Here is a 72,089-nt window from a genome sequence, read left to right on the forward strand (position 1 = left end):
TGCGACAAAGAGAGTATGCTTTGTTTGTGATGGATGTGGGACCAAAATAGCGGCGCCGAAAGACCCGCGGCATTCCTTCAAACCAGCCGCGTTCAAAATAGCTCTCTGACATCGATCAAGCGGCATAACTGCAGCATTTGCCATTATCCCCACAAGTGGGATTGCCCCTGCTCTTTTCTTGTCTTGTTTGAAGCATCGTACATTACTGCATCTGATGATTGTTTGAGCTTCTTGTTTCATTCTTTCCATGTTTGGGGCTGTCTACTGCTTTTACTTAGCCTGTAGGTTCTCTCAATCATGGTAATTTTGACCACTTGTTTGTGCATGTGTGAGAGAGACTCTTTACCAATTGTGTGGTTGTTATCCATGCACTACCATTATCCTTAAAGCCCGCGTTGCTATCGCTGGCCAATGCACTGGCTTAACGGCCTTAGAAATAATTATTGTTGTGGCGAAGCTCCTCCCTGGCCACTCGTCAAACGCCAAGGAATGACAACTCGGACGCATCCACGTGCGCGCGTGCGCTCCGATACATGGCTTGCATCCCGCCTGTTCGTCCTGTCTGGCATCGTATTCAAACGCGGGCGAACATTCGCCCGTAACCTTACTGGTTATAAAGATGGCCTATTTTTTTAGCGTTCTTATTGCTAGGTGGTGTGGTCGTTATTGCGTTTGTTGTCAGCAAGTGTTGTTTATTGGTTCTCACGAGTATGGGCCGCCGTGGTCGACGTGGTGAAAGTTAACGAGTGGCGCCAGTCGATAGAGGCTGATGTAGTGTTTCTTCAGAACGAATAGTTAGGCGAATAAGTTAATTAGGTATTTAATTAGAGGCAGAACACGCAAAATGTTTTCCGCGGCAATTACGAGTAATTGAAAAGTCATAGAGGTTAATGAGTGGTATCAATCGATAGAGGGTGACGCAATGTCGGCGAAAAATAATTTGGCAAATAAGTTAATTAGGCATATTATTAGAGCCAAAAAATGAAAAACTAAAGGCGAAAATTGTCTCAATAGCGAATGGCTTGGTGCCACATTTAAATGTATCAAATACTAAAATATTTAAATAAATCAGTCATTAAAGTTGACGTCAAGGATGTGACGTCACGCAACCGGAAGTACGTAGAGCCGAAAAAGGCATAAAAATGGATTGGCGCGCAATTAGACGGTACGAAAAACTAAATTGAATAAACAAGAAGTGAACATGACGTAGATGATGTGACGCCACGCAATCGGAAGTGGAGCCGGAAAAGGCATAACAAGGTATTGGCAAGCAATTTGCAAAATTGTGTCCGCAGCAGTTGTGAGTAATTGAGAAGTCGTAGTGGTTATTGAGTGCTGTCAATCGATAGAGGAGGGGGAAGAGGAAGATGAGGAGGAAAGGTAGGGAGGTTAACCAGTAAAAGCAACCGGTTCGCTACCCTGCACTGGGGAAGGGGATGTGTGGATATAAAAGTTGAGAGAGATGGATAGTTGAAGTTACTACAGTCACATAACAGACACGCCACATCACAGCACGTCACAGTCATGTCATAGCAAACTCATAGTCTTTCGATTAGGCCTGAGCTTCTCATAAAGCGGAGCATTGCCTGGGAGGCCTCCACCGCAGACGATCGCCGTGGCCAGGGACCTATAATCTTAGTTTCACTCAATGGGCGTCCATCTAGATGCTACAGCGTATGGCACAGACACTGCCTTTCCTCACTGTATATCGGGCACTCACAACGCATGCGGCCTATAGACTCGTCGCACCCACAGTTTTATACATGCACGGCTGTTTGCCATGCCTATCATGAAATAATATGAGTTTGTGAATGCTACACCAACCCACAGGCGGCACAGCAAAGTTTCTCCGCGTCAGGGTAGGCCAGGTGGATGGCGGAGCTTCAGGTCAGGGTCCAGGGATTTTAAGCAGCAGTTCGCAAACTGGCCAAAATTCCACAAGGAGACTGTTCCCGCGCAAGTGCGCGAAGCCTGCCCGCTGCGACTGCCCTGGAAAAGGGAATCAACACGCAATCGCCGTCTTGGTGGGCTGTTCGTGCGATTTCGTCCGCCCGAAGATTGCCCGCTATGCCGCTGTGTCCTGAAAGCCACTGGAAGATGATGTAATGTCCTCCATTAATTGCACAGTGATGAATTTGTCGTATTTCCGCTATGAGTTGTTCATGAGCTCCGCGGCGAAGAGCCGCTTTTAATGCTTGCAGGGCTGCTTATCAATCTGTGAAAATAGACCACCGCTGGGGGCTCTGCTGACTGATATGCCTAACTGCGACACGAAGAGCGGTTGGCTCTGCAGCTGTTAAAGAAGTCTGGTGAATTGTCGAACTTCTTTTTCTGTATTAATTGAGGGTATGGCCATAGAGCCTGAAGAACTCACGGCATTCACTGAACCATCGGTGTAGACGTGCAAACGATTTGCATGGTACTTAAGTAAGTATTCAAGAGTGATTTGTTTCAGTTCTGTCGTCGATAGCTCGACCTTCTTCCTGATGCCGGGTATTGAAAGAAGCACGTGTGGTTTATGCAAGCTCCATAGTGGAGAGGGCGGTCTAGATTCGGGTGTAAACTGGGACGGCAGACTAGCGCGACGCGCATCAACGGTCTCTGTAAACGATGTACGCGGCCTGGTAATAGGAAGACTGACCAAATGATGACCAGGAACCCGAGAGATGTGTCAGAAATGTGCCCTCAGGGAGTCAACTGTTAGGTAGGTAGATATGGGATGCTCCTGTGCAATTAAAATGGTAGCAGCCGTAGAGGCACATTTCGGCAATCCCAGGCATGTTCGCAGAGCTTGAGCTTGAACGCTCTGTAGAATTCTTAAGTTGGTTTTCTTGATATTTCCAAGTGCAGAGGGTGATGTAGTTTTGTGTGCGAAAGAAGAATTAGGCCGATAGATTAATTAGGTATATATTTGGAGACAGAAAATGATAAAGTAAAGGCGAAAATGGTCTTATTAGCGAATAGCTTGGCGCCACATTTGAAAGTATCAAATACTACAATAGTTAATTAAATCAGTCATGTGACGTCACGCAACCTGAAGTCGAGCCAAAAAAGGGAATAGCATGGGATTGGCGCGCAATTTGAAAGTACCAAAGACTAAAGCTGTTAATTAAGGTATTGAATTACGGTGAAGTCAAGGAGGCGACGACACGCAACCGGAAGTAGAACCTGAAAAAGGCATAGGAAGGGATTGGTGCGGAATTTTAAAGTACCAAAGACTAAAATGGGTAAACAAGAATTGAATTAAGCAACTAGAAGCAACCAGAAGCAACCAACAGTAGCATCCGTGCTTTCGCGATACTCCAATGGAGATTCTACAATGCTCTATTGTTCTCCCAATTAGAACACCACAATCTGCATCATTTATATCACGCTTCCGTAATATATGAGTATCCTATTTTTTATGCCTTCATCACTTAATAGAAGAGACTGTTATAAATTCATACTTTCGACGTATTATCAGAGTAATTCCTGAGAGCTTAAAAATACGATATGAGCACATTACTATTTTCTTCAAAGGCATACTCCCACTAGATTCGCTATACATTTTCGACCTGTTTAGAATAAGCCAAACTAAATTCGCAAGTTTACAATCTGCAAATTCATAGGAGGCAGAAAAGAATATTGTATTCTTAACATATTTTAAATATGTTTCATATTTTTACTTCAGCAATATGTTTGCACGTATTCATTCAGGTATTTAAGCACAGTGACAAAGTAACCTGAAATATTCTAAAATCAATACTATGCAAACATAAATAAAAAGACTAGCGCAAATAACATAGAAACAGACATAGGAGGAGACAGGACGAGCTATCGTATAGGAAAAAGAAGCTTGGAAGGGCCTGGTATCGAAATATTTACAAAGGCATTTAAGCCAACTAGATGTGGAGGACCCGTGTCGCGTGAGCAATTCGAAGGACGTGATCGAGTTTTTGAAGAAGCAGGATGGTGCCTTAATAGCTAACTTTGCTTTCTCAGTTGACGTTGAGGAGCTATTTTATTCTATTCCTCAAGCAGAGCTGTTAGACGCAATAAAGAGCGGATTGAAGGTGGGGATGCTGTCAAATTTCAGAATAGTAGCGGTGTTTCAGTAAATGACTTTCTAGCCTCAGTTACATGTTACCTTTCATCCACCTGCATTTGTTTTAACGATAACTTGTTGGTACAGAAGGTTGGTATTTTTATAGGCTCGTGCATAGCTCCCATACTTAGTGAATGTTTTTTAGGTCAATTTGACAAGCGTGTCGCAGCGTTCTTGGAAAAAGAAAAAGGTGTTGTCAGGTGTTTTAGGTATGTTGACGATTGTATTGTGTTTGTGAACATTGGTAGTGAGTGCGAAAAGCCACAAGTTATAAAACGAGTTTTAGATATTTTTGGTGGATGTTCAGACAATCTTAGGTCCACAAATGAAACTCCTATGATTGGATGTCTCCAGTTCCTCGAGCTTTGTTTGTACTTTGGCATGGGGCACATCTGCTGGTCGTACCAGCCACGCACAAAAAAAGGAAATTTTGGTGTATAATTCTGCACATTCTAAATTGGTTAAATGGGGCATTGCAAAAAGTTGCCTGCGTGGTGCTCTTGAAAGGTCATGTGAGCATAAAATTTAGGGCTGTTTACAGATGCTAGTGCACCGGTTGCAGAAGGCCGGTTTCCTGAGGACACAGTGACGGCTGTAGCGGAATGCTTCCTGAAAGAAGTCAGGGCGGGTGGTCGCCCTGTCATGCCAGGTGACAAAAGACTCAAAATGCTGAGGCGTGCAGCCATTCCTTACGTGCATCAGTTATCGCACCGGCTAAAAAATGTTGGAGAGAAGTGCGGTGTGGACGATTTGTTCACCGCTCCCGAAAAGCTGGTGCGCATGTGCAAAACCGTTAATGAGGACAGAAAGGCGATCTGCACCAAAAAACACGAGCGCAAGTTTGTATCCTGTATTGCCGACGCGTTTACCGCATACCTCTTTCCTGCGGTAGATGCTACGTGGGGCAGTCTGGTCATTGCCCTAATGATCGATTACGAGAGCACTGTTCGCTGGTGGATTAATTGGCGGGCGGCGGCCTTTTGGCCAATCATTGTAAGCGTTGCGGGTGCGTGCCGGCGTTTGATGCCACGTGTGTGCTTGGTAGAGAAGGCACAAGGTTAGGGCGTGAGATATGTGAAACTTATCATTTGCAGGGAAGGCGATAAGTGTGTCAGGGCGCCTTCAATCACCCTGTCAGAAAAAGAAAAAGTGTACCTAAGGAACAGTTTGCCCCCCTTTTGACTAGTTTTTGATCGTTGGTTTTTACTAGAGTGCGCATGTGCACCACCAAGTGCTTTTATGTTCCCCTTTATTGCAAGTAAATCCTCAGTTGATGTTTAGCGCTCGTCCTGTCTTTTCCTATGTCTGTGCCTGTGTTATTTGCGCTAGTCTTTTTATTTATGATGACACATCAACTAGCCCCGCTTTCTGCTTTGACTACAATACTATGTATTTTAGATGCCTTTGGCGCACCCTTTTTTTTAGTTAGGGGACATCTGCATTGGAGTTTTCATGCGGAGATAGTTACCACTCGCATGAATTTGATATTTTAATATGTTTTGTTTTTTGGAGTTAACACAGTGCGGCGAGAATAATCGGCTCTTCAAATAGATTATAACTTCCAGGCAGAATATTCAAAATTTATTCATTTTTGTTTAAACACATGGAGAACATTGCACACATTTTTTCAGATAAATAATAATAGGTTTGAGATACGCTTGATCCTACCCATTTTTTATGAGGCAAACGCGGTATCGAATCCTAATGAAGAGCGGCCTACTCTTCGTGTGATTACTAAGAATATTTCAATACATTTTACTCTCGTAAAATACTACAGAACAAGGAGTACAAGTCGCCAATCAAAATCTGTACCCCAGGTTTGTTTTGAATGTATTCATAATAGTATTTAAATACAGGGGCGAAAGAACGCATATTAATAAAACCTCATAATATATGGTTGAAAAGTATTTAACAGAGCTTTTTTTACTAAAGTAGCAGCGGTATAAGATCTTTCAAAGGAGAGCTGTTATGGTAATCACGTAAGTTTCACAATATCTGAATACACATTCATGCTAAGTAGCAGAAGAATGCGTATAACTATTATTATATTTAAATTCTATCTCTCGTGATAAAATTTCGATATAGTATGTTATTAATAACTGTTTTTAAACCTGCTCTATAGTACATGTTTCTTGGCCCCTCAACTTCCCTCTTTCTATTGTCGAAATTTCGCCACGCAGCACTGGCCAGTTCTAATTATTCGTACTGCAAACGTCGAGTTAGTGGAGCCGTTCTGGGAGGGATTAGCAGAATTATTTCTTAATGCCACAGCTAATCATTATTTGACAGCATGTTCCTGAGATTGCTAAAATTCACAAAATCTTTCTCCAATGATCCAAACACTGATAAAACTATCATGTGCACGCAGTGACACCTTTAGACAGGACTGGTAGGAGTCGAATGAAGTAAATGAAAATTCATCGATGATAAGCCGAGACTCGTGTCATGTATACGCCAAGCAGTAACAATTTTACAGCATGCAACAAGATTATAGCATTACAAACACACAAAGAAATCAGAAAAATACAGACGTAGTTTCTCTGCCAGGGTCGTCTGAAACATGGACATCCGTTGATCTAACATTGTTAATTGCTGCTTGCTACTGAAAGACAACATTTACAGACACTTGTTTCGTCACGTTCGTACATATGGTATGGGATTTAACAGACGTTTTTCCAGCTTAAGCTCCCCAGTTAAGGCGGCACCGACTATTTTAGTCGTTTCAGTTGAAGGCTTCTATGGTGGAACGTCATTTACGTAGATTTATTTATTTATTTATTTATTTATTTATTTATTTATTTATTTATTTATTTATTTATTTATTTATTTATTTATTTACATTACCCTTCAGGGCCAGAGACATTACAGAGGGGGAGTGGTAAATACACAAAAAATGAAGAGAGTACAATGTCAAATAGCACCTGAGTATACAATGTTAGCTAGAGCTACGCGGAACTGCTCATAGTTAGTAATGCCAACAATTTCTGCGGGAAGGTGGTTCCAGTCTCGTGAGGTTCGCGGCAGGAAAGTTTGTGAGAAGCATTTCGTGTTACATGATAAAATTCCAACTTTGTGTTGATGGTCAATGCGATGGGATACATAAATTGGACGGGGAATGAGGCGATCACGAAGAGCGGGATGATGGTACAACTTGTGCAACAGGGTTATGCGGAAAACTTTTCGGCGCGATGTCAGTAGAGGGAGCATAAATTAGTCTTCATGGCTGTTATACTGGCTGTTCGGTTGTAGTTAGCAAGACTAAAACGTACAGAGTTATTTTGGACCATCTCGAGATCAGTAATTAAGTTCACATGAGTAGGGTCCCATACCGGTGAAGCATACTCGAGTTTCGATCTTAATAATGTTTTGTATAGTAACAGTTTCAAGTGAGAAGGAACATTATAAAAGTTGCGACGTAAGTAGCCTAGCATGCGATTAGCGTTTTTAATTATGTTCTCGGTATGGAGGGACCAGTCGAGGTTACTAGTAATGTGGACGCCGAGGTATTTGTATGACGGAACTGATTCCAAGGAAATGTTGTCGAGGTAGTAGTGGGGTGGGGAGGAAGTTTTTAGATACGCGCATGACATTGCATTTGTTAATATTTAGCTGCATTAGCCAATCCTTGCACCATTTACCAATAGCAGAAAGGTCTCACTGAAGTAAGGTAATGTCGTTAGCATTGGTTATTTCTCTATAAATGACACAATCATCGTCAAAAAGGTGAATATGAGAATTTACAAGAGAGGCAAGATCGTTAATGTAAATCAGAAACAAAAGAGGACCAAGAACGGAACCTTATGGAACTCCAGAACACACCTCTGTAAAGCTAGAATTATAACCATTAGCAGAGACAAATTGTGAGCGATTAAGTAAAAAAGATGCTGCTCGTTTGGACCCTAATCGCCTAATTTTGTTTAATATCTGAAACTCCTTACACTGCAGTCTTTAGCTTCGACATTGTGTCAAAAGGTTATGCAAAAAGTACATGTACATCGCTCCCTATTATCAAAGCTTGGCCAATCATACTTGTATGGCCTAACAACATCCAATTTTACTCTTGTTAAACGTTTCCTAGTGGGTTTGACTCCGATATTGCTCAATCCTGAATGATATATACGATTAGGCAGCTCCTACCGAATCCGTCATGCCATGTTTGTTTCTATGACGAAAGAACTGACCTGTCAAAGATTGCCCGTCTGTTCACAGCAAACTAGATTCTGCCAAAGGCATGCTTGTGATTTCTGCGCTGCGAAGTTTCTAACAGCTGACGCACCGCTGTCCCCGCACAGCTGATTTTCAAAATGTATGTACAAAAGCTCATATTTCAATACAATATTTAGCAGAGCCGATGTATCAGGGGATACAAGTATTTGTAACCTGTATAAACGATATTTTGGAGAAACTGCTCTACGGCTCGGCATATACGTGTGAAAACCTTACCTAGGCTGGTATCCACTTCGCAAGTTTTGTGAGCGCGATTTTTAAGCGCATTTAATACCGGCGCCTCTGCGGAGAAATATTTTATCAGCACAGGCCACCGTATCGAGTATGGTGTATTTTTCGTCGCTACAACTAATCGAACAAAGCCAAAAATGGACTTGCAGTTTAATAATTGTTGAGTATATATGCCTTGCTCATTTCCACTTGATAGCCTCTCAACTAAATGTGAAAATACTTCGTCCCAGAGAGTCTACTGAGATGATGTCCTGTATTCTAGCCTGTAGTGCTGGAGATCTTTGACAGCCTTTTTAACGTGTTCAAAAATTTTAACATGAAAAATCGCAGCTACTAAAGCCGATTCAATCGAACTTTAAAAAAAAGTATCTTTTCAAAATGTGCTCATACTGGAAATATTGATGCTTTTTTGATCTCAGAAATAGCTCGAAATGTACCGACAAAAATATGTACCCAAAAAACAAGATTTTCATATAGTTGATGCGAGGGGAAGGGCAAAGCTCGAATGAAACGAGCTGCAAATGAATGGTCGCCTAGGTGATGCCGAATAGAAGTGGACAGTGGACTATTTAACCATCGCTTCTTCGACGTACAGAACTAGGGTTTACGCAATTTGCCTGTGATACAACATCTGTCCCCACGATGTTTCTTCCATGTATGGGGCACTTCGACCATCTGTCCGTCATTGTAGAAGGGTCTTCAAAATCCTTATATATGATTGCTGGTGCCAAGTTGGACTTTTTAATGCCTTGCGTCAAATTTTACGCTTTCAAAGCTTTGGTACATTCCTGCGTCGTCGCTTCCCTGTGCCCTGTGGCTGCGGCGGGTTTTAATTTTCTAAATTTGTGACCTACACGTTTACATTATCTACCTTCCTAATTTATGTGTCGTCAGACGTAGGATATTTTATGGGTTATTTGTCCCTAAATATATTAAATGAGTTTGCCGTACGAGCAATTTAGGTGCTTGCGCAACATCAATACCCAAACAAACATTTGGCATTGAAAACATAAACCAATTGCTAATGATAAAATTGTGACTTGCACTGAAGAAACAAACGCGTCTTGGTTAAATGTTACAGATAAATTGGCCAATTCTCGTATGTTGCGTTAATAATTACAAATTTCTAACACATAACAGTTTGCTGTTGGACAGAAGCACATAAGCAAACGAATAAATGATTACGTAAGTCGAATAACAAGGTCACACTTCTACATTTTGGTTTTACCAAAACAAAAAAAAATCTTCATTTCCAGTAATACATCAATAAGTATCAATAATTTCAGATCGGCTTAGTTCTTTTTCATATCTTTGGGCTTGCGCCATATTTAGACTGGGTTGCATATATATTATTTAGAAACCTGATGTCGAAGTGGTGAGGGGAATAGCATCGTAATAGTCTTAAAAAGAACAGCTGAAAAAACTGCACTCACCCAGAAAAACTCTACAACGACTAGCTTAGAATAATAATAAATACATCCGTCTGCCTAATTGCCATACTGCAATGTTATCGATATCCTCAATGGAAAACCCCGCCGGGGTGGTGCAGAGATAAGACGGCGGACTACTGTTCCGGAGTACCCGGGTTCGAACCCGGCCTCGGCGGCTGCGTTTCGATGGAGGCGAAACGGAGTGGCGTCCGTGTGCTGTACGATGTCAGTGCACGTTAAAGAACCCCAGGTGGTCGAAATTTCCGGAGTCCTTCACTACGGCGTCTCTCATAGGCTTAGTTGCTTTGGTACGTTAAACCCCATAAACCAACCAACCAACCAACCATCATCAATGGAAAAAGGGCAATATTGAAAATAAATTAAACAGGGATTAGTTTTAGGTTTCCGACCTATTTCTACTAATCAATACTAGTACCGATATAGCTGTTAGTCCTGAAAGTTATCGCGTTTTAATATATGTGGTTGTGGCAAACGCTTTGTTCATTTATTGATATTTAAAAAATAAAAACACTAGCCACCAACTGGCTATCCAACTCCCCTGGTTTAATTCATTTTAAGAAATGTACCTGTAAACTGTGAAAAAAAAAAGACACAAGGTGTGCTTTTCATACCAAACTCAAAGCACTCGAAACCGTTTACACGAGAGAGTATCATTGCATTCATCAGTGTAACTTTCGAGAAAACCATGTTCCGCGCGGGCGACACAGATTAGATTTATAAAAAACATGTTCTTTACTTCGGTATTTATAAAAAACTTTCAACCCCCTTCTCTATGTGAAAACCGACATAAATGTTAGTTGCATGAACAGATGCGAGAGACGCTCGGCCACCTAAAAAAACTTTAGCCATTGTGTCTGGAACTACAGAGGTTTTGTAAAATGAAAGACATTGCCAGTCTTGCAAACAATGTCGAGTATAACGCGAAAAAATAATTTGCATAATGTCGATCAAATGTTCAAAAAGAAACTGGTAGTTGTCAGTCCGAAGCATCCAAAAGCGAGAACAAAAAATATTTATGGGACATAGAATTACATGAATCAGTGCGACAGATGTTTTTTTATCAAAAGCGCAACTGTACAAAAATCTAAATATATAGGTTTATGTAAAATATACTTAATTGTACCGTATTGGTAGATTACGCGCGAGGCCTACAGTTTGGTGAAAAACTAAGTGCTAAAATTTGAATACGTGCATAAATCTTCTTCTTGTGCGATGAAGAGGGTAGCGACGTGGTACTTTGTTTTGTCGACTGTGTTGTAGGCAAAAATAAAACTTTTCATTTATAACTGGCAAGTCATTTGACATATAGAGAAAGAGAGAAACATAGAAGAATAGAAAGGAAGAGAGGTTAACTAAAAGATGCTCCAGTAGGCTACTGCAGACGTGGCCCCAGGTTAGACTACATGCCTCGGCTTCGGGAGGTGTTGGGTTGGACTCCCACTGCCGGCAGGTCGCCCCCCGGTTTCTGAAATGGATACAAGCCCTGCCTGGTTCTCGGCTTGCCAGGGCTCGTGACTTGGGAATGGAGCCCGCTTCTTCTAAGCCCAACACTGAGAGCCGTAAAATGTAGCTTTTGAGAAAACGTTAATCGTATTTGCCCTAATTTTGTAGACCTGAAGAACGTGTAGTGGACCGAAATCAATCTTGCGGTGCTAGGTGTTAAACTTTTCAATACTCACTCCTCTTTAAAATATCTGGAAGATTTTCATGAGTAGGTTGTGCGGCTCGCTGCTCGCATTGCAAAGCTATGCTTGTTGGGCGGGAGATGCAGGTCATAGTAAATCAGGGAAACATAATGGCCTTCCATATCTGGTTTACAACTCACGAACAAGAATAAATCTCAACAAAACACTACTGAAGGATTGTCATAGGCGGGAGGGAGACAAAGAATGCAGTATTTGATTGTGAGGCATTAATTTGTTAGTAACGTACAAAAGCTTAGCCACGCTGCATTATTTAAAACAAAAATATAGCGACGTACTGCACTGATGATTGCCATTTATCGTATAGTAAACAGTCGCCCCTAAAGATCAATGTTTGAACATGAGAAGCCAAACATATCATAATTTATAAGGAGAAGGAAGCCCCATCAATTGAGCTCGGTAACGCCTGCACTAAATTGACGAGAATAGGATCCACGTTTATGATCTATATCGAACCACCAACATTGTGTGACAATACTGAAGCTGTATAAGAACATTAGCGCTTGTCAAAACTTTCTTGTTTCCAGACACACGCAATGATGAGAGCCTCGGTGAAGTGCATTAACAAATGGTGCATGTAAAGTACTGTATAGAGCCATGAATGACGAACAAGTAGATGGTGGGTAAATGCTAAACAATACGGCTCACAAGCAAAATTATTTATATAAAGGACGGTTACTGCTTAAAGAACAACTTGCCTTTGAGAATGGTGCAGTGTGAGAGGAAAGGGTAAGAGCGTTGATTACCCAAACAATTTCTAGTGATGTGAAAAGCCACTTTTTTTTTTATTAGCTCAGACTAAGCCGATGTTGATTTCGCGGGTAATTGAAGTGAGGGCTTAAGAAATTGTTTTGTATACTTCTACGGCTTACTTACATCGTCCACAATGCATTGCTTCCATTCCTACTCCACTACAATCTCGATCTGTTCTTATTTAACTTTGCCTTCATTCATGGTAGCCTGGCGCACTTCATTAGCATTTCTCTCATCCCCATTCAGGATCTTACTCCTCTGTATCCTGACCCTCAAAGTGTTTTTTGAGCTTCTGGTTGGGGTCCTCCTCACCTCAGCATCACGAAGCATTAAGCGGAAACTCATTTGGCGCTTACAATTGCAGTTTAATATGTTTATTATAACTCAATATATAAATGCGAATTCGTCACACTCTTCCCTGGGCAAAAGCGGAGCGCCAGATGGAACGGCACAGGTGGTCATTCATCTACCTAGAAAAAGAAAAGTTTATTTTCTTGGTGGATGACTCCTTATGGTGGCTACGTGTCTGCGTAATAAACCTCAAACTTTAGACACTTTCGGATCAGTCCCCAGAGAATATCAATAATGCAGAGTTTTAACCATACTGCACTACACGAATCACCTTTACAGGTATTCACGAGAAACTACTATAGCCTCAGTGCTAAGCTCCAAGATTTTTATGTAAGTCTACACGTAAACACAAGTCTGATATCTTTTTCTGTCTCATGGATTAAGGCATGCAACTTTAGACATGATGCTGGTATTTCACCTCTCGATTTAGCGTGGGTAAAGCGCAATTTAGGTGTGTCTCCATTTGATTGTCATAAAATAAACACTGCATGTCACACCGCAAAGTGCGCATATAAGAACGCAATAAAAACTTTGTTGGAAGAATTGGATAGGTTCGCCGACTATAGGAGTTGGAGAATATGAGCACTGTCTCGCCATACGAAACGTATTGGCCTGATGACAAAACGTTTGCTCAAGTGTGACAAGACTGCTGGTAAAATTGAAGGGATAATGTTGACTGAATAGAAAACCATGAATTATAATGGTATTGATACTTTATGCCGATAATTGTTGGGCTACGATTCGAATGGTAATAAAACGACTCAACGAATGCGTAATACTGCAATGGTACGGATAAATTATTGGTATGGATAAACCTCGCATAAATTTTACGTCATCCCTCACGGTGCTAGTTTCAAATTCTGAATATATGTTTCCTTATTAGAAAAACGTTATAATGTCAACGACAGAAATGAAAATTATACACATTTCATATTGCTCCCAAGAATATGAGTTGGTTTGGAGGTCGCGCAATTCGGACACAAATATCTATTCTAGCAGCTGTGGCTCTTCTGACCTTGCCGGCAAAAATATCCCTACAACCCGAATAGACAAACCCACTACGAAAGTTTGTCTATTCGTCGAGTTAAATGGTATAATATCTCCCGAAGGATCAATCCTCCTCCTGTGGTACCTGCCAAGCTGCGAATTCCTCACTGGTCTTTTCGCGCTTCAAATGGGACCTTGGCAGGAGTTTCGTAGCAAGTCGCCATTTAATAAGTAATCTAGTAAAAAAAGAGGTTCTTTTTGCTTCATGTGCCCTACGTAAAACTGCAAAACATTGTGTTGTATGTTAAATTATCCTGCTTCGTCTTGGTATTTGTACCACAAAAATGTGTCGCCGACCAACTTTCCTAATTAGAATTTTACCCCATAAACAGTGTGACTAAAGTTAAAGGCCGGGCGATGTCTACTGTTCGTACAAAAAAAAGGAACTTTCCTTATCCCGCCGACAGCGGGAATCACATCTGCCTCACCACGATGCCACTCAAAGTATTCTCCCACGGGAGCACGGCTGCACTGAGTGAGAAAGCATCGGGATAAATATATCTACAGAACTCAAACATTACAAAAATATTTAGGAAGTAAGCACTCCCTATCACTGAAATATAAAACAAATTGTCTAATTATTCCCATTCAAGAGCAATCATGCTGCTGCAAAACGAAAAACTCGGTTGTTCAAACTGGTCGGTTCAAACTGAAAAACGTTAGTTAACTAACTTCGTGAAATTTTTAAAGAAAAAGCGGTGATGGCCGAGTTCGAGCTTCCGATTATCGGTTATACCTAATTATTCCTATTAAAATGGGACATCCTTCTCAAAGCAAAATTCCCGTTTGCTGTGCGATGTCAGTGTACGTTTACTAACGCCATGTGGTCGAAATTTCTGGAGTCCTCCACTACGGCGTCCCTCATAGCCTGAGTTGCTTTGGGACGTTAAGCCCCAAAACCAAACCAACTTCCCTCTCTGTTGCAATAGATTACAATTTTCTGGTAATCTATCTTTTCGCTGATATTAAATTTATGCATACCATGAATTGCAAAAATGACGCAAGCGCATCCAGAGTGCACCTTGGGTGCTGCTATCGGCTAAGCTTCATTAACCATGTACATGACCTCCTCAATATCTTTGAATAATCAGTATGATCCGTGAATATTTGAGACAAGTATAGTAGAATTTGCCAAAATAGAAGCCTGGGCGAGTTCGTATGTATACATTCTAAAACAGCGCAAAAGAACAGGGACGAGAGAACAAAACGTACAACACGAGCGCTGTTGTACGACAAAACGTACAACACGAGCAGCGCTCGTGTTGTACGTTTTGTTCTCTCGTTCCTGTTCTTTTGCGCTGTTTTAGAAAGAAAGAATATAGTAGAATTATTTCGCTTCAAGCTTGCAGCTAAGTTAGAAGTGGGGAGGCTTTGCGACAAACATAACGAGATCCAACGAAGAGAAGATTTTTAGCTTAGCCGGCTTAATAGTCCATCCACTAAGAGCAGCCACACGCGAAGCCGGGGGCGCCAGCCTTCACCACGAGTTCAGCCTGATTTGCAACCTTTATTGTAACAGTGATTTGCAGCAGCTGCACATCAAAATAAAAAAAAAACACATATATGGCTAAGCAAAATGAGTAGATAAAACCCCCCTGAAAATGAAGCCTATTCCTTGGCGAAAAACTAGCGTAGGAAAACGATGATCGCTGTTAAAAAAGAAATAAGCGAACACGACGCTCACAAACGTGCAATCGGTGTCAGTTTAGATTGACGTCACAAGCAGATAGCACTGGCATAGGAAAAACACAGGTTACTCATCTGTAATTTTTTGTTGCTTCATTGATTTTTTTTTCATTTTTTTGAAACGGAGTATAAAAAGCCTGTGATTTGAACTCACATTGTTCTCGGTAACCGGCTCGACCACACATATAAGTCGGCGAGAATGCGTTTTTTTTGTGACCTCTTTTGCCATTTTCTTGGCTTTGCCTGTTCTTTACTGTGACGTGGAAGGGAGCGATAATAATATTAGCCGTAAAAAAAGGAAGAAGGAAAATCATCAGGTATGGTTTATATTAATTTAATGCAAACAGCGGCTGATCAGAGAATTGGCACAGATGGTTGCGTTAGACGTGCACGCGCAGTTGCATTGTTTTTATCGCTAACTACTGCACTGAAGCCTAATGTAATTTACACCGTACTAATAATTCATTGTTAAGGATGAAACTCGTCTTTTCCCCATTATCGCAATACAGACGACAAAGCAATAAGTTCAACTTGCCTCTCCAACAGATTCCTAGAACATCAGAATGCATCAGGGCTTATGTGTCCTACCTACCGGGGACAACTGCACTATATATCTACTTGGTTTCGGAATATCTTTTAGCGAAGTCTTTAATTTCGAGCATTCCTACATATCCAATGTTTTAGGTCCAACAAGGTCCGGACGAAGTAGGAAAATTGTGCCTAGGCTCTTTTATAAACATTCTTGCTCATGTTTGTTCACATATATGAGCTTTGCTGCTCGCCTCATCAGTCATTACTTGTTTCATCTAATGTCTCACGTATATGTTTTAGTATGCAGTCTTCTTTGAGAGACAGCCCGACATTGATATGAAGCCTTGTCTAACGAAGTCCTACGAATGGTCCTGCACCGTCTTGGAAAAAGTGTATCAAGGTTGATTCTGCTTTGAGAGACCAAAGTTTGCAGCTGGTGCCAAATTTACATTGTTGTGTGGCCACGTGACAAGAATACTAGCGAGAATCATTTCAGAGCCATGGAAGCCACCAACTACGCATGTAAAATGACATCCTTCATTTTTTTTTTGCTCGCACCGCCGACACAGGATGTTCTGTAAAACGGGGCCTTGAAAGCTATCATGTTAAACCAGATTGTCTAATTCGCAGTCGTTCCTCTTCAAACTACATTACCGCATTAGAGAAATCGACTGCTGAACCCAAGAACGCGGAATCAAATCCAGGCTTTCGTCACCACTTTTCGATGGAGGCGAAAGGCAAGGCGCCTGTGGACTACGCGATGTAAGTGCACATCAAAGACCCTCGGCCGGTCAAAACTCCGACCTTGCCCGATAATGCGTCCCAGGTATTCTATGCCGCTTTTGGATGTTAAACCATATAAAACACAGTACCCAGACCATCTCAAGTTTAGTGCTTTTCTTGAAGGTCTGCGCTGATGTGAAATGCCTGCTTTCTTGCTTCTCCCTAACTGCCTCACCCTGCACTTAAAAAACAAACACGGCGCTATTTCCGTATTATAGCACGATTTAGTTGTTAAACGTGTATTTTGTTTTGGGAAGACTACTTTCGTTACTGGTTTGCTGAATATCACGTGTTTCATTGATCTCTATTCAAGTGCTTTAATTTTTCCCATAAGCTTTGGGTATTTGATATATTGTCAAGGTCAGAAAATGCCACTAGTCACGATGAGTAAAGAATACGCACAGTGCGCAGGTGTGTTCCATCATGTGACCCCTTGAGCACGAGGACACATACATAAAGCCCACACACTAGCATCACCTCTACTTGTAAAGAACGTTCGGTCACTCTGCTGCTTTGCAACTTCCTGAACGAAGTGGAATATACTTCGCTACTAGGACGAGATTATAGCTTTCATCAGCGTGTCCGAGCTACAAAACTACAAAAGCTGCCGGCAGTTTGAGGCCTCCCTTATATAAATTCCGATTGCAAACATCTATATATATATATATATATATATATAAGCAGATCAATCAAGGGGAAATTGCGCTACCTATGGCAGTCTTGAAGCCATAGGTAGCGTAAGAGGGTTCTAGCACAGCTTTCGCCCTCGCTCTTGATCACGTTCTACGTGACGCTGGCGGTAACAAAGGACGTCCCACGTCTGCCGCTATGGCTGAGGGTGGCGCTGGTGAACACTCTCAAGGTTCGTATACAGACAACATAAATACCCAAGAAAGGAGCAGGGGGGACAGCGGCCGATGTAGCTCAGTTGGTAGAGCACCGGACGCGTTATTCGGAGGTCGTGGGTTCGGATCCCACCATCGGCACGTTGTTTTTTCTTCTACTTTGTGTCTAACTATCTTTCCCCTAAACAGATTACATTACTAATTTCTGTGCTTATCCAAGTAAACATTTTAAAAAAAAAGACATAAAAGTACCATCCCCAACGCTTTCCTTGGCCTCGCCGACTGTTGGCTTCTTTCCTTATATATATATATATATATATATATATATATATATATATATTGCCACGTAATGATGACGAGCCAGTAGGCACCAAAAGAAGACACAGGCTTGATAATACTGAAATTACCTCTTTACTCGGCTGCCTTTGCCCGCAAACGAAATAAGCAACACGGCGGCGGCGCTAGCAAAGAACGTGCTCGTCGATCGTCGAGCAGATTGCCTGTCGCACATGTCAACGCTCAATTTAGAGGCGGCTCTCAACCATCTAGATAACGTCGCAAACTGTTACTACCATAATCTGGAACATTGTATAAACATACACCGTAATCTTCGAGACAAGCCTAGGCGCATCTTGGGTGACAAAGAAACTGATAAAGGTGCGCCTCGCAACATCGGTCATTAACAAAGAACACAGAATTGAGATACGTGCAAGAATCACAGTGATAAGGCCGCATGCCGGCGGCTGCTAAAAACAAATGCAGCTTTGAATGTGTAGCAGCATTATATATATATATATATATATATATATATATATATATATATATATATATATATATATATATATATATATATATATATATATAGCAACGGACAACAGGACTCGATATAACCAAACGGCAGTGCAAAGCTGTAGGAGCAGGCAGATTACCGCCCACCGCACGCGAGCTGACTTTAGCGGCCTTTTCTTCCAGGCGCCCCTTGAGTACATCAGGAACACCAAGTGGCATTACTCCCTTTCCTAAAAAAACGAAAGCAGAGACTGAGCGCGATTGATGAGCCATGAAAGCAAAAACAAAAGGATGAGCACAGAAACAGGGCAGATAACAGAGGCGAGGTAAGGTTCCCTACGTGACAATGAAAGAAGAACATAGCACGCTGCACTTTACCGCGTTAAATAACGGCTTCATGCGGACAACGTGCAAGACCTCAGAGCGTGATTACCAACGCCAGGGCTGCACAGTGCCCGCTGGAAGGACTTCGTATGTCACTTCCGTGACACGGCGCAGAACTTTATGGGGTCCAAAGTACCGCGACATCCGTTTTTCAGACAAGTCGGCCCGGATCACCGATGTCCACACCCTAACTTTCTCTCAAGATAGGTATGTGACGCGCGTCCATGACGGAGGTTGTAGCGACGCGAATTCGTGCCCTGCTGTTGAATGCGAATGCGGACAAGTTTATGTGCTTCTTCGGCGCGCTGAGCGAACTTCTCGGCATCTGACGAGAGCGGATGGTCATCAGTGCAGCACAGAAGCATGGCATCCAAAATCGTCAGAACCTCGCATGCGTAGAGCAGGCGAAATGGTGTAAGACGCGTCGTCTCTTGGATGGCAATGTTGTAGGCATATGAAACGTACGGGAGAATCTCGTCCCAGGTTTTATGGTGCAAGTCTATGTACATGCCTGTGAACATTTTATTGAGTCTCTCCATGTGGCCATTCGTCTGTGGGTGATAGGCAGTAATTTTGCGATGGCTTCTGTGATTGAGCTCAAATACGTCATGCATAATTTGTGCCGTAAACGCCGTGCTACGATAGGTTATGACTTGGGATGGCGCGCCCTGGCGCAACACGATACTGATAAAATACTAGTTAATCTCAGATGACTTTTCACGCTGTAACGCCTTGTTTTCCGTATATCCTGTGAGATAGTCGGTCGCGACTATAATCCATTTGTTACTAGCCGATGTGAATGGAAAGAGGCTTAGAACGTCGATACGTTTTTGGCAAAACGGCTTCCGGGGAGGCGGAATGAATTGGAGCAAACCCGCAGGCTTGAGAGGCGGCACTTCTGACCTTGGCACTCACGGCAGCCTCTGACGTAGCGATGAACGGCGTCAGCTCGCTTAGGTCAATAATAGGCTTGCGAATTCGGGCGAGTTTGCGTGTAAAGCCCCAGTGGCCAGAGGTACGGCCTCATAATAGCAAGCAAAAAGGCTATCGACGCGGAGGTCGGCCGGCACTATGAGGAGGTATTCCGGAGACAGAAAGCAGACAGGTTCCGAGCGCATTGGCGAGGAATGTCAGCAGCGCAACCCTATGACAGGCCGAAGGACCGGCTCAGCTCGCCGTCGGGTCATTACTTCTGAGGCAGAAGTCCTGTGCAGCTTCTGAATATTTAAACGTTAACAGTGCAACACCTGCATAACGTACCAAAGCTTGCTGATGAAGAACAAGTTGGAAATGGTGGCCCTGGCAGCAATACATAGCCTGGTATTTTCCAGTTTTCAGCTTTGTCCTTTATCCCTTTGATCTTCCTTCTCCAATACAGTTCACTCTACTGGTAAGCCATAAGCGGAACTCCCAAGTGCCTATCTGGTGTCGACGTCCAGTGGACACTGGCAAGCCTTTCAGGCGTAGAAGGCCACGTTCTCTGCCAACGTCTGCAAGTTAACACTACTACCAGGGACGTGACTCAATTCGCGCACACATCTCACAGCTTGGTATAAGCCCCTAGTAATCCCTAAAACAGCGATATTGTCTGGATACGCTAACGGCTTTACTTCGGTTGCTTACTGGAATCCCTGAATCCCATTATTTTTGAATATTTTCAAACAAAAGGGCCATATATAGATACAAAGTCAAAGAGGTATGAGAGGGAAGCCTGGCGTACAGAACGCTGTACGCTGATGGGGGCCCCTAAACATTTGTTAACAATCAATCTCGTCGAACTCGTTGTACAGCTCCAGTTAGCCAAGGCCACGCCCTCATTGCTTACAGAGCCGACATTCGCGAGGCTTATAATGGCAAACAATAATTCGTGCGTGACGCAGTCGAATGCCTTTTCTAACTAAATCTGGAGAAAGGCCTCCCGACCATTACTTTCATCACAGCATTCTCTTACTCTGTGCGCTTTTGATGATGATGGAAAAATGGATCGCCCTTTAATCCCATATGTCTGATGAGGTTAAAATATATAATTAATCATGTCGGTGGCAGGGCGGTTGAATGATGTCGGAGAATCAACAGGGGCAACCTCATAAGTCACCTCGGTCACCTGACAGAGCAGCGGTCGTAAACAGACTTTTGGTAGGGCTGTGAGGTGGTGAAATGGTTGCGGGCGAATTCGCGGGCCATAGTTGCTTGTGTGATGGCGTCACGTGCGTACTCCGTGGTCGACTCCAAAGATGGCGGCAACAATGTATCCAGTGGCAATGCAGGATGTCGGCCAAATAGAAGATAGAAAGACGAATAGCCTGAGGTGTCATGCCGCGACGAATTGTAAGCAAACGTTACATAAGGCAAGGCAATGTCCAAATCACGATGGTCGGGTGCGATGTAGATAGACAGCATGTCAGTGAGGGTCCTGTTCAGCCACTCGGTAAGCCCGTTCATTTGAGGATGGCACGCTGTAGTGAGCCTATGTTGCGTGGGACAGAACCGGAGTATTTCGTCAACTACCCTAGTGCAAAAAGTCCGTCAGCAATTGACGTGGAGCACCGCGGTGAAGCATGACATTCTGAAGCAGGAAATCAAAGGCATCAGTGGAGCAACTGGTTCGTAATGCACGCGTGATTGCATATCGGTGGCGTAGTAAGTCGCAACAGCGATCCAGCGGTTGCCGGAACTGGACGTCGCAAAAGGTCCGAGGAGGTCCAGTCCGACATGATGGAAGGGTTCGAGGGGTACTTCACTAGGCTGCAGAAGACCGGCTGGCAATGTGGATGGGCGATTCCTGCGTTTATTAACGGCACCTCAGTGGTATCACGAAAAAGGACGTGCATCTTCTCCCAACATCATCTCCTTAGGAAATTTCGGAGACGGGAGTTGAAAACGGAGACGTTCGCTCCCATGTGGATCAGAGCTGAAACAGTGATCTCGTCTACGTCGACGCTAAGCATGTTCCTTCGGGCCTGGAGAATTGGAGGATTTTCGAGTCGGGTAATTAGAGCAGCATCACCTCCAGATGCTGCGGCCATCAGTTTTCCGAACGACATTGAACATATGGATAAGGAGATAACGGGCGGCGAAATCAGCGCGATGGAGAACGACAGCGGTAGGGCGGCGACGTACGGTTGGTAGGCAGAGTCGGTGTCAGAGCCTGAGAATTGCTGTTCAGAGGGCGATGAAGAGCGGCGGGAATAGGCATAATCCGGACAGCAGCGGTAGGTCAATGGTGCAAGACTTCGGCCGTGTCGGGAGATGTGACCGACTCGGGAGCAGTTAAAACAGGTAGGCCTGTTGTCAGGTGTTTGCCTCTCATCTGGGTTGCGGCTGTGGCGAGGGTAGTACGGACATCCAGAACCAAGTACCGGGGACACACGATGAGCATCTGGGGAGCTAATAGAGCATACAGGTTGCATCCCGAGATTGGCGAATTCTTGCCGGACAACAGCCTGTATAAGGGATACCCTAGGGGCACTGTCCGGTACTGATAGTTGGGGAACTGCGGGAGATACTGCTTCTAGTTTTCGGTGCACAAGTCTTGTCAGATTGTCGGATGTTGGCAGAGGGCAAGGTGGGGTCGAGTCTACGCAGGACGATGTCGCAGCCGTGTTCGGTAGCCACGTGAGCTGTAAAGAAATACGGCAGCATTCTGCTTGTTCAAACCGGCGGCATTCTTTTAGGATCGCGTCAGCCGTATCGCAGTCCTTGTACACGAGTAAGTTGAAGGCATCATCTGCTATTCCCATTACTACTTGACCACTTTAGGACTCTAGATCAGCTTTTATGGGGAGAGCCAAAATATCCAAATTGTATGACACATACGATTCTGTGGACGATTGGTTTCGGCATGCGAGCTCCTTCTGAGCGGTTAGGTGAAGTCCAATTGGCTTACCAATTAAGTAAGAAAGATTCCGCTGGCAGAGGTCCCAACTGGTTAGTTTCTCCTCGTGGGTCTCGAGCCAGACCTCTGCAGTGCCCGTCATGTACAAAATGATGTTAGCCAACTTCATAGTAGGGACCCATCTTTTGTGTATGCTCATCGGCTCGTACATAGCGAGCGAGCCAGTCCTCCACATTAGCACCGTCTACTCCATTGAAGGTTTCTTGATCAAGCGGGTGGGCAATGATGAAAGCCGGGGTGGGGGACGCTGTTGGCTCGGCTTCGTCGCTGGGCATGGCTAAACAACTCGGAAGTCAAAGACCGCTGCGGAGTTCCGTGCTTGCTGTAGACTACCCAATACCTCCAACCAATAATGTAATGTAGATACACGCATGTATTTAGATATATACAAAAGAAAAGCTCAGAAGATGAACAACTTTATACCAGCGGCGCCTAACACGATTCGCACACACTTCATCGTTCTCCACCTTGACACGCGAGCAAACTACTTTGTTGTCGTCGTCCATTTACGATATTGTTTAAAATTTCTGGTCCTTTTAATCGAAATGTAGGGACGCCGTGTTACAAAAATGCCTGACATTTTGGTTCGCAATGCAAGCTACCCTGTGAATCTTTGACGAAGGCCCTCGCTGGGCGCATTCCGCTTGGATGAGTAGACGAGCGACAGAGCGCGGAGCGCCTAAACTTCCTGGCTGCATGAGTATTTCGCTCATGGACAACAGTGTCCCCGCTCGTCTGCTCCGCTCCGTGGCACGTAAACCCATTCTGCTAAGACTGGCACTGACGCGAGCGGTAGACTCTAGCCTACCGCTCTCGTTGTTCTCGACATCATTCTCTGACATACCCACGATATTATTTGGAAATGTCTATGTTTCATGAGTGAAGGTGAAATGTGAATGTCAAAGCGCCATAAATAAATGTGAAACGTCCAGCGACAAAGCCGAAGGGCCCCATTTCTAGGTATCATTGTCATGCACAGTTATATTATATGTATTCGTACATCGATACGCTTAGAGATGTGTGCCCGTTTCGGCGTTGGTGAGGTTTGAAGTAACCCTACAAAACCAGCCAATATTCAGGATGGTACTTGAAGTAGTACAGCCTTCACTCTAGAAGCTGATTTGTGACAATGGTCTTAGGGTGGTGGAGAACTTCGATTAGGAATATAAAATGGGAAGACAACGGAGTAGTGTTCTGCAGTATTGTACCAGCATTCACCTTCCTTTAAAAAATTAAACGAGCAGCCCCGCCGGCCGACAAAGCAGGCGCGGGGTCTAACAGTAGCGTGGTGGTCGCTCTTGGTGGCTGCTTCCGGCGGCAAGGGTTAAGTGGATGACGTAAGGCTGATCATTTCATATGTTTCTAGGGATGATAATCTGTACGCTGGTATCATGTGCCTTTACGATTTAATGCCTTTAAACCGCTTTGCTCTGAGGTAGGATGCTGCGCACAGCAAACCTCATTCAGCGCTCAGTTTTGAGTGGCACTGTGAAGAATGTGCTCTTTGTTAGAATACCTTGCGCGTTTAAAATCAGTCCGCCGCTTATGTAGTTACAAGTTGAAGATCGGGCGCTGTTCTCTCGTCTGGAATGTTAATAAACAAAGCTTGGGTATAGTTCTCGAGAAGTCACTTTGGTTTTTCTCAAAATGTTTTGCCTGTGGATTTGGCACTATATTGAGCTGCAATAGAAAAAAAGTAGCAATGAAATATTTCCATCTGTTTTAGGTGTAGCTGTGGCTGTTTATTTAATATGGCGAATTCGCCAGTGCCTGAGTTTGCGGCCACATAGTTATGACAGAAGTCCCTAATGTTTTCACGATGTTAACGCCGAAGGAAATGTGACGACTTGGAGCAAGGATTTGAACTGCGTCATAAATATTTGGCAGTATACGAATGCGCGATGTAAATGCTCGCTAACATATTGCTGCAAAGATGAAGAAGCGGACAGTGGCGCGGGGCGGAGCGCTCGCGCCAGGCCCGCTGGCCATTAAAAGCATATTTCATCGTCATGTCATCACGTCGTTCTGTTTCTGTTGTGTCGCCGTGTTCCATCGCTTGTCATGTCACCACGTAACATTTGGTTGGAGGTGCAGTTCATCCCCATCCTCGCCTTACACCGTCGAAGCCAGCCGTACACCGGGTTCATCTGCCGAAAGCCCGTGGAGGTCGCCGCCCAGCTCTGCCCCAGCCCTTTTTGCTCAGACCCGACCAGCCGCTGTCCCCAGCCTCGTCCCCAGCGCTGACCACAAAACACGACGACCAGGAAGAGCCCAAAGCAGACTCAACCGACCCTACCGACCCCACGATGAAGCGACCTCACGACCACTCGAGCGAAGGCAGCCCTCCCGCCCAAGCCGTTCGGCGTGTCAATGAGCCTTCGCCTTCGGCAAACGGTGCTCCGGTGCAAGCATTCCTTCCATCTCCGCATTCATCGTGGTGTCCAGCGTTTCATGTCCCATACCTGTGTCTGTGTTCATCGTCACGTCATGCATTGGATTTCTTGCAATCGATCGGGACGATCGCTCGGTGGCCCTGGGTAATGCTGCGAAGATGTAGAAGCGGACAGTGGCGCGGGGCGGAGCGCTCGCGCCAGGCCCGCTGGCAATTAAAAGCATATTTCATTGTCATGTCATCACGTCGTTCTGTTTCTGTTGTGTCGCCGTGTTCCATCGCTTCTCATGCCACCACGTAACAATATCCTTTCCCTAGAATGCCTCCCTAAATTGAAGGTTGCTCGTTTTCCTTGATGCCTTGAACCTCCCGCTGAGCTCTCACCATGCTGCTGCTAGGTACTTTAGCAAAGGCGAGAATTATCAGCTTCCGAACGTGATCTTGCGTGTGCAGTTGAAGGTTGCAGCCAACCTTCTATCTAACGAGTCACTGAATCTAACATTCTGCTAGCGGGCGCCACACCATCAATCAACCAGCTCTGTGACAGCGAGCATCCTAATGCCGCGTATGTGGTCTTCTGCTCGTTTTGAGAACACAAAATATTAGTTTTGAAACATGCTTTCGCAAGGTAACGGCTGCACATATTGTGAAGTTGAGTAGGATATGTTCGACTTGTGAGTGAAATTTTTTCACGCGTTGTGAAAATGAATGATGCAGGTCGGTCAAGAAGATTACCAACAAGAAATGCGTTACGCAACTGAGTGATGCAGGTCAATGCAAGAAGACTACCAACGCGAAATGCGTTACGCTCTTTTGTACATTACCAAATGATGCGAAGTGCAACAAACAGCAACAGGGGCACTTGAAACGGCTATAGATCTTGGTTCAGTTTTTCCCATCCCCACCTTAATGAAGCGGCACAAAACCGGGTCGTGGTAAAAAAGAAAGACTCAAACCAAATCGTTGAATTTTGCAGATCGGTTCGACGTGTTAGTTCCTCGATATCCCAAAAGAGCAGGTTAGCACCAAGGTAGCACAGAATGTGGGGCCCCAGTAGGTCCGATGTAGGCAAGTGGGGCTGGGACAACCATCATAAAACCTGCATTGGTCCCCGAGGGGGCAAAAGTGGGCAAGCCCCATTTGGGCTTGCCCCTGCTCCTCCTGCATGGGTCCCATAGCGGCGTTTCTTGGGCAAATGCAGAGCACATTCCTGCATCCAGACTACAAGGGTCCCCTGCTGGATACTTGAGGGCAATCCAATCTAAATGTGGGCTTTTTATAGGAAAGCCCACATAGATCCGAAATGAGGCCGCCCCCATTAAATCTTTGTGGGACCAACATCGGCCGTAGTGGGAAAAGAAAACGGACATACCCACATGCTGCCACAATCGGCCCCTTGTAGGTTACTTAAGGGCAGGTGAAATATGAATAAGGGCTCAATTTGGGCAAGCCCTCGTGAAGCCCAAATGAGGCAGCCTTAGCTAAACCGCTTTAGGTCCCACATAGGCGGTAATGGGGCTGGAAGGCGGGCGTGCCCGCATGGTACAAAAATCGGTCCTTTGTGGGAACTTTGAAGGCCCGTGCAACAGCAGGTGGGCTCTAGGTTCAAAAAAACAACGTCCAGCCCAATTGGGGCTGCCCACATAAAACTGCTTTATATCCCACATGGGCCGTAATGGGGCTGGAAGGCGGGAGGGCCCGCATGATACCAAAATTGGTCCCTTGTGGGGAATTTGAAGGCACGTGCAACAGCAAGTGGGCTTTAGGTTTAAAACCAACACCCAGCCCAATGGGGCTGCCCACACAAAACCGCTGTAGGTCCCACATCGGCCGTAATGGGGCTAGAAGGCGTGCGTGCAATTGCGTAATCATTGTTTCTAACCTTTATTTGCATTAGATGTTGCCCTAAATTACTATTATAGATTATTTGTATAACAGTTGTTGCCATGTTTAGTCGATTAGAAATTTACATGGGTTTAGTTATTGCGCTCATGCAAATTGCGCTACAAATACTAAAACAAACTGATTGCTAACTGTTGCCTCTTATGTGGTTGCTGCTTTGGACAGCCTGCAACTCCCAGCACAATATTGCTGTTCAGAACACACATCTCCGAAGCCTGAACAAGATGTACATGAAGTCATTTCGGCTAGATGAATGTCATGAATTATAGTAAAATTTAATATTGTGGCTGTTTAGAAAGTGCAGATATGTATAAATAATTACTTAATTATGTGCATAAATATTGATTGGGAAAACTTGGACTAGGGCTTTCCATCAATTTCCTGCGTCGGACCCCTACGAGAATAAAGTGGGCAAGCCCAAGTGCGGCTAGCGCTATAGAACCGGCATTGGTCCTATGTCATTATCTGAGGGGCTCACTGAAATAAAAAAAATGTTCCTCCAAAGCGGCTGCCCAAATCGGTACAAAGTAGGACCATCGCGGGGAGTTGGCGGGATGTGCCCTTTTAACAATGCCGGAAAAATGTGGGCAGCCCCGCAAGGGCTGCCTGTATCGGCCCCTAGTGTTGCCCATTGGGGCTTTGTCGACAGCCCGCTTCGGGCCTACGTCGGCCCCTCTTGCAGCCCCCACATTGAGCCCAGCGGGGCTGTCCTGCATTGCCTACATCGGGCCCACCGGGGCCCACTTTGTGCTACCTGGGCAAGTATACGACTAAAAATTGAAGCTACATGAGATGCAATGATTAAAAACGCAAGATATCGAAATGAAGAACGCAGCTTGACAGCGCCAGCGAGCCAAAGAGGAGCATTGAGCGAGTTGTGTTGTCCGGAGCGCGCTTGCTGAGTAGCACAACGTTCCTACGGCACCCACAGTGCCAACTCAGGGGCCGAAGCGGATACCTAGCTAACATTTTATCATGTCACGAAGGACAGCCAGGGTGCACACTTACGTCCGTCAGCTTACACTCGCTACCGGAGAACAGCGGCCAATGGCCGCGATTGTAGCGCCGCCGCTCGGTCCCGCGCCTGCTCCGCCAGACGACAAGACTGCTCGGCTCATTTTGACAACTATGGCACACACGCATTTGCCACAGGAACGTCGCGAAAATTTTCTAAAATGCACAGGAATGCTTCCTTCATAGCTGTTTGCTAAAGTTGAAACACATTCAAAAAATAATGTTGACGGCACCTTAAAACATATGCCTGCGCGCCGTTTTTCTCTTGACTCCTCTCATTCCACCACAACGCTGACTCCTTCACAATGCTGGCATCGTGAAGGAGTAATGCTGCGTCTTGATAGAGGCGAAACGGAGAGGCGCCCATGCACTGAGCAATGTAGGTGCACGTTTAAGATAAGCAGGTGGTCGAAATTACTCCTAAGCCTTCCACAGCGGGACCTTTTTCTTTCTCTCTACATTCACTTCCACATTCTACCTTTACCTTACGGCACGATCTAGGTGTCCACGGAACAATTGTGACAGACACTGCACCTTTGCGTTTTTGAGAACCAATAAATTATTAAAGACATAAATGCATTTCTTACAATACGGGCAACCGAACTGTATCTGTTTATTTCTGGAGGCTGCAAAGTTGAAAACAATGACATCTCTAACAACACTGCCAAGAACTTAGCACACCCCTGCGTTCGAGTCGCTTGCCTCAACGGTGAAACGACATTCACGAAGTGAGTAACTTTCTGAAAAGATAAAATATGACAAGCACGAAGCTTTCGCTAATTTTGCAACATATTACACTTAGTTTGCTTTGAATGTTGTAAATGCGAAGAAACTGCAGCTGACTGCAGTGAGCAATAGATACAGTGTCATTTGACTAACAATAAAAATTCTGCGGGCTGAAGACGAACCTGTGCCATATGGTGTGGGTCTGCGAACGAAATCAGGCTCTCACTATTAATAACCAGCCAAGGCAGGAGGAGTGGTAGGCAGCTCTGACCAAATCCGACGCAAATATTCAAAACCTACTCATCGAAAAAGCCTAAGCCAATGGGGTTTCGGACTGAAAACTCCAAACGCCTCTACAACCCCGTAAACATTTCATTAAAATATTTTCACCGCCTGTAGTGAGTTTCCAATATATCAGATTGTTCGTGAGAAAAGATAAAAACCGGGTCTCTAGTATATTCTTTACTAATATCTAGAAGAGCTTAGTGCAGAATTCCACAACATATTTATCAGTAAACTTAAATAGAGGCTTTGCTAATGATGTTATACATTAATTAGGGCATTCGCGAGGTAGTGTTTCCCCGGAAGCTCGAGTCAGTGAGAAAACGAGATATAACGTTTACTAGGATAAAATGACCGGAAAGTTTAGCTATTTCTGATGTTGCATGGTTTAGGATACCTTTCTATATGTATATTCTCGTGACTGGAGCTGGCTTACCTAGGTTGACATATATGTTTTATGCCCGAAGCTTTGGCAGAAGTGACACAGTGCCGTGTATGACTCGGGGATTCAGAGGTACAGTAAGGTAAATCCGCCTTTTACACGAGGATATCGAGCCATTATGCGGGAGCGGGCGAGAAACACATTGGACGGCAGTGTAGCAGACGACGCGAAAGCGCACCATACGAAACGGCCACGTCGACGTAGGTAGAAAGCGAAAGCTTCCCCTCTTTTTTGGCCTCAGGGCAGAAATTAGTGACAGTGATTGAAGTATGTCATGTTCACGCAGTATGGGGGAATGTAGTACAGCGTTTTCACAATCCACTCATAACGCACGCATATACTATCTTCGTATTGTAAGAGCGTGTAGCGCGGGCCGTGTTCGACGTGACAGAATGAGACGCTCTCAGCGTGCAGGTTTTCGGCAGACAGGAGAGCGCGGGGGCAGAGAGAGAGAGAGAGAGAGAGGGATCTCAAAGGGCAAAGCAGCCAGGGGTTTGTTGATGCTGCAGAGCTAGGTGGAATCGTCTCCTGTGACTTTGAGCGGCGCATATGTCTTGAGTTACCGAGCACAATGCGGTCACCGCGGTGCCGGCATGGTGCAATGGGCGTCGCTTCCTCCTAGCGTCATCTACGAGCGTGCAGCTATAGGATTTCATCTACGAAGCTCGGCAGAGAGGCACATATACACACCCCCTGAAAAGGGCATTGTCCCGGCCGGAATGCACACCTGCAGGAAACGCGCTGCATTTTTCTGGCAACGGATGATTCAGCGCTGTAGCCGGTTTCTACCCTCAGGAGTCAGAAAGGATGTGGTCGCAGTGGTGAAAAGGTTCTCGGTGCGCAGAGAATGGTCATTCTGTTGTGAAATGATACACAACGTTCCTTTCTGCCTCCGCCGCGATTTATGCGGAATCAACAACTTGGTGACATATGTGCATCTCCTACATATCGGATGCGCATCTCGATCAGGAACCAACCCTGTTCTACGTCCAGAGCGATCCACTCTGCAAGTGAACGAGCAAGAACCCTCCAGGAGACTCATTTATTGTGCCGGGTGGTTTCCTTGTCGTTGCAAACGGTCGGACGAAGACGACGATTATCAAGCTCCCTAACAAAGCGCATCTGATTGCGTACACCAAAGGAACAAAATCCAGATGCTTTGGCGTGCACGAAGGCGAGCCTTTAATTAAAAAAAAAGATACTGTGCGTCGTGCAAGTGTGTCAAGTGCGTCATATGCTCCGATCGGCAAAAACACAGATACTACAGGTATGTATGCATCTAAACAAAATTTGCATGATGAAAAGTACCTACTGGAGTTTTCACCCAGGCTGTAGCGCACCAGTGATCGCTGCAAGGAGGATTTCTTCGGTGCGTGATTGCTTCAGCTGCGCCGGGGCCTGAAGGCGATGTATTTTCTCCTTTCTTTTCATTATGTGCGAAAGGGCTAGGTAGCTTAGATATCACAGGCGGCTGTGTGCGCTAGGCCATAATATTTAGCATGTTTTATTGTGACTACCACCTCACTAACAAGAAAAAAAATACGGCGTTTTATGCACTGCCGTTCGCAAGCCTTGTGACCAGCTCAACCACTCGGCTCGCGAACGGCGGTGCATCCCAACAAACGCCCTTTTTTTTCTTGTTATTCAGGCGGCAGTCGTGATAAAACATGCTAAATATTACGGTCTAGCGCGCACAGCCACCTGTGATATCTGCGCTACCCGGCCCCTTCGCACATAAAGAAAACAAACGACAAAATGCATCGCCATCAGACGCGCCGAACAAATGCTCATTGCGGCTATCACTGGTAGGTTAGAGGCTTGGTGCAAACTCCGGTAGATACTTTTCATTCATGCACATTTCCTTTAGATGCATACATACTTGTAACGAAGTGTTTTTCGCACGGTCGAGAGTACGCAGTCGGTTGCTAAGGTCGGTCATTCACATCTTGACGCTTGGTGGCCCTAATTGAAGCTTCACGTCGTTGTTGGCCGCGGCTCGGCGAAGGAAACCTGAAAAACCGCGTCTTGCATCTTGGCACGCTTAGAGAGTGGCAACCGTACGCGGCAGATATGGTTGGCATTGCTTTTCCAAGCCTGTGACGGCCACCGTGCCGCCCGGTGCCGCCAGCCCCCGTGCACTGGCGGCGCCGAGAAACGCCGTCGACGCCGTCCAATGTGTTTCCATCGGTCGTCGCTACGACTTCGCGCATACGCAGAAAATTCGCGTGAAAGGCGGATTCCCATTTCTACAGAGCTGTCCAGGTTAGCCGATGCTGCCAATTCGTCCAAGGTGGCTCACTTAAGCGGCCGAGCACTCAGTTCCTGCCATGCAACCTGCTACCTACTACCTGCCAGAAGACCGGACAGCAGGACTGGTTAGGCATACAGACTGAGAGGATTTTGAGGAGTCGAAGCCGTACTACTAGAAGAAACAAATTAGATTAGGACTAGATATAGCTATTCCTTAACAGAAGACGTCTGCCAGGCCATGAGTAGCCGCGATATCATTCACAGCATTAGCCCTGTATACATGGACTCGATAGCACGGCGTCGAGTAAGCATCGAGTAAGTGAGGTCACCATTACTCGGCCCAAGTCGGTGTCTACATGAACTCGCTTTCCAGCGAGTAAGTATCGCAGTGGGCTGTAGCGTCGATATTCGATGTTATTGCGCAAGTTGTGTGCTCACATTTGATTCCTTTGCTTTTTACTGTCGAGAGCTTCGTTTATTATTAATTTGCATCGTTGATGGACATATAAAAAGCATTCAGCTTCGCTGGCGCTCCTCGCCGCTCCGGAGAATTTTCGATTGTAGTTTCCCTCAACTCGACTCCCTGACTTGACAGCATCTACATGCTTTCAGACAAGCGGGTCAAGCGAGTTAATCTACCCCCTGCAACCGAGTTAACGCGACCCTCACCACCGCCTATTTTACTCGACCCGACTGCTTATACATGAACCCGACAACTAGTTTTCCTTTGCTCGACAGACTAGTTTTCCTTTGCTCGACCCCACTCTATTGAGTTTATGCATACAGGACTATTGAACTTGTTTTTTTTTATTGAAATCCTCGGTTTAGCCCAGACTAAGACTGGTCGAGTTGCGAAAGCAACAGCTGCATGGCTACGCTTGTGGTTAGTTGGTGTTTCATTGTGGCAGCTATGGCTATATCAAGAAGACGAAGCACAGTAAGCACGTCTACGATCTTCGACGACTCCAGACTTGATTAAGCCGGCAGCGGCTAAATACCACTTCTTTCTTTTCTCAAGACTCGCAGCCCATTCTTCATCCGTTTCTCCGGCACGGTGTCTCCTGAGGTTTTCGTTGCGCCTTCGTCTGGCTTCTGTTGCACCATCGGCTCGTTTATCTGCGATGTCGCGATGTCGGCCAGCCCTTTTTCGAGCCTTGTTGTATGTACATTCTTCCTCGTTTCTTCGCCACGTCGTTTGCGCTCCGTCTCATTCCGATGCCCTTGGCAACTCAACCCAGAATCTTCCGTAGTCATCGTAGAGTCACTGCGGGAAGTAGATTTCGCTAGCTGCATTTTATTAACAACACTTCTCAAGTAGTGCAGCACGTTCGTCTACTGTCTCTTGAGCACGTCGCATCTTTCTAGCTTCGTTCTGTCGTTGTTGCCTCTCTTCAGCGCTCCCCATAACGAAAAGCAAGACGCCCGTGTACTGTGCGATGTCAGTGCACGTTAAAGAAAGTCGCTTTGAGACGTTAAACCACACAAACTACAAACTACTACTACTACGAATAGATTCTACACAGGCGAAGCTCCACACAGGCGAAGCGCGCGTATATCCACGAAGCGGCAGCTTCTCTCCTCTGTCCGCGGAACACAAATCTGATGGAGCTCGACTAGGTAAGATGTCCGACTACTGTGCCGGAGTACCCGGGTTCGAACCCGACCTAGGTGGCTGCGTTTCGATGGAGGCGAAACGAAGAGGCGTCCGTGTGCTGTGCGATGTCAGCGCACGTTAAACAGCTCCAGGTGGTCGAAATTGCTCCGCAGCCCTCCACTACGGCTCCTCTTTCTCTCTTTACACTCTAACTTCCACCTTCCTCCCTTCGCTTACGGCGCGGGTGGGGTGTCCACAGGAAACACGTGAGACAGTTCATGAGTACACATAAAAGACAGATAAATGAATCAGATTTTTTTTGAAGCAGTCCTTCATGCTGATGCATCAGGCAACCCGAGGTGACACACTGTGGACACCTGCAAGGAGGCGCTTCAGTGCCTGCGGAAGGCGGAGGCTGCGGTGCGCTTGACGGGTCGAGGGGCAAAGTAGGATGTCGTCACAGCAGGGGAGAAGGAAAGCGCGCCTTCTTTTCTAGATGGCGCTGACTTGACCCGTGCTTTAATTGAAGCAAGGACTTCGAGCAACACATGCAGGACTATTACAGAAAATAAGTACGGCACTCCTTCCTCTATGTTAGTGACCCGTGCTTTAATTGAAGCAAGGACTTCAAGCAACACATGCAGTACTATTACAGAAAATAAGTACGGCACCCCTTTCTCTATGTTAGCTCCCACTCCACCTTTCCCCCTTCCCTTACGTGGCGGTTCAGGTGTCCAAAGAAAGTGCGGCACTACCTTTGCAGACAATCAATTAGGTCAAAACACATCTACTTCCGCAAGGCGAGTCGTCAGATTCCATTCGACGTCGACATTAGTCGTATGGCTAATGCCGACATATGCTTTATTTTACTATTACATTTTTTCGCCCTAATCAAATAACTGGCCATCCATTCTTATGATAATGTTTCTGCACAGTCCAAACATTATCCTCTATTGATCGCAATCATTGGTTTGTGCATTCGTTGCCAAGTTTCGTAATGTGATATGCTTCTAGGCTAATCCGTGCCGTAACAAACTGGTAACGAATTGATGCATTGGTAACGAATGCATCAGCGAACCCTCTTTATCTCTGTTTGCGGCTGAGATTGACTTTTCAACGCTACTACCTGTTGAGTTTGGCAAAAGTGTCTGTTCATGTGTAACACACTCGCACCCGCGCATGCGCCTTGATTTCCTGGCTTTTACCTTGTGATGTTTTTCATTGTTATTAGCTTTCTTCCACCCTTCGGCCTATACATGTGTTGCCGTCCACGAAAAAACTCAGTTGATAGCTGTATGTCTCGCCTTTCTTGTCCTTGCATTTGTTTGCGCTAAAAAAAAAACCCTACCACATCGCAATCTATCCTTATCTCCTCCGACACGGTGCGCGCCTCCTCCCCCACCGCAGCGGAAGAAGCAGCGACAGCGCTGGCCATCGCTGACCCGCGTAAGCGTACAGTCCTCAGTGATTCAAAAAGAGTAATTCTAAATTTCTCGTCAGGCTACATTTGTCTTCCTGCTGCACACATCGTGCGCGGCTGCACTCCCGACCACAAAATTAACCTAGTCTGGCTCCCGCCCACGCTGGCAACTGTGGAAACGATGGAGCCGCCCAACTTGCCCGAGGAGTAGCAATCCGAGCGGTCGGTCTCATGCGTCCAGACGCACTCGCTGAAGCCCCCTAGACTTTCGCCGAAGTTACCAATTTTCTCAAAGAGACGCGACGCCTTTCCCGCCTCCCCACCATGACCTCGACCGAGAACAAGCCACCCTGCTCCGCAGATTACAGACGCACTCAATTCTTAGAGACTCCAAACTATCACTAATTACTAACGGGGAATACGACCCCGCATGTCCAAATTGAAACAACGGAGAACCCGCCACTCAGGCGCAGATCCTCTGGGGATTCGAAAATAACCCGCCCCCCAGGGCCCTCCTGCCAGCTCCCTCTGCGGAAAGCTAGCACCAACTCCTTACTAAGCCAGACAAGTGCATACAACTTGCGCTTATTTCGTGGGCCAGGATGTCACTCCCACCTGGGGGCCACACAGGACCCATTATCCTCATCATCATCAACCTGACTATCCCCACTGCAGGGCGAAGGACTCTCCCATATTTCTCCAATTAATCCGGTTCTGTGCTAGCTGCATTCACTTGACCCCTGCGAATTTCTTAACCTCATCCGCCCACCTCACTTTCTGCCGCCCCCTGCTACGCTTTCTTTCGCTTGGAATCCAGTTTGTTACCCTCAGCGACCATCGGTTATCCTCTCTTCGCACTGCATGTCCTGCCTATGTCCATTTCTATTCTTAATTTCCGCTAGAATGTCGGCAACCTGAGTTATTTCTCTGACCCATTCTGCACGCTTCCTATCTCTTAATGTACCCCTACCATTTTTAGTTCGATAACCCTCTGAGTTGTCCTCAACTTTAGTAGAACCATCTTGGTTAGCTACCACGTTTCAGCCCCATAGGTGAGTTCAGGACCCACACAGGACCCACCTGCCCTAATTCATGACATCTGGAGAACATAAAGTTGTTTCTCTGTCTCTCTTTCTCTCTCTCTCTAGTATTGCAGCTATTCGGTAGGAAAGGTTCAACTGATTGAAAAGTATTCTGAAACCTAAAGGTCAATATTTGCACGTACTAGAAACAATATATGAAGGTTTACTCAGCCAAGAGAATTAGAAAATCTCCTATTAGTTTTCCTGGGGGCAACACTGACCTCTGTAAGTGCGATTCATTATGAATTACCATTTATGCCTATTATTCGTTAGAGCAAACAAAAATCTATTTCAATGCCAAGCCTTTATGATATAGTGAGCCGGGGAGTTTTTCTTGGGATATAATTGCATTCGCATGTTTGTTTTTAAGTATATTTTCACAAAATTATCACGCTCGGATTAATAAAGTGGTCTGTTGGCTTCAAATAATTGTATCAATATCTTGACAACAATTTCAAGCACGAACTCGCTACTTTGAAAGGGAAAATGATGTGAAAAAGCTGTAACAATCATGCTAATTGGCGGACTGTAGCAATTTATAATTTCTGCCTAGCTGCACGGAAGAAGATTATAGGCGACATCCGTATACACGAAGGCCCCAAGAAACGTACCCTGGATGCTGTTGGAAGGATAACACGGGAGGAAGCCTGGGAGTCGGAGTGAATAACAGACCACAGCATCCACCTGACACAGTCCATGGTGCAGGAAGGCAGTAGACCGAAGATGTAGCAAAAAATAAAAAAAATATGAAAACGATCTATAGTCTGCCCTTCTGTGTACGACTGCTTAAAAGCGGAAACCTAAATCCCCGCAATAAAATGCCAAGAAAAGCTTAGGACAAGAGAGAGCTGCAATTCATTTCATTCGCATTCATTTTGTTTAGATGGGTAATGCAAAAACCGACGTTGTGTCTGGAGAACACTATCGCAAACTCGGAATGCAAAAGAAGTTAGGCTACATGGGTGCATTACCATGCACTTACAACCTACAAACCAGGAACGCCTTGCGTTTTGGCCTGTATCAAATCCCAGACTGAGCGGCCAGGATTGCTTCTCTAATCTCGGTTTGAGAGTCTGGTTATTAGACACTGACCTATCGTAACGAGGAGAGAAAGGCAAATAAATATTTCGGAACAAATGTTAGCAGACCTAATGCGTTGAAGCTTGGAAAGTATTTAATATCACTTTATACAGTGAATATGCCTGCCAGTTCGTTACCCTACCTATGCTTAAAACCGGAATTGAGAATAGCGCTGTAGCTTATCAAAGAGTTCTCTTATTTGAAAATTTGCGAAGTGGCACACTCGAAAAAGAAATTTTCTCTGCCCTAGAATTTTATCCTAAACATTTGTCAATTTTCCTGAAGGACTCGATTCATTTACCTTCGGCAGAAGTAATTGAAATACTAATAAAGCGAAAAAGTAATTCAGAGGCATTAAACTGTTCAGAATGAAAAATGAAAGCTTGGGAATGGCTTCACCGCTTCTGTAGTGGTGGACGACGGCTCTTGTTGCGGCGCGCTTCTTTCTCTCCCTCTTCTTTTTCCTTTCTAGCCTCTTTTTTCCTCTGTCCGCACGAGACAGCGAAGATGGCTCAGCTACAAAGCCAGTAGCAGACCCGTGCATTTTCTTTTCTTTCTTCCTACAGCCACGACAACAACATATCAGGCCAGACTTTACGATAGGGAAAATTCCTCTCTTTCTTACATTGTACTATCGTTCATATCATGCCTGATCCAGCGTTCAGTTAGTATGAAACTAGCAACGCGCGTTTACTAATGGCGCGTTCGTTCATAGTCCAATTATGAAGACCTTTATTTCCTTTTATGAGGACCTTTTATGCGGACAATTATTTCCAAGGTGGGGAAAACAGTGGCTTTCCTAACATTGTCATATCAATGGCTTTTGCATTCATATCATATGATAAACTTATGCGGATGAAAGGCTTTACCAAACCTTGCTGCAGTTTATCGGACATGATTATGGACATGGATATGGGTGAAGTTTTATAATTCACAGTGTAAGCAGCGGCAGCCAATTTTTACTGGTTAGTAACTAGAACGCATTGAAAAAAATAGGCCGCAAAAGGATTCAGAAAGAATCTTTATTAGATACATGCCTTAAGTGCCTGCTGGCACAACATGAAGGTGAGGGGAAAGTACAACTACTGGCTATTCCATTAGAAGGTAAACAGTCTTTCAATATTCAGTGTATACTAAATAAAAATGTATACCTACCTTGTACCATTATGCAGCTGATGGCGTTTCAATGTAACCAACGCCTACTGGCTGCCCTTGGGTACATATAAAAGGCTGAATCCAACGCCTTCTCGATCTATCAAACCCAACAACAATTCGAAGATTAAATCCTCGAAATCAGAAGCGGCGTTTTCACTATGGCATCAGAAAAAGAAAAAAAAAAGCTAAAGGGGTACTTAACCATGTAGAAATTCATTTGATTATAGGTATACACGGGCAAAACAGGTGGAGCATATATATATATATATATATATATATATATATATATATATATATATCAGTCCCACGCTGCAAACATGATATAGCTGTTAAATATTTATTTTGAAATGTGACAAACTCCTTTCATGACATACCGCGACGAGCTATTGGCATGGTTCGGTTTGGTAAAACTTTATTTCCCACAGTAGGGGTCCTGGAGGACACTCGGCTAGGCGCCAGGTGTAGAGGGCAGCTCCCACGCCGGCACAGAGCCCGAAGCTCTCTGCCGCCGCGTGGGCCTCCTGGACAGCCCGAAGCTGATCATGTAGTGAAGCACTTTTTAACACTTTGTCCCAATGTTCCTTGTTCTTGGCGTAGGCGTCGCTCGATGTACAACCACACAGCATATGGTTTAAGTCTACACAGTCACTGCACCATTCACACACATGTTGTCTGTCGTAGTCTGGGTCCATGCTACTTTATGGGCCAGGTGTTGGGGTATGAGTTCGTTTGGAGCAAGCGTAATGTGACTGATTGGCTGCGGGTTAATTTCTTATCCGGGAGGGGAAATGCTCGTCTGCGTAGATAAAAGTGCTTTGTGAGCTCGTTGTAGATCTCTGTACTCGATATGTGGCATGACTTCGGGGTTATTGTGCTGGTTGGGTACAATGTGTTTAATGATGTCGAGGTGACATTGTAGGCGGCTTGAAATCTGTTATAGCATCTTTATTGTTAACAGGTGGACTCGACGATTCGCGGGCCTGTGATCTGACTGAAGATAATCTGCCGTTTCACTGTTAACTTGTATCCATTTGTAAAATCTCTGACAACTACACATTACGCCAAGGTCACAGTTATCCTCTAATACAAGACGACTAAATAACTAATGTACATATATATATATATATATATATATATATATATATATATATATATATATATATATATATATGTATAGAAATGCAGATAATGAAGGGGAAACGAGGGTGCTCGTTATAATAAATGAAGGAAAGGAGCCAACAGTCGGCAAGGCCAAGAAAAGCATTGGCGATTGTACTTTGACTTTTTTTATTTTTAATTGGTAATCACATAAATTAGTAATGTAATCTGTTTAGGGGAAAGATAATTAAACAAAGCAAAAGGAAAAACAACGGGCCGATGGTGGGAACCGAGCCCACGACCTCCGAATATCGCGTCCGGTGCTCTTCCAACTGAGCTACATCGGCCGCTGTCCCACCTGCTACTTTTTTGAGTATTAATTTTGCCTGTGTACGAACCTTGAGAGTGTTCACCTGCGCCACCCTCAACCATAGCGGTAGACGTGAACGTCCTGTGTTACCGCCAGCGTCACGTACAACGTGATCAAGAGCGGGGGCGATAGCTTTGCTTAAACCCTATTACGCTACCTATGGCTTCAAGACTGCCAGAACCGAGACCCCCGTAAACTACAAGAAGATAATGAAGGGGAAAATGAGGGTGCTCGTTATAATGCATGAAGGAAAAAAGCCAACAGTGGGCGAGGCCAAGGAAAGCATTGGGGATTGTACTTTGTCTGTTTTTTAATTTTTACTTCGGTAATCACATAAATTAGTAATGCAATCTGTTTAGGGGAAAGATAAACACAAAGTAGAAGGAAAACCAACGTGCCGATGCTAGGAACCCAACCCACAACCTCCGAATATCGCGTCCGGTGCTCTTCCAACTGAGCTACATCGGCCGCTGTCCCACCTGCTACTTTCTTGGGAATTTACGTTGTCTTTATTCGAACCTTCAGAGTGTTCACCAGCGCCAGCCTCAGCCATAGCGGCGGACGTAGAACGTCCTTTGTTACCGCCAGCGTCACGTAGAACGTGATCAAAAGCGAGGGCGAAAGCTGTGCTAGAACCTCTCAAGGCTGTCAGAACCGAGATAGATAGATAGATAGATAGATAGATAGATAGATAGATAGATAGATAGATAGATAGATAGATAGATAGATAGATAGATAGATAGATAGATAGATAGATAGATAGATAGATAGATAGATAGATAGATAGATAGATAGATAGATAGATAGATAGATAGATAGATAGATAGATAGATAGATAGATAGATAGATAGATAGATAGATAGATAGATAGATAGATAGATAGATAGATAGATAGATAGATAGATAGATAGTAGATAGATAGATAGATAGATAGATAGATAGATAGATAGATAGATAGATAGATAGATAGATAGATAGACAGACAGACAGACAGACAGACAGACAGACAGACAGACAGACAGACAGACAGACAGACAGACAGACAGACAGACAGACAGACAGACAGACAGACAGACAGACAGACAGACAGACAGACAGACAGACAGACAGACAGACAGACAGACAGACAGACAGACAGACAGACAGACAGACAGACAGACAGATAGATAGATAGATAGATAGATAGATAGATAGATAGATAGATAGATAGATAGATAGATAGATAGATAGATAGATAGATAGATAGATAGATAGATAGATAGATAGATAGATAGATAGATAGATAGATAGATAGATAGATAGATAGATAGATAGATAGATAGATGTAGTGGCAGTAAATGAAAAATGCCAGAAAAAAACCCCGGACAGGTCAATCCAATCCGATCCGAAGTCGTCAGTAGCGGATAGATGGGCGGCAATATGCTGCCTTTGTTGTCGTGCGGTGTGATTTTGAACGCCGTTTTTTTCCGCTGCACAGCTTTTATTTACTTTGATTCTTTGAATGAACCACACAATTGATATGTGACATGTGCACTTCGAAAGAAGCTGTGAAGGGCGTGAAGTAGTGGTAAATAAATTGAGTGTCGTACAGCGCTTGCACCGCGCCGTGGCAACGCTGGCAGCAGTACGGAAGAAGAAACTGGACTGGCTTGATCGCTTGCGAATGTGTGTACGCTGCTTGGAAGTATATTGTCTTTAATTGTTGCTATTTTACGAGGTACGGTCTGTTAATATCGCTGCGTGTGGTCTAAAAATTTCTTTGTAATACAAGCTGAGAACTCGCCACGACGGCTTCAGTAACCTTCTGGTTTTATCGTGAGGGCGAGCCAATCTTTCTTCGGAAGCCGTTTCAAGTAAGTTCGTCCCTATAGCGAAGAAGTTGTACGACATAATATAATGTTGTGGTGCGTAATTAATTATATAATAAAGGAGGGTGTGTTCCGGATCTGATGAGTAACCCGAAGTGAGCGAACGAGTTGTGACTGCGCGTGTAACGTTTTTCAAACTACGTGTGGAAAACAAAAAGTGTTTATTTTGTATTATTTATCTTTTATTACTACCATTGTGACTTTCCATTTTTTATTCATTTATTTGTACATGTATTTCAGATAAAATGTTTTCTCAGAGCGTTTGTTAAAAACTCGACTTTTTCCAATAGGTGAGAGCATTATTAATATCAGTAGAACTAGCGCATCAAAAAGCAGGTAGTTGCGATTGTTGCGATGACGCATTTTTCACAGTTTTGATGCTTGTGTGCATGTACAAAAAATATTCCTATCTCTATAAAATATGGTTTGCTGATGACAAGGCACAATTTGATGTAGAAATAAGCCGTACGTGTTTAGTAGCAGAATGACGGCTCGAAAGAAATATTTCAGTGACAGATGTATTCAAATGTGCGTCACAAGAGTGATTGCTTTGATTATTAAATTGCCTTAGGTATTTTATAATATATTATCCTCATCGAAGTGTGGTTCTAAGAACAGGCAGAAGTAAGCTTTCAATGGGAATTCGCATTTGCTGTGTTGTCGTTTTTGAAAGAAGATTGTAAATGATGCAATAATAAATGTTGAAACCGCCTGTGAAAGCTTCCTTTCACCTTTCTTGATGTCATGTCTGCTGTACACTTCCAGGTATTTTGACCTTAAATGCATTGATTTGTCCAGATTGCTTGGTTGCCTCATATAGTGCACACCACTTGCTCAATACGCCAAATGTTAAATTAGTTTTGCTCTTTGCTAGTATTTCGGTAGAAGAAATAATGGCTGAAGTCGTGGCACAAGCACCTTTTCTGCGCATGCTCTTTTTCGCAACTTTTAAATCACCTAGGAATTGAGATATGTAGTCCATCATGAATATTGCCCCTTTTGATGCACGTTCCGCTATTCCCATCTTAGCATCCTCTTTAAGGAAAATTACACGTGCCCTCATTCCCCCGTGTACATTCCTCGTCCCTAAAAACTTAACGAGATTGGAGGAGGTTTCCCTTAGAAGGATAAGAGCTGGGGCGGCCCTTATCCCGTTGGTAGCGTGCCGATGGGAATCTCAAGCAGACATCTGACCAACCATATGCCCGAAGTGTTCCACACCAGCTGCAGAAGTGGATGTTCGCCACTTGCTGTGGACTTGTGCAGGGAAAAGGGCATCAAGGACACAGATTCTGCGCGAAGTGGAACTATAACCACAACAAGGGAAGAGGACTTCCCTAAATGGCTCATCAATAACGACAAGAGTGGGAGCCTTCTCCGGTTCCTTAGTGAAAATAATTTACATGAGTTTCTATAATATGGTTTATGGCAAGCTTGTGTAAAATAAAAAGAAAATTGCCACGCGTTTTGTGGAACTGGTATGGCCCCTAGTGGGAAGACGAAGAGAGAGAAGTGCGCTGGTGTCCTTAGGATGCTGAATGAATTATTCCTGTTCTTCTATTTTCACGCGTGACATTTGGTGCATGTGCTGGGTAGACCTATGCCCTTAGTCCCCGATGGAAGCGACTAGAGTAGAATCAATATTACCGCGCCCACCGGCCTTTTGAACAAACAACCGCCTGCAAGGACGTTCACCTGAATCGGCTGCGAAAATTAGTTGCATCGCTGACAGAATGTCCGTCACAACGGCCACTCAAACTGCTGGCCTTCTGGATGCTACAAGCTCCTCTGTCGTCATCCATTCGTCACGAGTTCCAAGATCCTTCCATGGTGACTCATTTGAAGACGTTCAAGACTGGCTCGACCACTACGATTGCGACGCCGCCCTACAACGACTAGAAGGGCCATCGTATGTTGCGGCACGTCTACTTTGCTCTGGAGGACGCCAGCAAGATGTGGTTCGGGAATAATGTGTCGACCGTCACGACTTGGCAGGAGTTTTGCAGTCAGCCTCTGCGTGAATTTGGAAGCTCCGAACAGAAGCAAAAGCCTGACCAAGATCTCCCCTGTCGAATTCAGAGGCCAGATGAAAGCGTCATGATGTTCGTTGAAGACACGACCTGACGTTTTCGGCACGCCGAACCGAACATGGCCGAATCCAAAAAGGTGCGTTTTTTTATTGCACGGTGCTGAGCAGCAGATTGTTGCTGGTGTAGTTCGTAGCCTCCCCCCCCCCAACCGTAGATGAATTGGTCCGCTAAACTAGCACCATGGAACGGGCACAGCAGCAACGCACGTCCAATATGACCGCACGCTTCAACTCTCAGCCGTCATTTCCCCTAGCTTGCACGAGATAACAACGATCATTCAATGCGGGAGCAAATTGTTCTTGATGAATTGAAAAATTCCCGCACTGAGCTTCTCCAGCCGTCGCCTCGCACCTCTATTTGCAACATTATACGCCATAAGGTAAGAAAATGAAGCAATGGAGCTCCTCGTACAACCGTCCGCGAATCCTTGGGCTCTCTGGTATGGTGATATTCTACGCTCACTTCCGCCTACCGCGACCCGCCTTCCTACTAAGCCTGAATCACCCTAGCAACGGTTCTGGTCTTCTGCACCACGTGACCAGGCCTGACAGCCTACATGGAAGATGTTCGTTTTGCGAAAATCTGACAGACCCCGCCCCGTTTGTTATGATTGCGGAGAGCCAGGCCATCTATATAAAACTGCTGTTACCGTCAGATGATCCTGCAGGGCTTCACGACCAATGCACCTCGTCCTCGTTATGGCGAACGACCGCAAGAAATTTAGAATGCCTCACGTAGCTGTCAGTTCCGGCCGCGTTCTCCTCGAAGTTTTTCACCGATCCGTCCAGCGTCCTACGAGACAGCCAGACGCAGGTCTCCAAGTCCGCGCCGGAAATACATAAACAGCGACCTCCAGAGGTGCGGCTGCTGTTTAACACACTTTCGAACATATTTCACCGACGTCACTGCCACCTTGCCCACGTTCATCGACAATATCGAAATATTTTCTGCAGCCCTGCTAGTGTGTGTTGACTGCCATGTAGTGAGTGCCCTCTTGGACTCAAGCGCTGAGTATTCATCTATGAGTCGGTCACTGGCAATTCAACTCAAAAAGTGAAGAGGCCGAGGCACGCGCCAGATTCGATTGACAGGTGGTCATTAAGACATGCCGGTTTAAAGATGCACTGCTGGGATAGAATTCGCGCGGCTACATTTTCAGCATGCTGAGTTGTTTTGGGTGAGCGCTCCAGGCAACTTATTCTAGGGATTTACTTCGTGACTATGGAGCACTTCTAAATCTCCGTGAGGTTCTAGTTTCTTTTTTTACTGCTCCTGCGCTCCCGACAGAAGCAGACGAACGATCCGTTATAGCACTGCGCATCCACGATGATGATGTTCGCCTACACCCTGGAGCCAGCAAGTTAGTAACAGTTGGTATTGACGACAAACATACCGCTCAGAAATTGCGGAAGGAAACGCGTCCATGCTCCTTGGGAGGCAAATCTTTGTAGCTCGTGCTGTTGTAACACTTCGTGCTGGGACTACCCACCTCCTTGTTACAAACTTTATTTCGGAGCATCATACACTGCCTAGACACATTGCATTGTTTATTTCAAAGCCATCCACACGCTCAGCGAGCGCCCCTGCATCTGTGAAATTTCAGCTGATGCTAAACATCAGCCGTCTCCCCTCACTACCAAGCTCAATATTAACGCTGAATTGTCGCCATCAGAGAAGTCGAGCCTTCTGGACCTTCTGCATTATTTCGCACACTAGCTGTCTGCGGCGACATCACAAAGTTTTGTTGTCGCAACAGACAGAACGTTGTGTCGTTACGTCAAAAGTTTGCGTTGTCTGTTGCGACAACACAAAGTTTTGACGTAACAACGCAACGTTCTGTCGCAACAACAAAAGGCTCTGACGTAACAACACAACGTTCTGTTGTTACATCACAATGTTTTGTCGTAACGACACAATGTTCTGACGTAACAACAAAAGTTCTGTTGTCGCGACAGAAATATCTGTAGTAACATCAAACATTTCTGTAGCACTACAGAAATTTTTGTCGTCTTTTTTGACTGGGTATCGGCGCTCCAAGAGCACAAGTGCTGTGGTGCGCGGTCTTAAACTCATTTGCCGGTCTGGCCTGTACAGATCTTGCTACACGTGTGATTTCATAATGATCGCAGTGCAGCATATCACATAGCACTTTTTCTGCTTGAGACCATAAGCTTACTTTCTATCTTCACGAATGATGCGCGAGAATAGTTATGGAAGCGTATGGGGAGTGCGGAGCACGGCAAGAACACATTGTTGGCTCGGACACTTCTTGATGCTGTGGGACGACTTGTGGTCAAACAGCACTACTACATGCTTTACCGCCCTTTTCTACGCTCTCCTGCGCTCCTGGACAAGGTTCCTTTTGTTTTGTTTTTTTTTTGTGACCTTCCCTAAAGATATGCGACTAGAAATCCTGCGGCAAGCAACGTCACAATGAGTTTTTTGAAACTCCAATGCTTGGAACGCGGGCATGACACCCCAAGTGCGAATGGCAGAAAAACGCTAGCGAATGCCCACAGACGTTTTTGTTCCCGCAGTGCGTCCTTCCAGCAAACATAGTTACACCTAAATTAAAATTAAACGTGAAATGAAGTTCATTCGTAAAAAAACAAACCTTTCCCAAGCAGCACACCATCAATGGAACGCCACTGGTCCAATATTGGGATATATTGGTCCCAATACTGGTCAATGTTGGCGTCTGATTGGGGCGCACAAAGAGCCAAGATATATGCCAACCAGTTTGACTGGCTCTCCTATCAAAACCAGTATTGGCATACTACCTTGTTTACTGGCATTCAATAACACTCAATGACTACTAAATATCTTCCACCCAAGCTCACTCACTGTTTGTTATATCACGGCTATCCCGCCAAGCTCGCTGGGCATCCAATATCTTGTGTCCATGCTTATTCACGGGATATTCACACTGGCATCAAGCCAGATTTATCGGCTACCCAATATTTCCAATCCAACCTTGCCCAGGGGTTTTGCATTATTAGCATCCAGCCAGAGCAATTGGCCATCCGGCACATTATAGTGCTCAATTTTTCAATAATTAGTACTACGGCTAGTTGCTAGTTCTTGCTATGGCTAATAGGCAACTACAAAGGCATCCCATACGTATGCAGTGCTGATATTTTTAATGTAGCTTTTTATTTAAATAAAGTATGCTGAGAATATCCATCCACAGAAAATAATACAACTGAAAGGTACATTGCATGGTGATTTATTAGGTGTGCATGTGTTACAGGGCGTGGAAAAATTTAGGTAGAACTCTTAGACTTCGGTGCTCCTCCTGTTTTTGCATCCCTTGGCAAGGTGTCCTCAGGTCCCAGGTTCGAGGAAGGCGGTGAGTTCATCGCAGCTTCTTTTGTGGTCGGTTGTAGGGGCAGCAGCCCCCAGCAGCCAGATACGGACTTGAGCAGCGTGCATAACAATGTATTTGCTTTCGCAGATGGCACCTGGAAATAAAAACAACATTCATAAATCCCAGTAAGAGAGAAAACTTTTGGAAAGTGGAAGTACAGCTAGACCGTGGAGTAAAAATGCAAAACAAAGCATCACCTGTTGGCCATCAGACAACTTTCTTGTCTGGTTTACTCCGGTTGAAATAAGCTGCATACTCGGTGCGGCCGGCCATATTAACTTGTTTACATTGGTTGCGACATCTGGCAGTGCACGGCTTCCCAAGTGGATGTGTTGTTGACGCTGGAAACATAAAACAAAATGTATTTGCCGTTATGTATTCGGTAAACGGCAGTCAGTGCTTGCCCCCTTATACTTGTAGTGCCTTTGTGATGAACACCTGTAGAAGAAAGACGTCGTCATAACTGCATGATTCAAATCGATAGCTTTCCTTTGAATAGTTTTTGTAGGATAGATTGCAGCAAGAACTAAAAGAAAGTACAAAAGAAAAAAGAGACGCAAAAACTGGCAGTCGCACTCCGACCGCGGCTGCTAAAATTAGTGTACATCGCATCATTACTGCAAACAGAACATTTTAAAATTTGTCAAAGCTGCAGCCAAACCAATGTACGACACAGATGCTTTGGGGTTTATATGATATACTAAAATTCAAAAATAAAGAAATCCATAGCTTAGCATCACGTTTGTTGTGGGAACAAGTTTGTACGTGTGGTAAAGTATAAGAGCTATGGTAGCAAATGTAAATAAGAATCCCCTTTTCAGAATTTTTTTTTTCATAGAGTTCTTCGCGCGGACAGTAGAAGCTCTTGCACGTACAAGAAAAAGTGTTATGTTTCAGGCAAGCCCCTTTTTTCTGTGCGATATAACAATCTATAACTGTGGATAAGTGCATTTTTGAACGAAAACTTTTTTCCATTATTTCCGCAAATAATCAAATTTAGCAGTAAGAATAAGTGCGTCTGCAGATCTTCTTTCCGCGCACTTTTGTTTTTCTATAAATGATAGTAAAACTACACCTGCTGGATATTTTATAAAACTTCTACTACTCGGGATAAGCGCGGGAGAGAGAACAAACACGTGAATAAGCTACACGTTGTTTAGACCGTTCCAAACGCGCATTCATGACGGCAAATTACAATATTAAATATTCGCTCGCAGCTAACAATCATGGTCCAGAAAGCTCAACTTAACCATGAGTTTTGAATAAAGCATGTAAAAGAAATTTATCACTTCAGACACACAACACGCGCGATGAAGTTGTAACCTGAAAATCACACAAAACACGCATGATGTTTTATAGGGCCACATTTTCCTTTTGCAATACAAATTGGCCACCTCTGCGCCGTAAATTTTGTCTTTGTGACCAGAGTTTATGCATACAATATTTTGTATGCATAAACTCTGGTGCGCTGAAAATACAGTTCAGAATTGACTGGCGTGGTGCGGTCAAAATAAATGGCTTTCTGTTTTTGCAAGCATATCGGTTATTGACATTAATATCAAGGCTGACAACATACAGCACCAAATCATGCAAAAAAAAGGTATCTTACCGTACGCCTAGCGCAGATTCCCAGATCTCAGTTGCAACAATCCAAAATGAATATTGCCACGCGAAGTACATCCCAGTGATCTAATGCTTTATTAACCTGGTAAGAAAAAGTAGCCATCTTACGACGACACAAAGCAAGAAATAATCTCAGAAAGCTGTTATGAACAAACAATTAAAAATCTGGTGGTACTCACAGATATCCTCTTTCAGGCATGGTCATTAAAACGAGTTGGAACTTTCACAAGGCTTGGGTTTTCGGTTCTGCTGTCCAAAGCTGCGGGAGCTCGAGCGGCTCGAGCGGGTGGGGATTGTTTGCCGGGCAGACGCCTCTGAATCAACCGCTTGAGTCGAGTTTCGAGGCAAGGTTGGAAGGGGGCAGAAGAGTCGTTGTTTTTTCTCTCTCTCTCTCTTTGCTTGAGATCTCTCGAAAGAGGATGCATAAAGCTTGAAAGGCGGTGAGAGAAATGAAAGAGGTCCCGTAGGACCGCGCGAGCCCAGAAGGCTGCCGGCCAAGAAAGTTGGCTCCCCCCCACCCCTCCCCATTTTCCATCTCCCCTTCCCCCGGACGCCAAGAGTGCCGCCGCGACATTAGGCCGGTATAACCCGCGTCTATCCCCCCCCCCCCTCAAGAATATCCCGCAGATCCTAGAAGAAGAAGTTGGTGGGAAGGAAAGGAAGAGTGGGGGGGGAGTAGAGTGGGGGGCATTGTGAGCAAGGCATGCCTAGCCCGGAAGAAAGAAATGGCAGTGAAAGTCGCGATGGCTGCTTCACGGGGAGAAAAGGCTACAAGATGTGAAGTTGAAAGCGGTTTGGAAAATTCCTTTAGTCAAGGCCCTCGGGCGGAGAGGCGACGAAAGGACGAGAGAATGGAAACCATATGTTCTTTGCGCCAAGCTTGTGAGAAGGAATGCGCAGAGGTTTGCCCTCAGCTTCGCTAAAACAACGAGAAGTGCATTCGTAGCTCTTTGGCCGCCTCGACTGTTGGCTCGGTAACGTTTTCAGTGGCACAATTATTTCGCTAGATCTTTTTTTGTTAATGCAAAATGCGTTACCTATGTGTTTCAGTAATAATCACATACGTAAAACAATCTTCAGTTTTCACGGAATCGTTCTCGGTTCGAACAAATGGACATATTTTTTACTAAAGATCGCACACAGGTTCATGACGGAGTGCTTTTGAAACGTCATGACGCGCAGCTGAGCGATGCAGAAGCCCCTATACTTGCTGTATTCCTATTAGGAAAAAGAAAAGCGAAAACGACCATAACAACGGGTACTTCAAGGTTAAAATTTCCATGTCATTTATTTTTGTTCAAATCAGGTCAACATTTCGAGAAAGAAAAAATCCGCATTGAACTAAGCGTGGGCATATAGAGCAGCAAGAAATACAAAATACTCGACGAGCTAAGATCTGAAGAACTAAATTGGCAGTAAAGAAAGAATAGAAAGAAAGCAAGGGTCAACATTGAAACTATATCTACGAACTTGAGACAAGGTGTAGTCCTCAGAAACTTGCGCGGTAAAATCGTCTTTCAGCCTGCGGAAGCTGCGCTTGTCAAAGCGGCAGAATATTACAGAGAGGAAACCTAATTCTCAATGATGTGTTAAATTCTTCGAGAGTGGTGTTCTCTAAAAATGCCCCAAAACTGTCTAAATAACGAAATCGCATTACTTTTAATATATAGGAATTGCCATTAGCTACCTGGTTGACACGATGGGATAGAATTGTCTAGTTCTCTGGAGGGAAACGCCTTCGGTGCGTTGATTATATGGTTGGATAATAAGGCATGGAATGCCTGAAGAATAGTTTCTGATCAGTGCTTAGGAGAACACTGTTAAATGCTGTAGTCAAATGCATCATTATGAGCCATGTATTGCAGCTTTTGAACAAAATAACTTCCATAGAGAGCATCGTTATTATGCAATTTCAATTTTAATACCATGTTTGCTGCCGACACATGAGCCCGAATTCAATGCACTGTTGGTAATTGTTTTAAATTTCTATTTTTTTTGTTTGCCTTGCCACATGTAGTGCTGTTGATTTTTTTTTATTATCTTCCACATGCACACAACGTTTTGGCAGTGTGCGATTTACGTCGCATTAGAATACGAACCATTACAGTACAGTTCAGATTTCTTTTCTTGTCAAGTGAATTAGCTAGACATAGCGTAGAATATACGTTGCTTGTATTTTTTCTTTGAGCTTAAATATTTTATGCGCTGCTACACCGATGGTCAAAGTCGTTCAGTCTTTATCTGTCTGTTGCTGAAGCCCACAGCAGAGCAGAGTACAGGAATAAGATGCAAATTTTTGTTTACTAGATATTAAAACTCGAAGGCCTTGAAAGCAGCCCAACATATGTGTCTATAAGAACAGCTAGTACTGAGAAAGGAGGATATTTATATATCCTCTTTGGTACTGAGGCGTGGTATAGTCGCTGCTGATGCTGAATGCTGAAAACAGCTAGCGTAATGGCGAATCATGTAGTGAGTGTTTGATTGGCTAGCACGATCGATCTCTCCCACCTCTGCTATCGCTTGAACATATGTAGGGTTTCTTTGTAACGCGTAAAAAAGGCGGAAATAATGATTCTACGCGTGCGTGTTTCCAATCATAGACAAACGTATACAGGATGTAGATTCACCGGATATATTCGATCGTTTCTGCGTTTACTATCCAAACGTTACAACTGGTGTTTGTTCAAGCGACTCACACGTGCTGTTGCGTTCTTTGCAATTGAGTACCTTGCGTTTCTTCACTGCACAGGAGTTTTTTCGCGGACACGCATCTAATAACGTTTGCTTGTCAGATGTGCGCTCTAGCGTGTGCGTATGCTTGTGCACTCGTTTGCATATATATAGGCCCATGGAAAGAAATTCCATGCGCGAGAGTTGTTGCCGAGATGTGCTCAGGATCTGTGCACTAATGTGTCTATCACTTTCGATTATCCTGGTTTGACCAGATCAGAAACACAAATCGTCTCCACCCAGAATCGTCTCCTAGTCTAGCTAGCGCTTTAACCAACTGCGCTAAACCATGGATCACGAAACAAGCAGCAGATATAATTCTTGTCAACCGTGATGATAGCGGCGAGAATGACGCCGAAATTAGTGGTAATGAGAATGATGACAGTATCAATGATAATGACGCTGAGTTTAGTTGATAGCGATAATGATACGTGATGCACCGTGTGCAGCATCATTATTCTCGCCTTCGCAAATTTCTGCAGTGTAGATTCCACGTGCGGTCAGAATTTTTTCAACACTTGGCTAAAGTTTGGAACACTATCTGTGTTAGCTACGTCCACGCGTGTTCGATATGCGGCCCTCTAGTCTGCCGGAATTGTGTCGAAGATATTATATGCAGAATTTTATATAACATTTAATCGTGCCTAAAATCATAAATAAAAGAGTGCTCTACCAAAATCGTCCAATATAATCGCACGTCATTCGCAACGATCAGTAAATCACGGGAAATACATTCAGAAAAATACATTCTACATTTTCCGTGATGAGTGTTTCTGTGCATTTTGTGTGGTCAGCTCAGTCAACAATTTTAAGACAATCTGTACATTAATCCCAAAAACATGTATATGGTAGCCCAAATTACGTATGGTGTATGAATATCTTCTATAGTTGAACGTACACTGATGTCCAGGCCAGCGAACAATTTATTTGGGACGAAATTAGCCTAAAAACTTTGTGATATTGAGATACATGCATATTGAAAAATGTCTGTGTCAGTCCTAGCTGCTTCTACTGCTTTTTTAGCGCCGCCGCAGCTTGAAATGCGCAGTGGTGACCAGCCATCAAAGCTCGTTAGACAATATTGACTACTAGGAACCACGATGTATGCAATATGGGTTGCCACCAAATCTGATGGGACAGTATTGACCAATCTATGTCAAAGTATTTTCCATGTTGACAAGCCATCCATATTTGCAGAACATTATTGCCAAACCTCTGCAATTAGGGTGCAATGCTGGCTAACCATCCTAGTCCATCGAAGAATATTGAACAATAAAAAGCAATATGTATACATTGTTGGCAGGCCGCCATGACAGACGGGTCACTATTGACCAATATATGCCAAGATTTATTTATAGCTGACAAGACAACCATAATGGCCGGACAATATTAACCAATTTATGCCATTATATGTGCAATGCTGGCCAGCCATCAAAGTTCATTAGACAGTATCGACCATTGTAACCCAATATATGCAATTTTGGTATGCCACCAAAGCTGATGGGGTCATATTGACCAATGCATACCAAGACATATTCAATGTTATCAAGACAGCCATAATGGCCGGATAATATTAACCAAGCTATGCCATGATATGTCCAATGCTGGTTAGCCATCACAGTCCATCAAACAATATTGACCACTGTAAGCCGATCTCTACACATTGTTGGCAGGCCACAATGACTGCCAGAACAATATTGACCAATGCATGCCAATATATATTCAAAGTTGATAAGACAGCCATATTGGCAAAACATTACTGCCCAAACTATGCCATGATATGTGCAATGCTGGCCAGCCATCAAGGCTCATTACACAATATCGACCAGTATAAACCAAGATGTTACATCGTTAGGAAGCCGCCAAAGTTGGTTGTACATTATTGACCACTGTGTGCCTAAATATATTCAATTTTGAGAAGCCATTGTTATTGACCGGAATATATTTACCAGGTTATACCATAGTGTGGAAGATATTGCCAAGCCATTGTAGCTGGTTGGCCAATAATGACCAGGTTGTCTCATTGTGTATACAATAATGACAAGCAGTTCAATATGCCTGGGCACTATTGACCGCTGTTAGCCGGTTGAATGCCAATAACGGATATGGGGAAGTTCACTGGGCCAATAATGCTTATGTTATAGCATGGCTGCGCATTATTGGTAGCTCATTGGCACCATTGGGCCACTTGTGGGCCAGTAATCCCCTATCAATCCCCAATATTGGGCCGATGGCTGGTGCTGCCTGGGTTCCCTTTCTTACCAATACAAGATAAACACTACGCACAGCACTTCCATATTCCACGAGAAGCTCTGTCATTTAAGCTAATAAAATCACATCAGCGCATATAGCAGCTTTCAAACGCCCAGTCTATTAAAACGTTTTTAGAACTCGTCCATGAAGGCTAAAATAAGTTATAAACCTGGAGCCATGAAAAGACAAATGTAGGCACCCTGTCACTGATGATAAAATTTCTTGTTAAGGAAATAAAAGTGAACTTGAAATAAAACATCAGCATGCTCAAAAAAAAATATCCACTGACAGACCGGAATAACTATGAAATTGCACCGCACTGCTTCCCTCAATGCCAACTTTCACGCACCTGAAAATTTCTTCCTTTGGCACAGAATGAAATGAACCTTTGAAATAAACTTAAACAGGTAGTCTATGTGAGCCTCAAAATTAAAAAAAAACAACGATGTTAGTTGAACTGTTTTTCAAGGAGGTTGTGCTGAACACTAGGTGCATTTTCAGATACTGGCTAAGTACGAGCTGCCTTGTACCGTTCTCTCTGACCACTGACCAAAATGGCGTGCCTAGTGTGTGCGGAAGGCCCAACTCCCCGTACCACCAAATGCATCAACCAACTTAGTGAGACCCAATTTGTTGAAAAAAAATTTACTGTCTTGCTTTTTACTCTGATCTTAACAGAGTATACTATCTTAAATTTATATCTTCTACATTGGGCACTTTTATTTGTCCTCGTCGCCTTCATGAGCAATGTTCGCTTTGTGCAAGCCTTATTGCAGTTGTAGCTCTGTCCTGTCTCTCTAGTTCTGTCTTAATGCTATGTTTTTGTTAATCTGATCTGTGTATTCCAACAGTACGGAATGAAATATTGTAATGGATGGAATGTAGGAGCATCAGCCTTAAAACAGGGTGGTTGCAGTTGCTATCATGCAGTCATCTTAATTATCATCTCAGTTCCTATCCTCTCAATTATGTTTTGATCAGTTAACTATAAAGCATGATTCTATTTATTCAATTTTTGTTTCCACACTGCTAGAATTATGTTATTTTTCTGCTTTTCAGACACCAATCTTCCAATCGTTTTTTGCTAGCTTTTATCGCAGGTTCCTTCACTCGGCCACTGCATGGTATCTCGAACACAAGGGCCCCAGGAATAGTGACTGCACCTGCATCGACTTCGCTGTTGGATGCCATAATATTCGAGTATAAGATGAATACTTTTTTGTGTGGATATACCACATACTGCACATATGTCATCTTCATGGTTAAATTTCTTTGTGTAGCTGCATGTTCTAAGGTACCCTGATATAGCTTCAAAAAGGAGGGCACTGCCTCTTGAGTTGCTAAAAAAGCTTCCTTGCTGCTCTGCCTTTTCCACTTTCGGTATAGCTCCACACTCTGTTTCTTTTCTATAAAAGTTATCCAATTTTTACCTTCTGTGTTTTTCAACTCTTGCTGAACGCTCTTTATTTCTTCGTTCTTATGAACAGTATATTTACTAGTTAGTTTCCTAGTTCTCTTTCTCCCTTTTCAGTCAATGCCAATTAGATATAGGTATTTAAATACTCTAGCTGCTCACCTTTTACTGTCCAATTTCCTCAGACGCTCCTTGTATGTTTTAATCTGAGCTTCCCGTACTTCGAAAGATGACCAGTCCATATCTCACTGTAGCGCCTCATTTGTGGTTTTGATTTCGGCACCCAGTGCTAATCGTCTGACGGCTCTCTGATTTATTTCTAATGTCTACTTTATCTCTCCTTTTAGGCACGAAACCTCATTTGCGACAGTAAGCCCCGACACCATAATTCCTTTCCAAATACCCCTCAACACCTGATACCCGTTGCATCCCCACGATGCCTCATGTTTCATTATTCCGGCATTCCTTCGCCCTTTGGCCTTAAATGATTGCTCAAGGTTTCCAAGGTATGCCAATCCTTCGTTTACCCATACTCCCAGATATTTATATTTTGCTACTCTAGGTATTTCATGAACTTGTATTTTAAGACCCTGATCATTTGAGCCATTGAAAATCATCAGACTCTACTGACCTGCGCTGCAACTGAAGCCTAGAGCGTCCCCTTCATCTTCGCAATACTTAACTAGAGTTTGCAATTCTTCCAGACTCTCAGCTAGCAGCGCAATATCGTCTGTATACATCAAACTGGGGAGGCGCAGCTCTACCGCCTTTCCACCTAATCTATATGACATGTTAAAATCTAGGTTACTGTCTTGTATCCTCCGTTCCAGGTTTATCATATAGAACATGAACAGCAGCTGTGATAGAGGACAGCCTTGTCTTAATCCTTTGCATGCTTTGACATCTTCCATATTTCTTATCCCTTTCCACGTAGTTTCTACTTTGTTATCTTGGTATATTTCCTGTAGGAAATCTATTATCTCATAACCGATACCTTCTCTTTTAATATGTTCCACAGGAGTTCGCTGTTTACGTTGTCGTACGCTCCGTTTATGTCCAGGAAGGCCAAATACAAAGATCTATTTTTCACTCTTCTGTAGGCACGAACAGACTATCATCTAAGCGCCTACCCAGGCAGCACATTTCATCGGCCCAATAATGGGGATTGATTGGGGATTACTGGCCCACAAGTGGCCCAATGGTGCCATTGAGCTACCAATAATGTGCAGCCACGCTATACCATAATCATTATTGGCCCAGTGAACTTCACCCATATCCGTTATTGGCATTCAACCGGCTAATAGCGGTCAATAATGCCCCTTCATATTGAACAGTTTGCCATTATTGTATACACTATGAGGCAGCCTGGTCATTATTGGCCAACCAGCTGCAATTGTTTGCCAATATCTTCCACACCATGGTATAACCTGGTAAATATTGTCCGGTCAATAACAACGGCTTCTCAATATTGAAAATATCTAGGCATACAGTGGTCAATATTGTCCAACCAATCTTGGCGGCTTCCTAACATTGTAATATCTTGGATTCTAGTGGTTGATATTGTCTAATGAGCCTTGATGGCTGACCAGCATTGCACATATCATGGCATAGCTTGGCTAATATTGTCCGGCCATTATGGTTGCCTCGTCAACATTGAATATATCTTGGCATACATTGGTCAATATTGCCCCACCAGCTTTGGTGGCATCCTAACATTGTATATATCTTGGATTATAGCGGTCAATATTGCATAATGAGGTCTGATGGCTGGACAGCATTGCACATATATTGGCATAAATAGGTTAATATTGTCCGGCCATTATGGTTGTCTTGTCAGCAATAAATAAATCATGGGATATATTGGTCAATAGTGACCCGCATGTCATGGCGGCCTGCCAACAATGTATACATATGCATTATATTGTTCAATATTGTTCGATGGACTCTGATGGCTAGCCAGCATTGCACCCTAATGGCATAGGTTGGGCAATAATGTTCTGCCAATATGATTGGCTTGTCAACATTGCATATATCTTGACCTAGATTGGTCAATATTGTCCCATCAGCTTTGGTTTGGTTTGGTTTGTGGGGTTTAACGTCCCAAAGCAACTCAGGCTATGAGAGACGCTGTAGTGAAGCATTCCGGAAATTTCGACCACCTGGGGTTCTTTAACGTGCACTGACAACGCACAGCACACGGGCGCTTTGCTTTTCGCCTCCATCGAAAAGCTGCCGCCGAAGCCGGGATTCGATCCCGCGTCCTCGGGAACAGTAGTCGAGCGCCGTAACAACTGCGCCACCCCGGCGGGGTCCCTTCAGCTTTGATGGCATCCCAATATTGTATATATCGTGGTTTCTAGTGGTCGATATTGTCTAACGAGCTTTGATGGCTGGCCACCTTTGCACATTTCAGGCTGCGGCGGCGCTAAAAAAAAAGTAGAAGCACCTCTGACCGACACAGACATTTCTAATGCTTGCATCTCAATATGACATTGTGTTGGGGCTAATTTTGTCGGAACTAAATTTTTCGCTGGCCCGAACGTCAGTTTGCGTTCAACTGTAGAAGATATTCATATGCCATACGTAATTTGGGCCGCCATATATATAATGTTTATTGGGATTAATGTATAGATTGTCCTAAAATTGTTTGACTGAGCTGACCAGACAAAATGATCAGAAGTGCCCATCACGGAAAATGTAGAATATATTTTTCTGAATACATATTTGTGATTCGCTAATTGTTGTGGATGACCTGCGATTATACTTGACAATTTTGGTAGAGAACTCTTTTATTTACGACTTTAGGCACGATTAATTGTTATGTAAAATTCTGCATATAATATCTTCGAGACAATTCGTGCAGACTAGAGGCCCGGATGTCGATCACGCTTGGACGTAGCTAACACAGATAGTGTTCCGAACTTTAGCCAAGTGTTGAAAAAATTCTTACAGTACGTGGAATCTACACTGCAGAAATTAGCGAAGGCGAGATTAATGCTACTGCATATGGTGCATTACGTATCATTACCGTTATCAACTAAACGCAGCGTCATTACCATTGATTCTGTCATCATTGTCATTATCACTAATTGCAGCGTCATTCTCGTCGCTATCATCACGGTAGACAAGGAGAATTACGTATGGTGCTAGTTTCGCGATCCAGGGTTTAGCGCAGTTGGTTAAAGCGTTAACTAGGCTAGGAATTCGATTCCCGGTGGAGACGATTTGTTTTTCTGATCTCGTCAAATCAGGATGATTGAAAGTGATTGACACATCAATGCACAGATCCGATGCACAGATATATCCATGCACAGATCTCGAACGCATCTCGCGTACAACTCTCGCGCACGTGATTTCGTTCCATGGGCCTAATTATACGCATACGAGTACAAGCATACGCGCACGCCCGAGCACACATCTGATCTGACAAGCAAATATTTAATTGATGCGTGTCCGCGAAAAAAATCCTGCGCAGTCAAGAAACGCAAGGTACTCAAATGCAATGAACGCAACAGAACCTGTGAGTCGCTTGAACAAACACGTTTTGATTGTAAACGCAGAAACGATCGACGGTGAATCCACATCCTGTAAACGTTTGTCCATGATTGGAAACACGCACACGTAGCATCATTATTTCCGCCTTTTTTTTAAGTGATGGAAAGAAACCCAACATGTTCAAGCTAAGCAGAGGTGGGAGAGATCGATCGCGCTATCCAATCAAACACGCACTGCATGATTCGCCATTACCCTAGCTGTTTCCGGCATTCAGCATATGCACCGACTGTACCACGCCTCAGTACTAGCTGTTCTTATAGACAGATATGTTGGGCTGCTTTCAGGGCCTTCGAGTTCTAATATCTACTAAACACAAATTTGTACTGTACTCTTTTGCGCTCTGCTGTGGGCTGGCTGTTGCTGGCTTCAGCAACAGACAAAGACTGAACGAGTTTGGCCACCGGTGCAGCAGCGCATAAAATATTTCAGCTGAAAGAAAAAATACAAGCAACATATATTCTACGTTATGTATAGCTAATTCACTTGACAAGAAAACAAATCTGAACTGTCCTGGAATGGTTCGTATTCTAATGCGACGTAAATCGCACACTGCCAAAAAGTAGTGTACATGTAAAAGATAATAAAAAAATCAACAGCACTGCATTGGGAAAGGCAAACGAAAAAAAAAATAAAAATTTAAAACAATTACCTACAGTGTAATGAATGCGCGCACATGTGTCGCCAGCATATATGGTAACAAAATTGAAATTGCATAATAACCATGTTCTTTACGGCAGTTATTTTTGTTCGAAAGCTGTAATATATGGCTCATAATGATGCATTTGACCACAGCCTTTGACAGCGCTCTCCTAAACTTTGTTCAGAAACTATTCTTCAAACATTCATTGCCTTATTATCCAACCATATAATCACCGCACCCAAGGCGTTTCCCTTCAGAGAACTAAATAATTATATCCCATCATGTCAACCAGGCAGCTAATTGCAATTCATATATATTAAAAGTAATGCGAGTGCGTTACTTCAGCAGTTTTGAGGCATTATTAGAGAACACCACTCTCGAAGAATTTAACACATGATTGAGAATTAGGGTTCCTTTGTGAAATATTCTGCCGCTTTCACAAGCGCTGCTTCCGCGGGCTGAAAGATGATTCTACCGCGCTTCTTTCTGAGGACAACCTTGTCCCAAGTTAGTAGATATAGTTTCAATGCTGACCCTTGCTTTCTTTCTATTTCTTCTTTACTGCAAATTTAGTTCTTCAGATCATAGCTCGTCGAGTATTTTGTATTTCTTGATATGCCCACGCTTAGTTCTACGCGGATTTTTTCTTGCTCTAAATGTCCACCTGATTTGAAAAAAAAAAAAATAAAAAGAATAACATGGGAATTTTTAACCTTGAAGTACTCGTAGTTATGATCGTTTTCGCTTTTCTTTTCCTTAATAGGAATACAGCAAGTATACGGGCTGTTGCATCGCTCAGTTGCGCGTGATGACGTTTCAATAGCACTCCGTCATGAACAGCGACCTGTGTACCATCTTTAATAAAATAAAATATGTCCATTTGTTCGAACCGAGGACGATTCCGTGAAAACTGAAAATTGTTTTACACATGTGATTATTATTTGAAACTATGAGGTGAAAAGTATTTTGCATTAACAAAAAAAATATAGCGAAATTTTCATTCCACTGAAAATGTTACCGAGCCAACAGTCGAGGCGACCAAAGAGCTCCAAACGCACTCCTCGTTGTTTTAGCGAAGCCAAGGGCAAAACTCTGCGCATTCCTCCTCACACGCTTGGCGCAAACAACATATGGTTTCCATTCTCTCGTCCTTTTGTCGCCTCTCCGCCCGAGGGCCTTCACTAAAGCAATTCTCCAAACCGCTTTCAACTTCCCGTCTTGTAACCTTTTCTCCCCGTAAAGCAGTCATCGCGGAAGGGCAGCGACCTTCACTGCCCTCTCTTTCCTCCGGCTAGGCAGGCGTTGCTCACAATGCCCCCCACTCTACTCCCCCTCACTCTTCCCTTCCTTCCCGCCAACTTTCCTGGCCGGCAGCCTTCTGGGCTCACGTGGTCCTGCGGGACCTCTTTCATTTCTCTCACCCCCTTTCGAGCTTTATGCCTACTCTTTGGACAGATCTCAAGCAAAAAAAAAAGAGGGAGAGAAAATACAACCATCCTTCTGCCCCCTTCCAACCGTGCCTCACAACTCGACACAAGCCGCTGATTCAGAGGCCTCTGGTCGGCCACACAATCCCCACCGGCTCGAGCTGCTCGTGCTCCCGCAGCTTTGGACAGCAGAACCGAAAAACCAAGCCTTCTGAAAGTTCCGATTCGTTTTAATGGCCATGCCTGAAAGAGGATATTTGTGAGTACCACCAGCATTTTAAGTTGTTTGTTCATAACTGAGCTCGCTGAGATTATTTCTTGCTTTGTCTCCTTGTAAGATCGCTACATTTTCTTACCAGGTGTATAAAGCATCAGATCCCTGGGATGTACTTTGCGTGGCAGCATTCATTTTGGATTGTTGCAACTGAGGTCTGCAAATCTGCGCTAGCCATACGGTAAGATACTTTTTTTCTTGCATTATTTGGCGCAGTATGTTGTCAGCCTTGATCATCATGTCAATAACCGATATGCTTACGAGAACGGAAAGTCATTTATTTCGACCGCACCAAGCCAGTCAGTTCTGAACTGTATTTTCAGCGCACTATTTTGTATGCATAAACTCTGGTCATAATGACAAAATTTACGGCGCAGAGGTGGCCAATTTGTATCGCAAAAGAAAAACGTGGTCCTGTAAAACATGACGCGTGTTTTGTGTGACTTTCAGGTTACAACTTCATCGCGCGTGTGTTGTGTGTCTGAAGTGGTCAGTTTCTTTTACAAAATGTATACAAAAGTCAGAGTTAAGTCTAGCTTTCTGGTGCATGATTTTTAGTTGCGAGCGAATATTTAATATTGTAATTTGCCGTATTGAATGCGCTATTGGAATGGTCTAAACGACGCGTAGCTTATTCACGTGTTTGATCTTTCTCTTGCGCTAATTCCGAGTAGTAGAAGTGTCATAAAATAGCCGCTTAAAGTAGGTTATTTACAGTTGCTACCATAGTTCTTATACTTTACCACACGTACAAACTTCTTCCCACAACAAACGTGATGCTAAGTTACGGAATTCTTTATTTTTTCAGGTCGAGTGTATCATACAAACCCCAAAGCATCTGTGTCGTACGTTGTTTTGGCTGCAGCTTTGACAACTTTTAAAACGTTCTGTTTGCAGTAATGATGCGGTGCACACTAAATTTAGCAGCCGCGGTCGGAGTGCGACTACCATTTTTTCTGTCTGTTTTTTTCCTTTGTAGTTTCTTTTTAGTTCTTGCGGCAATCTATTCAAAGAAAAGCTATTGATTTGAAGCTTCCAGTTATCACGGCGTCTTTCTTCTACAGGTGTTCGATCACAAAGGCACTACAAGTATAAGGGGGCAAGCACTGACTACCGTTTAACGAATAGATAAAGGCAAATATCATTTTGTTTTATGTTTCCAGCGTCAACAACACATCCACATGGGAAGCCGTGCACTGCCAGATGTCGCAACCAATGTAACCAAGTTAATATGGCCGGCCTCACTGAGCATGCAGCTTATTTCAACCTGAGTAAATCAGACAAGAAAGTTGCCTGAAGGCCAACAGGTAGTGCTTTATTTTGCATTTTTACTCCACGGTCTAGCTGCACTTCCACTTTCCAAAAGTGTTCTGTCTTAATAGGATTTATGAATGTTGCTTTTATTTCCAGGCGCAATCTGCGAAAAGAAATACATTGTTATGCACGCTGCTCAAGTCCATATCTTTAAAGGCTGCATGGAGCTGCTGCCCCTACAACCGACCACAAAAGAAGCTGCGATGAACGCAGCGCCTTCCTCCAACCTGGGACCTGAGAACACCTTGCCAAGGGACGCAAAGACAGGAGGAGCACTGAAGTCTAAGAGTTCTGCCTAAATGTTTCCATGCCCTGTAACACGTGCACACCTAATAAATCACCATGCAGTGAACCTTTCAGCTGTATTATTTTCTGTGCATGGATATCCTCAGCATGCTTTATTTAAATAAAAAGCTGCATGAAAACTATCTGCACTGCATAAGTAGGGGATGGCTTTGCAGGTGTCTATTAGTCATTGCACGAAAAAGCAACTAGCCGGATTGCCAATTGCTCTGGCTGGATGCCAATAATGCAAGACCAGTGGGCAAGATTGGATTGAAAATATTGGGTAGCCGATAAATCTGGCTGGATGCCAGTTGTGAATATCCAGTGAATAAGCATGGATACAAGATATTGGATGGCCAGTGAGCTTGGCGGGATGGCCGTGATATAACAACCAGTGAGTGAGCTTGGGTGGAAGATATTGAGTAGCCATTGAGTGCCGTTGAATGCCAGTAAACAAGGTAGTATGCCAATACTGGTTTTGATAGGAGAGCCGATCAAATTGGTTGGCATATATCTGCTCCCCTGAAGCAGCCCGTCATTGGTAAATACTTCCTTGATTTCCTTATTCCACCAGCTCGGTGGCTTCCTCTTTCCATTTCAACGGTTTGCTACTTTAACCTCCTTAATTTTCCTCATGAGTAGTTCTACCTGTTCATAATCCCAATCTTCCATGGGGCTTTTCTCTATTGCTTCCTCTATGTCTGCTGCTATCTACGCTATTTTATCGTCGTTTAATTTTGCGTTTGGGTTTTGTCTAATAATTTCTCTTTTCGTCAAGGGCCCCATCTGCAGACTAATACGTTTATGATCACTTCCCAGACTACGCTCCTCTTCTTCATCTATTTCCATTCTTGTGACCTCGCTATAAATTTCCTGCGACATTAGAGAGTAGTCAAGGTCCTTGAAAAGGTTCTTGTAGAGCGCCTCTACCCCCCATTTCCGGTACTCTTCTACTGTGACAAGAGCAATTCCTCGTTCCTAGCCGGACTGCAGGTTTCACTGCCTGTTCTACTCAATGTAGGAGATGACGCTGGCTGTGTATTCCGTGCGCGTTTTGGTTACATTGACGCTAGAAATATCACATTTACAGTATCGAGAAGCCAACTTAGGGAGCTATATTCTCCTTGTTTTCCAGCAATAAGCTGGTTCAGCGCTAGCGTCTTATGCACTGCCCCCACGTTGTAAATAGATGATGAGGGTGCATGCTGGGGGGAATGCTTCCCAGAAGCATTCAAGACGGTGATGCGTAAACACATTAGTCTGTCTGGGGTCTTAAGAATGAAAAGCAATATGTAAAGTGCTACAATGAGGTCGTTTATCGAATTCCGTTGACGTATGGCAAGGCCTGTGCAAGCCAGATAGGCAAATGAGTTAATGAATGGGCGCCGCAATATTTGCGATCGTTGAGCACCAATAAAGCTTTTTTCTCGGTGTAGCAGATATAATGCGCAGTTAAACGAAACACAGAATCACTTTTTCTAGGGAGGAGCGGTAATAAGAAGGCACGCGACCTACTTAATGTGTTTCATGAAAGAAAGGAGGACAGGCTGTGCTACTTATAGGTCTTTGGCTCTTTTTGCGTAAGATATATGAGTAATCTGGAGTGGTTCCCGTGAATGAGGCGTCGTTCTTTTATGTTTGCATGTACGTTCTACATTATATCTTGTTGATATTTCGCTTGCAAAAAATTAGGTGCAGTAGTGCCAATCTGGTGTCCTTGTCTCTTGTGTCAGTGTTTTGTTAGCGCTAAAATGCCGGTTGAAACTCAAAACTCACCGGTCTCCAAAATCTTTTAATGCAACTGGCATCCAAGTACATCTACAAGTACAATTACGCCTAAGTGTAGTATATGAGCAAAACATTTCTAAGGAATAATACTGAAAAAAAAACTTACGGTAGAAATTCTAGGAATAGTTAAAATCGGGTAATTTAGCTGCGAAGCAGTAAACGTGTAACAACGCGCGTCACTAAGCTCTTATTTTTCCCATTTTCTTGACCACAGCAGATAGGTCAAAACAGCTGTTTCTAAGCTTTTTATGAAAAATTGATTCAAGTTTATTATGTCGCTTGGGTACCCTATTAAAACTCACATGTCCATGCTGCAAAATTAATAATGGTGAAACATTATGTTGCTCCTGCCAACAAAACTTACAGACGCTTCGCTGGCGCCACTGTAGGTGAAAAAACTACGATCCCTTACAGTGCTCAACGTTAGCATTTCGGCAACATAATTAAGTTTAAGGTCACTTGAATTCATCATCATCATCATCAGCCTGACTATACCAACTGCAGGGCGAAGGCCTCTTCCATATTTCTCCACTTAACACGGTTCTGTGATAGCTGCATCCAATTGACCCCCGCGAACTTCTTAAACTCCTCCGCCCACCTAACTTTCTGCCGACCCCTGCTACGCTTTCCTTCTCTTGGAATCCAGTTTGTTACCCTAAGCGATCATCGATTATCCTCTCTTCGCACTACATGTGCCGCCCATGCCGATTTCTTCTTCTTAATTTCCACTAGAATGTCGGTAACTTGAGTTATTTCTCTGACCCACTCTGCACGCTTCCTATCTCCTAATGTTACCCCTACCATTTTGCGTTCCATAGCCCTCTGGATTGTCCTCAACTTAAGTAGAACTTTTTGGGTTAGCCTCCACGTTTCAGCCCCATAGGTGAGTACGGGTAAGATGCAACTGTTGTATACTTTCCTGCTAAGCGATACCGGTAAGCTGCTAGTCATAATCTGCGAGTGCTTGCTAAATGAGCTCCATCCCAATCTTATTGTTCTTGTTATTTCCTTTTCATGGTCCGGATCTACGGTTACTACCTGTCCTGAGTAGACATAATCGCCTACTACTTCCAGTACTTCGCTACCTAAAGTAAACCGCTGTCCCTTCCCGAGGCTGTTGAACATTACCTTAGACATCTGCATATTAATTTCCAAGCCTATCTTTCTACTTTTTCTGTCTAGGTCATCAATCATTATTTGCAGCTCATCCCCCAAGTTGCTTAGCAAGGTAATGTCATCAGCAAATCGCAGATTACTGAGGTATTTTACATCTACCCTTATCCCTAACTGCTCCCATTCCAAGTCTCTGAATACTTCCTCTAAGCAAGCTGTGAATAGTACTAGGGAGATTGTGTCTCCTTGCCTAACACCTTTCTTTATGGGAATTTTGTTACTTTCTTTATGCAGGACTATGGTTGCTGTGCAGCCACTATATATACCTTCCAGCACATTTACGTACGGCTCGTCTGCCCCCTGATTTCGCAATGCCTGCATCAACGCCGAGGTTTCAACTGAGTCAAATGCTTTTTTCGTAATCAATAAATGCTATGCATAAAGGCTGATTATATTCCGAGGATTTTTCTATTACCTGATTGATAGTATGGATATTATCGATAGTAGAGTACCGTTTCCGAAACCCTGCTTGATCCTTTGCTTGATTGCAGTCTAAGGTTGTCCTGATTCTATTAGCGATTACCTCAGTAAATACATTATACGTAACAGACAGTAAGCAGATGGGTCTGTAATTTTAAGGTCCTTAGAGTCCCCTTTCTTATGAATGAGGATAATGTTCGCATTCTTCCATGGTTCCGGTACCGCCGATGACACCAGGCACTGCGTATACAGGGTGAAGAGTTTTTCTAGCACGATATTCCCTCCCCCGTCCTTTAGCAAATCTGTAGTTACCTGATCCTCTCCAGCTGATTTTCCCCTTTTCATAGATTCTAATGCTTTCTTTACCTCGTCCTTCGTCACTAGTAGAACGTCTGACTGTTTTTCCCTGCCGCCAATCTCGTTACGGTCCTGACTACTTTGGCTGCTGTAGAGATCAGTATAGAACTCCTCGGCTACTTTGACTATCTTGTCCATATTGTTAATGACGTTGCCCGCCTTGTCCCTTATCGCATACATCTGGTTTTTGCCTATGCCCAATTTCTTCTTTACCGCTTTAAGGCTTCCCCCGTTCTTTGCAGCATGCTCGATTTTCTCCATGTTATACTTCCTTATATCAGCCACCTTGCGCTTATTGATTAGCTTTGATATCTTGGCCAATTCGATCTGGTCTGTTGGATTGGAAGCTTTCATATTCTGGCGTTTCTTAATCAAATCTTTCGTCTCCTTGGACAGCTTACCGGTATCCTCTCAAACTATCATACCGCCTACTTCTACCGCACACTCCGTAATGATATCTCTGGAATTATTGTTCATTGCTTCCAGGGTAATACCGCCATCCTCAGCTAGAGCCGAACATCTATTCTGTAGCGAGATCCTGCATTCTTCTGCCCTCCCCCTCACCGCTAATTCGTTGTTGGGTTTCTTTCTTACTAATCTGTTGCGTTCCTTCTTCAGATCTAGGCTAACTCGGGACCTCACCATCCTGTGGTCACTGCATCGCACTTTCCCAATTACCTCTACATCTTGCGCAATGGCGGGCGTTGAACACATTATGAAGGTAATTTCATTTTTAGTCTCCCCGTAAGGACTTTTCCATGTCCATTTCAAGTTATTGCGTGTGCTGAAGAAGGTATTCATGATTCGTAAGTTATTGCGCTCTGCAAACTCAACTAGTAACTCCCCCCTCCTATTCCTAGAACCAATGCCATAGTCACCTACTGCCTGGTCTCCTGCCTGCTTTTTCCCTACCTTGGCATTGAAGTCGCTCATTAGTACAGTATACTGCGTTTTTTCTTTTCGCATTGCCGATTCTACATCTTCGTAGAAGCTTTCAACTGCCTCGTCATCATAACTACATGTAGCTGTATACGCCTGTACAACCTTCAGTTTATACCGCTTATTGAGCCTAACGGCGATGACTGCCGCCCTCTCATTAATACTATAGAATTCGTCTATATATTTAGTGACAAGGAAACCTGATCCTAGTTGTCGCCTTTCTGGTAAGCCTCGATAACACAGTGCATGCCCATCCTTCAGTGCAGTATATGCCTCATTCGGCCCCCTAGCCTCACTAAGCCCTATGACATCACATTACTTACCTTGTAGTTTCTCTAACAGTACTGCTAAGCTAGCTTCACTAGCTAGGATTCTAACGTTAAACGTTGCCAGGGTCAGATTCGAATGGCGGCCTGTCCAGCGGAGCCAGAAGATCTTAGCACCCCCTGCTGCGTCACAGGTCTGACTGCCGCCGTGGTCAGTTGTTCCGCAGCCGCTGGTGACTGAGGGCCGGGGTTTTATGGAGCTTATCATGAGAGGGCATGGCCGATTACTGCGCCAGGGTGGCCAACTCCTGTTCTGGTGAGGGAGTGCGTTGCCGCAGGTGTTCTCCGGCATCAGGTCGCACCCCAAACCTGTTTATGCAATTCCATCGACACGCGGATTTCATTTTATCTTTTTATTTTTAAATCCGGTGGAGAATTGCGCGGCACTGGGATTTGAGCCCCGGTCCTCTTGTATGAGAGGCGGATGTTCTACTGCTACGCCACCGCTGCCTTCCTCACTCGAATTATTATCATCCTTATTACATAAATGCGTAAACCGATACTGAACAGAAAAGCTGTAGTGCTGATAGGTCGATATTTTTGTTCAGGAAGGAATGTTAAAAGCAATTATTTATACTCCTCTACATTAGGATTAGTCATTTGTCAGAGGAGTGGTTAAATAGCAATGATTTATAATGGTCTACTGTTTCCGTAGGCAGCTGTGGTGACCAGTGCTGGATATATTTGTAAGCGAAATTACCTTCATCTACCTACAAACGTATATTATCTTAAATTTTGACACCAGAGTTTCTACTTTTATATTTACAGCATTAGGAGGCAGCTTGTTGCGAGCTGAAAGCAGCTACGGACGCTGCCTTTTTAGCGCTGATGCATAAAGAACATTTCTTCGAAATATTAAAGTTTTCATAACGACAGTAGACATTCTGTCTGATAGTTAAAAAGTTTGATAGGGTAAGTATTGGTTGATTTTAAAATCGCATTTGTGTGCTAAAATAGTAACTTATCCATTCACAGCCACCTCTGGGTATCCGTCACCAAGCGTGAAGACCTAGTTTTCACATGGATTGTGCGTAAGCAACTCAGTTCCTACGTCAAGTCGGTGCCCACGAAAGTAATAGTTACCTTTCGTGCAAAACGAAACGAGAATTAGGAAAAATGACATTTTTCAATCGTATATATCTATATGATACAAAATGGCATGCATATGCCGATACATGGCCACTGTCAGGCTCACTATGGCACCGATGCACTTGAGATGAAATCGCATCAGTGGGATTTTACGGAAGCTGTTGAAAATACACACTGCCGTGTGCATATCGCTCCGTCTCTGAATATGTTATTTTTTACTGTTAATGCAACCCTTTATTAATACACTGAAGTCGAAAATAAAGATTTAGCAATGCGGCTACCAAAATAAATCTTTTTCTCTACTGGCCGGCGCAGGGATTACTCCTAAGCATGTGGGATCGTATATTGGCCTCCTTGGCTGCTTTTCGATGGAGGCGAAAAGCAAGGCACGGGTGTGCTGTACGATGCTAGTGCAAGTTAGAGCTCCAGGTGGTCGATATTTCAGGAGTCCTCCACTGTGCGTCTCATAGCCTGAGTCGCTTTGGGATGTTGAATGCAACAAACAAATCCAAACAATATTTTTTTTTGTATATATCGATTTTTATTTTTCATTGCGGCTTGAGTAGTACATGGGTTGTGCGCCTCCATGGTTACTTTCCTGATGCCTATTAAAACCGTCCTCAATTTATTCCATTTCGCATTACTTCATCAAACGCTTTATTTCTGATTTCTAACATCTTTCAGATGTCACAACATGTGCTTTGCTTCTATGAAACCACGTCATGACAGAAAAAGCGAGCCGAAAAGTCATCCGATATTTTACTTAGTTTGCCAGTTATAACATTAATTATATGGCTACTTAAGCAGCCGTCATTTTTCCGCCCAAACATTGTCGCTGAGCAGCGACTTGCAAAAAGTATGAAACGCGAGTTACAAACTCTAAATTCGGTTCCAGAGCGGTAAATGAACAAAAAGGTCCAAATCTTTACAAGCAGCCCCACCGCTTTTTTTTAGCAACATTCCAGTCTCATTGTTTGAGTTCTCGGTTATTCGTACACAAGAAAGGTTCCTCTGACCTCTGAGATTATTCATAGCTTTATCTGGTCGTCCCGGGCCAACCTAGGGCAGATGGAAGAGGCCCTCTAAGAGGTCGCCTCGGTAAAGAAAACTACGCCCAAAAATGTGGTCTAGAGTGCGCTTCGAATAATTAAGAGCTTTTGCACATTGCAAAGCATAAAGACCCAGAACAATACATACAAATTTACGTAAACGGAATTCCGATACCAGAGATGAGCGCACTTCGGATATTGGGATTGCAAATTGATAACCGGAGTAACAATGCCACAGCCGTGAAAAAATTAAAGTCCATCTGCGAACAAATGACTAGGATGATGGGCAGGATACCGGGAAGCACGATGAACTTATTGAAAAAGAAACCGTTCGCTTGGTTCAAGCGTTTGTCATTAGTCGTGTGGTGTACGTGGCGCCCTACCTCAAGCTGAGGAAGAGCGACCGTGGCACGCTCGATTCGATGCCTCGGGCGGTAAAAAGGCTCTAGGACTCCCGGCCAGAGCGTCTACATAGCGCCTGCTCCAACTTGGGATCCATAATACAATAGGGGAGCTCATTGAGGCCCACAGAACAAGCCAAATTGCTAGGCTGTCGGTGACCAGTACCGGCAGGCAACTCCTCCGAGACCTCAATCTAGGGCTTCTCCCCACCACAGAAAACAGAGTGGACATCCCGCGCTGCTATCAGAACACGTCGATTGCAGCTGCTTCGTGGGAAATATTTTGACACCAAGCAGAAGGACAGAGCACCAAAGGTAGCACTTTAGGCTCGTGCTTGTAGTATCTGCTCTCTTCTTTAGTCTTCGTGGTGATGCTACTGAGCCTAGACGTAGATGATCGCACCATACGTCTGAAAACCACCAAGGTTGTACTGTGAAAATGCTCAGTCAGGCGCCTAAGTAGTCAGAACCGTAATGAAATTGGCGGTAGAGAAAAACAGTCAGACGTTCCATCAGTGACGAAGGACGAGGTCAAGAACGAAATAGAAACTATGGAAAGGGGCAAAGCAGCTAGAGAGGATCAGATAACTAGAGATTTGTTGAAGGACGGGGGAGGGAGATGTACTAGAAAATTGGCAGTGGGTTAGCTTGGTTAAGCCTGGCAATTGCAAAAGCAATTGATATGGCTGCGTCTAGGTTCAGCTGGTGGTGTAGCTGGTTGAGGGTGCCTGTGGTTATGCTTATGGTTATGCAGTGATTCACTCTAGCCACGGCATATGGTTCAACTATTGTTTATTGCGGGGTGCTACCTGGTTATTCTATGTATCGAGGCAAGGAGTGCCGTGACTGCAATGATACACTTTGTTGGTGCCGTGACTGCAACGATACACTTGGTTGCGGGTCAGGCTAAGGCAGAATCTACAACTGCCGCTCCAGCACCGGCTGCAACGGCATTCTTTACGCCAGCAGAAATGAAAGCATCCCTGGAGACTGCGTTGGTTCCACCTGCGGCTAGGCCACCTCCTATAGTATCCAACGTTGCACCCCCGGCGGTAGCTGCGGCTGCAGCCCCATAATTCTTAGATTTAGGAGCATGTGGCACAACTGCATCTCCGCCCGGCCGTAGATCAACGTTGGGCTTAAGTCTCGGTATTTAAGGGCGTACACGAACCGCCGCCCCAAACTTCATTCTAAGCGGTCTCACAGCAGTCTCATGGATGACATCACACCGGCTGTAGCGCCTCTCGTGGAAGGAGCGGGAGTTAGGCCTCGGTTGGTAGCTACCGCCTCTCGGGGTGCGAGTTGGGGCCCCTGTTTTGTGCAGCTGTGCTTGGCGGCGCGTCAAAGGTAACGCTAAAGGTCAATGGTAGCTACTGCCTCGCTACACGAAAGGCTGAAAAGTGAAAGTAGTATTGCTTTATCAATAAAAACTGGCCACCCTGTATACGCAGTGCCTGGTTTTATCGATGGTACTGGAACCATAGAAGAATGCAAACGTTATCTTCATCCATAGAAAGGGGACTCTAAGGACCCTAAAAATTACAGACCAGTCAGCTTACTGTCTATTACTTATAAGGTATACACTAACGTAATCTCTAACAGAATCAGGACAATCTTAAACTGCAATCTTGCAAAAGGTCAAGCAGCTTTTCGGAAACAGTACTCTACTGTCGATCGCATCCATACCATCAGCCAAGTTATAGAAATATTCTCGGAATATAACCAACCCTTATACTTTGCATTCATTGATTACGAAAAAGCATTTGACTCAGTAGAAATCTCGGCAGTGATTCAGGCGTTGCGAAATCAGGTAGTAGACATGCCGTACGATAAAGTGCTGGAAGATATAGTGACTGCACAGCAACTATAGTTCTGCATAATGAAAGTAGAAAAATTCCCATAAAGAAAGGTTTTAGGCAAGGAGACACGATCTACCCAGAACTATTAACAACTGACTTAGAGAAACTATTCAGAGACTTGAAATGGAAGCAGTTAGGGATAAGGGCAGATGGAGAATACCTCAGTAATCTGCGATTTGCTGATGACTGAGGGGATGAACTGCAAATAGTGATTGATGACCTATAGAGGAAAAGTAGAAAGGTAGGCTTGAAAATCAATATGCAGAAGACTAAGGTAA

The sequence above is a fragment of the Amblyomma maculatum genome, unplaced genomic scaffold (assembly GCF_055883805.1).
Source record: "Amblyomma maculatum isolate TAMU_Amacu unplaced genomic scaffold, ASM5588380v1 scaffold_35, whole genome shotgun sequence".
Taxonomy (NCBI): domain Eukaryota; kingdom Metazoa; phylum Arthropoda; class Arachnida; order Ixodida; family Ixodidae; genus Amblyomma; species Amblyomma maculatum.